General features: G+C 39.0%; 4 protein-coding genes across 6 annotated transcripts; 2 read left to right on the top strand and 2 right to left on the bottom strand.

Moving 5' to 3' along the window:
- Positions 1 to 13,707: 13,707 nt before the first annotated feature.
- Positions 13,708 to 32,763, top strand: LOC148693066 (protein CHROMATIN REMODELING 5-like). The gene is given in 31 exon segments (XM_088679311.1): positions 13,708 to 13,743; positions 13,745 to 14,462; positions 14,615 to 14,682; positions 15,143 to 15,556; positions 17,373 to 17,597; positions 17,761 to 17,844; positions 19,096 to 19,155; positions 19,246 to 19,349; positions 19,601 to 19,652; positions 20,916 to 20,979; positions 22,276 to 22,369; positions 22,475 to 22,562; positions 22,704 to 22,838; positions 22,918 to 23,109; positions 23,193 to 23,260; positions 24,405 to 24,498; positions 24,621 to 24,745; positions 24,839 to 24,902; positions 25,806 to 26,018; positions 26,637 to 26,879; positions 27,004 to 27,114; positions 27,326 to 27,412; positions 27,678 to 27,857; positions 28,147 to 28,227; positions 28,314 to 28,550; positions 29,985 to 30,140; positions 30,279 to 30,456; positions 30,554 to 30,735; positions 31,104 to 31,454; positions 31,547 to 31,640; positions 31,873 to 32,763. Coding segments are annotated over 31 exon segments (5,226 nt in total). The 5' UTR covers positions 13,708 to 13,722; the 3' UTR covers positions 32,316 to 32,763.
- Positions 32,764 to 34,838: 2,075 nt separating this feature from the next.
- On the top strand, positions 34,839 to 38,930 carry LOC148693065 (serine--glyoxylate aminotransferase-like). 3 transcript variants are annotated; one of them, XM_088679368.1, is made up of 6 exons: positions 34,839 to 35,664; positions 36,650 to 36,864; positions 37,123 to 37,407; positions 37,727 to 38,093; positions 38,186 to 38,396; positions 38,664 to 38,930. In XM_088679368.1, exons 2-6 carry the CDS (start codon positions 36,660 to 36,662, stop codon positions 38,799 to 38,801), a joined length of 1,206 nt encoding a protein of 401 aa, XP_088535494.1. In that variant the 5' UTR covers positions 34,839 to 35,664; positions 36,650 to 36,659; the 3' UTR covers positions 38,802 to 38,930. The 3 variants fall into 3 exon arrangements, with proteins under 3 accessions (XP_088535494.1, XP_088535492.1, XP_088535493.1); XM_088679366.1 differs by having other exon boundaries at positions 36,619 to 36,864; XM_088679367.1 differs by having other exon boundaries at positions 35,525 to 35,664; positions 36,619 to 36,868; positions 37,127 to 37,407.
- A 697-nt stretch (positions 38,931 to 39,627) lies between these two features.
- LOC148693064 (mitochondrial fission 1 protein A-like) lies at positions 39,628 to 41,547 on the bottom strand. Its single transcript, XM_088679369.1, has 5 exons — positions 41,371 to 41,547; positions 40,749 to 40,887; positions 40,392 to 40,516; positions 39,966 to 40,029; positions 39,628 to 39,888 (listed from the first exon to the last, which is right to left on the bottom strand). Exons 1-5 carry the CDS (start codon positions 41,461 to 41,463, stop codon positions 39,803 to 39,805), a joined length of 507 nt encoding a protein of 168 aa, XP_088535495.1. The 5' UTR covers positions 41,464 to 41,547; the 3' UTR covers positions 39,628 to 39,802.
- An 8,338-nt stretch (positions 41,548 to 49,885) lies between these two features.
- Positions 49,886 to 51,774, bottom strand: LOC148693063 (palmitoyl-monogalactosyldiacylglycerol delta-7 desaturase, chloroplastic-like). The gene is made up of 5 exons (XM_088680559.1): positions 51,233 to 51,774; positions 50,934 to 51,074; positions 50,676 to 50,816; positions 50,457 to 50,563; positions 49,886 to 50,349 (listed from the first exon to the last, which is right to left on the bottom strand). Exons 1-5 carry the CDS (start codon positions 51,527 to 51,529, stop codon positions 50,136 to 50,138), a joined length of 900 nt encoding a protein of 299 aa, XP_088536685.1. The 5' UTR covers positions 51,530 to 51,774; the 3' UTR covers positions 49,886 to 50,135.
- Positions 51,775 to 71,468: the final 19,694 nt, after the last annotated feature.

The following is a 71,468-nucleotide window of genomic DNA, read 5'->3' as shown; positions in this document are numbered from 1 at the left end:
GTATATGCTCAAGAGTAGGGATGACTAAAATATGTGGGAATGATGATCTTTGGCATGTTATGTATCGTTGGAAATCCCTGAAGCAAATGTTGGAAGGTTAGGTTATGTTTTGTTTGTTTTGTTTTGCTCGAGGACTAGCAAAAGCTAAGTGTAGGGGAAATTGATAGGAGCATATTTATACGACTTAGTTAGCTTGTTTTCTTGCATTTAATTAGCTAAACTATGTTAATTATAGTGTTTAAAGTTATTTTTGTGCAATTTCAGGTTTTAGTGTCAAAGTACGCAAAAAGAAGCAATTTGGAGCATTCTAGAGCATTTTTGGGCCAAGATTGGATAGTGCAAGCATGGAGGCATGAGGATGAACGAATTTGAAAGGCTTGAATTCAGTTAGGGAGTTGCAATGGGGCCTAAAAACCTGATTTCTAGAAGGTTACATTAGTGCCACATGTTTTTAGACCTTGTTCTTCTAGAAATCAGCCATATAAGCATTCCTTCTAGAATGCCTTATCTATTCACACATGGTGCCTAATTTCTGCCTAATTTCTGGTACAAAACCTTATTTCTAGAAGGCCTTATCTATTCACACATGGTGCTTAATTTCTGCCTAATTTCTGGTACAAAACCTTTTGGTTTCAACTAAGTTCTAAACCTTTCCTAGCCCTATAAATAAGGTTTTGCAGCAAGGCACTTGGGGGGATCACTCATTCACCCAATTTTCGTCCATTCATCCAGCCACACCATTCTACACATCCTAAAATCCCAGAAACACAATTCCAGCCACTTTTACCACCTTTGCCGCAACTTTCCATCCAAGCAACCATTCATCCACCATAGCCGCACCTTCCCACCACCATAACCACCTTGTGCCGTCACCATTGAAGGAGAGGAGTAGTGTCGTGCAGTCCAAAGGAAGGAAGAAACCTTGCACATGCAATCTGCAACTATTGGAGTGTTTGGAGTTCTTTCTTCTCTCGTTTCTGTTTTCATGTTTAATTTAACTTGTTGTTCAATTATGTTAAACATGTGGAACTAATTTCTTTTTAGTTAGAGGCGAATTTGAAGCCATGGACATATGTTGGTTATGATTTGATTTACTCCAGTTATGAATTCATGAACTTTAGATGTGGTTTACTTTTCTGTTTTGATTAAGAACTTGTTTATGTATGTGGGTTGAGGGTCGACACTTAATTTGCATGCCTAAACTTGATGCTAGGATATAAGGGAATTTCACCTAATCGTTATGAACTTATATTCATGAGTAGTAAAAATCGCTAGTCACGATTGTGTTTAGTAAACCCTAGGCTAGATTAACATGCGTATTCCATAGTTATGAATGCCTAGTCGATGTTTATGATTTCCGTTGAACTTAATGATCTTTGTTGAATGTCTCTATCATGCGTATTCCATAGTTAGGGACTTTGATTAGGAATAATTTGATTGTAATGCGTATCCCATTCAATCCAATGAATCTAGGGAAATCTGAAAGTTAATTTAAGAGGACCTAATTAACTTGGAGCATTGTCATTCATCGTTTGTTGAAGTCATAACTGGGAATCAAATTATATGCATATGTTCATGTGTGGATAAGGAACCCTCTAACTAGTTTCTCATCATTCTATTTCATCAAAATCGGTTTTAGAATCTGTTTTGTTTCCAAGTTTCTGTTTTAATTTTAAATTCGTCAAAACCAATCCCCCATTTATTTTAAAGTGTTAGATTAGTTAGAAATACATTTAGTTTGTGTTTTTAAGAGTCTTGAGCCAAGTTACAACTTAATTTCGTCCAAATTTGTGTTTGTGCTCAAAACTACCCAGAAAGTGGTTTTTAGGCATATTTGAGTGTGTTTATGCTGTTTTGAGTCTTTGAGTTTGTTTGAGTGTTTTAAATTTTAGGTTTGCATTCATTAAGTCTAGTTTAGTGTTCTAAATATTGTTTTTACGTTTTTGAGTCAATTTCACATTGATTAGCATCCCTAGTTAATCCCCGGTCTAGAGCGATCCCTATTTGCTCATATACTACAATTGTCATCCATAGGGTTTAATTTGTGTGTCAAGTTAATTTTCACATCAATTTCTATAACTAAGATGTGGCTCACACTCTAGCTTGTGAATAGTCCTTATTCTTTGGTCGAGGCATGACAAATTGTCTACAAGATTAGAACAATAATTAAAGTTTTCAATCTTGATGAGATTAATCAATTAGTTGGAGACCCAAAGGAAACATTGTTTCAAATTTCAGTACGAGACCCAAGCAAACTTTGTTTACGTGTTTTTAATCAAAGAAGATGATTATGTTTTTAATCAAGCGCGTTGACAATAAGTCAAGAGGGTTACCAAGAACTCAAGGTATAAAATTTATTGAATTAAGAACTAAATTATTTGTGGTTTTCTATAGTAGTGCATTTTTGCAAGAAATTTTGATTAAAAACATAATGCTCACTTCTTGATTAATTAAGAAACAAAGTTGTGCTATAATATGGGCCGGTAAGTACTGTATTATAAGCCAAATGTTATTGATATATATCAATTGTATTCATAGGAATTATGTCAATGTGTTTTATGATAATAAGTCCACCATCTTTTAGCAATTTTTTGTTTCTATAGAGAACACATTGATGTAAAGTATCACGGTATGAAATTATAGTGGAAAGGGATAAAGTGAGAGTCGACCACACACCCTCGATTAAGATGGTGGCCGATCCTATGACCAAAGGATTGCTCTGAAAGGTAATTCAGAAGAGTATATGACTAAAAGTTAGAATCATCTAGATGTTGTAATCGACACATTCGGTATGGCACCATTGGAGGGATTTCGAGTATGCCTGAAATGAACAATTTGATGTGACTCTATCTGATTGATTGGTCGGATAAATGATAAAGGGGCACTAGATGGTAACGGAGTTATAATAGATCATGTATGTAAAATCCTTTTATAGGCATTAAGTTTGAATTTGTATAACATCTTGGTGCATAGTGTGTAAAGTTGTTGATAAGGTGTATCGAGGAAAGCCTCTGGATTGGCTTAGGAGTAAGTACTTGATCGAAATTTCAATGTAGGTCAAGTTGGACTTGGTTGAAGTCGCCATTAATATTAGGTACATATAATATTTTCTTACTAAAGAGTAATGGTACCATTCTAATTGAAAGATCTTAAAATAGAGTTGCTAGTACAAGTGTGATCAGTAATAGTAGTCAAAGCGTGCGCATGTATAAGGTGAACCACAGATTGACGTTAGTTTACAAATGTTTGTAAACTATAGTTTAGAAGTTAAGAGTAATTAGGATTTGATACTCGGTAATGATATATCCAATTTGTGTAGCCAACGGGATCTTACATCATTAAGATTAAGTGGGAGATGTTGGAAAATGATCATGATGATCATGGCTTCATTATGTGTGTATTTGATATGTAAAGGTGCATCATAAGATTGGTGTATTGATAGACATTGGACCAAAGAGTGAGATAAAAGGTATGACTTATCATAAGGGTTATACTCTTTTATAAGTGATGTGTCTTATCATGAAAAGATAAGACCATTCAGAGAAGTCTCACAATTATCTTAAAAGGGTACGATAAAGTCTATAAAAGGAGGATTCATTCCTCCGGACAAATCAATCCAATGTGAAATACATTTTCTCTTCATCCCTTTGGTGTGCTATTTCACCCTTAACACTACCGCCTAGTAATAAATAGTCCAACGACATTAGAGATTGATCCTGTAATCCATCAACAAAGAGACATTTGTAGGTGAATTAAAAACAAGAGTAAAGATTCAGTGTTATTCTTTTCAGGTTTGCTTCTTCATTTTTCCTACTCTATGTTTCTAGAAGTATAGACACTTAGGAAGAAAGAAAAAGTCTTACAAAAAGAACCTTTATAACATTTTTTTATAAACAGATAAAATGGGAAAAAGTCTTACACATCTCTCATACTTTGCATCTTTTATAATCTATTTACATTGTTCACGTAGAAAAATAAAAACAACATATTTTTTATTAAAAATAATTTTATTCAATTACCAATTATTCTTTTCATTCATGTCAATTTGGTTTCTTTAACAGATACTACTTTATATTGCTGAGAGTAAAAAAAATTTTGGACTCTTCATAGCATCATTTTCGGCATTCAGAAGTTGATTTGTTGATTTCTTTCCATCACTTTTTGTCATATATTTTCTGAGGCTAACTTCGTTATTGATGTTTTTGCTTCTATTGGTCAAGTATCTGATGATGGTCTGCTTTGGGTGCAATCTTAGGAAGCTCATGCTACTTAGGTGCGAGCTTTGATCTTTTTTTTTTTTTTTTTCTGGGGTCCTATCACGATATTGTTACTGCTATCATCTGGGCCCATTGCACATGTATTGCTTATCGGGCCCACCACAACTCTTAGAGCAACTCTCGCATTGCAAAGTCCTCTTAAGGCAACTTACTATTGAATCATTCTAGTGAACAGTAACTGCCTTTTGTATCTTCACCCCTAAACTGAATAGCCATGACAATAGGCAATAAAATAATACAAAATAATTTTATTTGTAATTTCGTATAAGATTTTTAATCTTTCTCGTTGCACCACGTGTCATTATCCGAAAAGACAATTTTTTGTGATAGATTTCCGATAAGATTTTTAACCAATCATTAGTCATTTTGTTGGAAACCAATTGGTTGAAACTTTTAGAGAAAGATTGGAATGTGGTTGAAAGTATTTGAGAAAATATGAAATTGTGGTGTAAGGTAGAAGATAATGAGAAGGTATTTATAAAAAAGTAAAATCATTTTTTTTTTAATTTTTTAATTAATTTTTAACATTTTTTATTAATATTTTATTAACTTAATTATTTATGCCGATGGATTAAAAAACAATTTGAAATCCAACCCTCCAGATTGTGCCATGTGGCACAACGGTAACATTTCAGAATTTTTTAATGTGAATACTTTTTTTTTTTTTTAAATTTATATAGGCAAATAACGCCGTTGATCTCAAATCCAACGATTGATATTGCGGAAGATTTGAATTTTTTTTTTCCATTGGAAATCCAATGGTCCAGAAAAATTAACTGTTGAAATCTAATGGACGACGGCGCGCCACGTGGCCCACTAACGGTAACATTTCAGCCGTTTGCATGTGAGCCCCACTGATTGAAAAGCTATAGGTGACGAGCCCCCACGCACACGGGAACAAGCGCCAAATGCGAAACTTTTTAAAATATGGCTGATGTCACGCTAACGTCAACCATGCATCACACAGGCCTTAGGCTTTCAGGCTATCGATTTGAGCCGGGCCTCTCACTCGGGCTCTCCCTATCCAATCGCCCGCATGGGCTGGAGCAAAGAGCTAGGGCTATTGGGTCAATTTTCTTGCCGGTCCATCGGGCTATTGGTCCCGATGGAGTTACTCTTACTAGTGCAACGAAGAAACTGACTACCCTTCTTGTGTTATAAGAATATCCACAAACGAAATAGTAACACTTGCTAACGACTTTTGACTACATTAGTCAGAATATGTTTGAGATGTTCGATAATCCATTCAATCATCCTAGCCAATATGGCTAGAAACATAATTTAGGACTTAAGATCTGTAAGGAATGTATTTCAAGATTGGAACTTTCTTTACAATATCATCTCTACAACTTAAGGTATTCCTCTTACTCATCCTAATCAATAACGAACCTTCCTAATCCACTATTAGGTCATGTGCTCGATTGACAGATGTTCTCATTTGCCCTTGTCATCGATGACTCGACATTGGGTTACCACGAATAACTAATTACGTGTTGCCACATCAATTGCTTTTCAGGCATACTCCAACAATAAGTTGGAGTCAAGTTTATTTAGGCACACTAGTTCTTGATTATAATTTTCACTTATGTGTCGGCATTTCGTGTTTGTGAACTTATGCTTAAGTACTTGTGAAAATATTAACAAAATTGCTTTCGTCCCAGGCAAAATCGTAACTCACAACTTTTAGAAAAACATCCAAATTGATTTGGAATAGGATGAGGTACCAAAACTGTTAATGAGGGCATGTGCGTGGCTATAAGAGTTGCATTTAAAACTTGCTATAAAGGCTTTCTTGCACCTCCATCACTCCCTAAAGCATTTACAACATGCAATAACTCTTAAAGCTTATAGCTTTAAGGCTAATTTACAACATGCAACAACTCTCAGTAGAAATAAAGATGAAAAGATAAAGAGAAGTTACCACAAATAGTCCGTCAATTTCTTATCTCTGCAACTACTTTCAAGCTCCAACTTCCTAACTCAGTACTCATTTTTCATCAAAATTAAGTGCAATAAAACTTCCGTATACTTCCTTGACTTAAAGTTTGAATCTCTTGATAAAACTAATTCTGCAATATTGAAAATCATTATTTCTTCGTTCTTGTAAAAACGTGCTTATACAATGGTTTTCAACTAAAATTGATTATAAAATTTTAATCGACACAAAAAATACTTCAAGTAGACTTTTGAATCAATTAAAATGGTTAAGAAATAAGGAAGTTATCGCCTAAATGATTTTATCCCAACTTTTTGTAAAATATCTTCACCCCATCTTATTCTACATAAAAATTTCTTTAGTTTTGTGACTTTTGAATCATCAAAAAAAGGTTATGAAACAAAAAAATTATTATTAAACTGGAATCACTTACTCTTGAAAAATTCCAACAAGTTATTCAGTTTTGAAGAGTTCAATCACTAGGTTATTTTACCATTAAATATTGTGTAGATTTTTTTTCTTCCTCTTATAAACTAATTTTATATGTCCCTCACCTTAATTGTGTCTAAAAACAATAACCTTCTTAAATGCGTTGTTGAATCTGTAGCTTAATTGGTGAATCACTCAAGTCCTTGTGTCTACGATGATGATTGCCATCATGTAGGGTTAATAGGTCAATATAATTTCATCCGATCTAATTTCTTAAATTATTTATTTATTTATTTATTTTAAAATAATTATGATTAATGAGAGTGGGGAAGAGTTCAAAACTATTATAATAATTTAAAGAGGGAATAGATTCAACTCGAGACGCATGAAAATGAACCTAATACCTTATCTACTAGGATATTGGAGCACATGCTCATCTGAATAAATTTGATTTCAGAAATGAATATTAATATTATTGTTATTTTTAATACAATTAAAAAATAAAATATTTTTATTGGAGTAATATTTTTCTTCTTGTAAAGAGAGATTAGACTGTAATTTGATATAACTGTAACAAAAATTTTACTTTTTGATTGTATTGTTATTAGAGCAATAAATAAAAAGATTGTTAACTCGTGAATAAGGGGAAAGAAAAGAAAGCGAATAAATTCTCTTCATGATTTCCTCGTGTTTACTTGCATGTAATCGGTTATGGGATTGCCTAAAATCCATAATTCACTTACCTTACCTTTTCCCATTTCGAAGTTATATAATTTCTTATTTTCCACTATTGATAAGGTTAAAACTAGTTTAGAGACGAGGAATAGTTGGGAACCACCGTAAACTCAATGACCCACGCCGTCCAATTTAGGGTGGGTATGTAGAACCGAAAATCGAAAAATGAAACATGGACCAAACTAAAATGCATCAAACAGTTCATTTTTTTGCAATTTTGAAACGATTTTGATTTGAAACAGACCGACAAGCTAAAAAAAACGTTTGGTTTCGGTTTTTAATATCTGGAATTGAAAATAAACCAAACTGCCTTGCATAATATAAAATAAGTTAAATTACATAAAGTCACCTCAACTATAGATCGTACCGCAATCTCATACCTTATCTTTTGAACATTACAATGTCATGCCTCAATTTATGAATTTGTCAATTTATCTATTAACTGCTCGCGTGACATATCATCAAATTTGTGCCATGTGGCAAAAAAATAATTTAACAATGCCAAAAAGAAATCTATTAAAAATATAATTACATTAGTTAATTAAAAAAATTTGCGACAACGAAAAGGATTAAACAGCCATCTTCATCTTCCCCCTCCAATCCCCCAACGTCATCACCACTTCCTCTCCCACCTAGATGCAATCTCAAAGCCAAAAATAACCCATCGTTGCACCAACCTACCACCTGCAAGTCGATCTGAATAAATATCGCACTCTGCCATAACAATCAAGGTTAAGTGTGAGATTAGATCAAACATGCCCTCCTCTTTCGGACTTGTCCACTCCTTCATCCCATTTCCTCATTTCTCATTCGCTTCCCCTCTCTTTTGATATATAAACACCTATCACCAAATCGTTCCCAAAGAGAACACCAAGCTTTTAGTTTCTCCAAATAAAATAAAATGCTCTTCTCCCACTCTTAGGCCATCTCCAACCAAAGGTTGGCCAGAGTGTTGGAAATGTGCACAAAAGCCAATCATATGATGATACTTTACGGATATTTCACATGTTAAACTAATCTAGTTTAATATAAAGGGCTAAGATTATTTGTTTAAGGTCATCTCATATAAATGTTATATGCTTAAACGATTAAGTCCAAAGAATATGTAATTGGGAGAATGTGATCTAAAGAAGTTAGATTCATGAGACCATTATCTTTCGTATACATATCCTAAACGTTCCTGATCATAGGATTGCCAATTGGGCATTGACAGTACATTAAGATCAGTACGTGTTATGTCTTCTCTTAGGGAGAGTGACTGGTCTCGAGTCATTGGTGTGATTGACATCAAGACAAGCAGGTAGGTGCTCAATGGAGAATGAGTCAACTGAACATGATCAACAAGGAGTTCTCATACTCATGTCACATGAGAACTCATGGTTGAGATAATGCAAAGCTGTCATTTAATGTGAGGCATCATAGTTGTCTTATGGTTAGGTCATTGATCTTTGACTCTATCAAAGTCACTCAGTCAGATGGTGTCCATGGCATAGTTGGGGTTAAGCCACTTAACCATGGAGGCAAGTGAATGCACAACAAGGGATCTTTAACCTTCAAACTGTTTGAGGGATAATACTCTATGATATGATTAAAAATCTTTGGCCAGAGTATGAATGAGATTTAGGAAGTTGTTCCAAATCACATTCAAGGTAATCATATAATTAAGTAGTTTAATTATTTAGGGCAATGATTAATTAATATGATGAACGAATAAGTTTGTTTTAGACCTCGGGTTAGTTTTGGGCCGCAAGGCCCAATGAGACTTGAATGTCAAGTCCAATAACTCAAGTTGTATGACAACTTGAAAACACAAATGGCTTAAAAGCCCAATAAACCCTTAAGGCCGGCCATATAGAAAAGGGTAGTGAACTTGCCTTAATTGCAAGTCTGCCACTCCATTGTGAGGTGATATAAAGACAACTTTATAGCCATTTCATCCTTAGGGTTTTCTTTGGAGAAAAGATGAGAACAAAAGCTCTCTTGACTCTCTAAGAGGCCGGCCACCCTAGAGAAACTTAGCTAGCAATCTTCATTCCTTTAGGTCACTCATCTCTTCATCAATGTTCTCCTCGGTGTGGAGACTTAGAGGTTCTCATTTTGGGAACTTGGAGAATCCATTCATCCATCATCCTCAAAGAAATCCGTGGAGCTAAAAAGTAAGGAATGAATGCCCTCTCTCTTGGGTGATTAGCCTTCACTTATGCAAAGAGGAATCAACAAAGGTATAAGATTTCTCAACTCACTTTGTTTTGAGTTGACTCTTGGTTCACCATAACTACTAGGCTTTGAATTTCATGGATAAAGTTTTGTTTTTGAGTGCATACAAGCATGATTCTGTCTTTTAATTGTTAATAGCATGCATAGATGTTGCTCAAATGAACTAGTTTTAACAAATATATCCTTCACATACGGCTCGTTTTAACCTTCTGACCCTCCAAGATATTAATATTTTAGTGAACAGTACATGGCCATATTTGCCTCCATCTCCAACCAAAGGCTAAAGGGTTCGTTTTAGCCCTGTCACAAAAAACCGTCTCCAACCGAGGGCCAAACAAAATTTATTATTTAAAAACTACAACTTAAGTTCAAATCCAACGTCTAAGTGACGTCAACATGGAAAAAAATAGAATTTAAAAAAAATATGAAACAAATTTTGTAAAATAGAAGTTATAGGAAGTTATAGAAAAAAATAGAAGTTATAGGAAAAAAAATTGTGTAAAAAATAAATAAAAAAAATAAAACTATTAAAAAAAATTCAAAAATAATGGCTAGCTGACGTCAGCTAGCCGTTGCATTTGAAATTTAGCCTAAAATTCCTGTTGGATATAACCAACAGGAATATATTTATACTAAATATAATATTCTTGTTGGTTATATCCGACATGAATGCTAGAATTTCAGGCCCAGCCCGGGGCTAGCTAGGATTGGGCCAGCCGGTTGGCCCTTTGGCTATTTCAGATTTCGTGAGGTCCACTAGCCTTCTGACCTAGCCCTCGGTTGGAGACAATTTTTGGGCTATTTTCGGCCCTCTGACCATTCGGTTGGAGATGGCTTTACCTAACCGTCTCAAAAACCCTGCGTTCCATCCACTTTGCCAACCACACCCCGTTGTCACCCAACAACCTCACCCCCTTGATTGGCACAACTCCTGCGCCATTCTCGACATCATTGTCGTCTCTTAGCAACCTCACTATCTTTGACAAACGGGGGAGGCGGGTCTAGCACCAGGTGAAAGAACCTGTCTTTGTCGCAAACCCAATTCAATTTAGAGAGTTCTAGGTCGCCGATCGATTTTGCATAACCTGTCTCAACCAATTAGAATTTTAGCGATTCAAGTACTTGATTCAAACCGAGTGCAAGAACTTGTTAGGATCGACTGCAATTCAGTTGTGTGAGGAGTTGCCGCTCTTGTTGGAGTTCGAGTTGGTGGAGTTAGAATGGTGGATTAGGTACCCTGTGACTATGATGTGAATTGGAAAATCAGGGGGTGGTGGGTCGCAATTTGGAGCCACATAGTGGCGTGGGGAAATTAGGGCTTATATAGTTTTCATTATTTTTAATTTTGTTAATTTATTTTAAACTTATTAACATTTAATTAATTTTTCACTTGTTTGATGAGGAAGTGGGTCCCGAGCTTGCCACTTCATCATTTAACAGTAAATTGACAATATATTAACTGAGGTCTGACATTGCAACTAATTTGTAAGATGACATATGACATTGCAAAACATAAGGTATGAGATTGTAGTGCGACCCATAGTTGAGGTGGTTTTCTATTACCCTATAAAATATTATATAATTTAATACCTAATTAGGCATTGGAGTGTAATTAGTTATTCGGTTTTACTGTCACAATGTCCAAAGTCTTCTCAAGCATCGCATTCTCAAGGTCAAAGGCCTTCTAAACCTTCAAAGAGTAAGTGCTTAAAAGAAAGGAACTGAGAAAGAGTTGAACAATTCAAAGTAGCGACTTGAAACACCAAAACTTTTTTGTTAAATTGCATGAACAATTTCATTTTTTTGGGGTTGTACTAATGCCATAAGGCATTTTGACGTTAAACTTTATTTGAACTTTATTTTTATAGTATGATAAACTTAACTTTTTCAAGTGGGTTGTACGCTAATACTAAAGTAATGTTACAAGGCCTTTTTTTTTTTTTTTTTTTTTTTTTTTTTTTTTTTTTTTTTGAATCTAGTGTCCTTGGATCTTTGACCCGACTAATCACTAGGCTCCTCGCCTAACCCCACAACATTTGGGAAGCAAGAAACTCTAGCAATTGCTAGGTGGGTAACTTGGGAGGTGTCGAACCCAGACCTCTTGGTAAAAAACCAAGGCCCTGACCATTAGACTAAACACTCCTAGGTAATGTTATAAGGTATTTGATGTTGAACTTTGTTGTAAGTTGAATTTTAGTACGGTGATCATCATAAAATTGTTTTCAATTGGGTTGTATTAGTGCCATAAAACATTAGTTTACAAATGATTAGATTTTGAACTTTATTTTTGAACATATGATATTATCTATACTAAGGAAAAGGGTGGGCTAAGCTTCACAATGAGCTAGCAAATGGTTCAAATTCGTCTTTTTCAAGAATCGAACCTAATACCTCTCACTTACAAGTGAAGAGGAATACCACTAGACTGTAATATTAAGTGGTTAGATTTTGAACTTTTGAATTTGTTTGAATGTTGAATACTTGCATTAATGCTAATTTTAAATGAGCCTGTAAGTGAGGCGCAAACCAAAACTAAAACCGTTTGAAACCTGATCGCCAAACCAAATAGTTTGATTCTATTTCGTTTTTTTATCTCAAATAACATCCAACGTAACTAAACCAAATTGTGCCAACTCTTAATCCAAATAGACGCTAACAAAAAAGAAAAGATCAAACTGCACAAAATTCGCCACATGGTTTAACACCATTGGTCCTTCACTAACATTAAACCCACAAATTGGCCATGTTAAAAATGAAAAATCACATTCTCTCTCTCTGTCTCGGTCTCCGTCTCTATAAACACGTTTCTCCAAAGAAAATCAAAATTCGCATATCCTTCTAATAATTTTTTTTTTTGTCATTTTTTACCCATTCGTTTGATAATATCCCCCTCTCTATAAACTCTCTCTGAAAAACCCACCCCCTCCGCCACCACAACCCCGTCGTCATCGTCGTCGTCGAGATAAATCCGAAACGACGCCGTCACCTAAAGTCGTAACCTAATCTCCGGCGCATCTTATCCGCCGCCGCCATCGCTGCTTCCCCACCCCAAAGCCCGACCATAACGGGGCCCGTAGAACCAAAACGAAAAAAACCAGTATCCTTTTCCCGGCGGGTCATTCGCCGGCGAGTGCACGTAGGAAAAGTGCGCACGATTGTTAACCTGCGCACACGGCAGACCTCTTTATCTGTCTCCCCGTATTGACCTTGTTTCCTGGGGGCGATCTTACAGCGTGAGTCTGGCTCTATCTGTAAGCTCTCAATCATCGGCTCCTTTGTTTGGATTTGCTCCTTTCGATGTGAATTGTTTGAAACTAGGGTTTCTAGGCACGGATTTAGGGTTGCCGTTCGTATTTAGGGTTTTCTTGTAGAAATTTGAAAGGGCTTTTGGCGGTTGATTCTGTTCCAGTCTGCGAGTTCGGTCTTTGATCTATTGCTTGCTCTTTTTGGCTTGATTACATGATTGTTCTTGTGACATTGACTAATTTTTTGTTACCGAGTTGGATTTTGCTGAATTTTTAGTCAGTTTTCGCAGGGGTTTAGGTGCTTAGTTGTGTCTACTAAATGAGTATCGGTATTGATATACTCAGTTTGTTTTTCTTCCCGTTTTCTATGTCTATGCAAATGGTCCGAAGTATCTACTGTTTCCGGTGTTTTTAAAGTCAATACTGTGTAATTAAACTGACAAACTAAGCCTGTATGCTGAGAATATGTGGGGGAAGAAAGAAAAAAGGAATTTCAAAATTTTTATACAATCATTATACTATAAATGTAATTTTACGAGGTCCATTCAAGATGTTATGTTTGTTCCTAGCCCATTAAAGTTATTCATTATCTTTTAAGTAACTGTTTGTGATGTTCGTTCTTGGGTTTTCTTTAGTTGTCTCAGGTTGATGGAGGGTTCAAATTTTTGCTTTTATTGTTATATGAATAGGTCTCCAGGTATTCAGTTTTGATGCTCAGATTCATATGTAGAATTTTAATTTATTTTGGCCTACACTTGAAGTAATTTATTTGTTGTGAATTGAGCAATGATGGAAACACCTTGTTTCCACTTTGACTAGTGTTTTTGCTATTTGCAGGTGCAGACATTGCTAATATGAATCCATATAATTTCCATGAGAACTGATGTTTTTTTTTAGGAACTATTTCTAAAGACACTGTTTCACGAAGTGTCCTCGAAGAAAAGACCCAGGGAAAAAGTGTTGAAAGAATTCACAGTTCTACAGGGAATGATGATGTGGATGTAAAATCTTGTGAAAAGGAATTTGATATCAACATGGATGTGCAGTATCAAAGTGAAGGTGAACATGACAATGCTAGTAGGTTGCACAATGAGGTAGCAGCAGATGAGGGTATGGGTACAAGAGTTTCCAATTTGCCCTCTTCTGGGAGGAGGACAACTGTGGCTGGAAAGTGGGGTTCGACCTTTTGGAAGGACTGTCAGCCTATGCACTCACAGGGTGGGTCTGATTCTGGTCAGGAAACTAAAAGTGGGTCGGACCACAGAAATGCTGTTGGATCTGAAGATAATTCTTCAGATGTTGGGGAAGATAGAATAGAGTTTGAACATGATGGCAGGCCAAAAGTAAGCAAGGGACAACAGGGCCATTCTGACATCCCTGCAGATGAAATGCTATCTGATGAATATTATGAGCAGGATGGGGAAGAACAAAGTGAATCGATGCACTATAGAGGGTTTCATCATTCCGTTGGGTCAAATTCTAGGCCACAATCAAAGCCTAATTCAGTCAGTAACCATGCACATCATAGAACTTCTAGAAATGATATTGAAGATTTTGAAGATGGTGATGATGCCAATGAAGATCTTGATGCTGCTGATGCTGATTATGAAGAAGACGAAGATGGTAATTTGCTTTGCAAATCTTTTTGTTTTATTAGAATTTGCTGCTGTTGGGCAGGAATTTGTATCCTTCATTTCTTATATACCTTTTATCATTTTAATATTTTGATGATGTACTAATTTTTTACTTCTCTTCATCATTCTCCTTCTTTGCAGAAGATGATCCTGATGATGCAGATTTTGAACCTGACTATGGTGTTGGGAGTGGTCGCACTGCACAGAAGGTGATAATCAGTTTAATTAGTAAATTTACGTTATTAGTTTACTGGCTTGAAGTTGTCAGAAGTTATTATATAAAAATTGGTTCTGACGGCTCTACGCTCTGCCAGAGCCTCACTTCTTGCAACTGCCATTTTCACTTTATTTTCCCAATTCTAACTTTGTATTTTTACTTTTGAGTGTTTAACTGATAAGGGACAGAGCTTTTCATGCACCCCTATGGTCAATTAACCTTGGAAGATTATTTGCAATTTGTAGTGCATAATTTTCAAGAGAGCAGTTTCAAAGAAAAAAAAAAAAGAGTTATATTATTTGTTGACTTACTTTGAATAGTGTTCTATTTGTTTTTTTTTTTCATGTATATTTTTCACTTTCTCCATCTCTCTGCCGTTTGCGTTGGATGATGTATTCAGTGGTTTTGTCGTTCTACTGTACACTAATGAAGTTGTTCTTTGATGACACCAGGATAAAAATTGGAATGGTGAAGATTCTGATGAAGATAATGATAGTGATGATGAGCATGATGTTTCAGATGAAGATGATTCTTATTATGGAAAGAAACCTAAGAGGAGGCATCATGGTAATGCTAAATCGACGAGGGAACGCAAATCATATCATTCATCTAGTCGCCAAAGAAGAGGGAAGTCATCATTTGATGATGATGAGTCCTCAGCGGAGGACTCTGAGAGTGATGGTGACGAGGATTTTAAAGGTATCAAAAGGAAAGGTGTACATACCCGCAAAAGTAACGGCCGAAGAAATGTTCTTGGACAAAATGGTGAGGTGCGAACTTCTACTAGGTCTGTTAGGAAGGTCTCATATGTTGAAAGTGATGGAAGCGATGAAGTGGAAGAAGGAAAGAAAAAGAAGTCCCAGAAGGTATCTGCTTACTTCTGTGATCTAACATCCATGTATTTTGGTACCATTTAATATCACATCTTTTATTTGCATGTGTGATTCTCACGTTGGAAATTATGCAACATGGGGAAAACTGAGCCTAGACATCCTTATAAGTGAAATAAGATTTGCTTTTATGTTAAGGATTTGTCATGTAATGATTTGTTTTGTTTTGCTACTTATCTACTGTCAAAAGCTATAGTTGGAAAAAGTAACGTAACAAAGAAATTAGAATGCAAATGAATTTGGAATTTCTTTTGGCAATAAGGTGGACTGCTGGTTTGATTAATTTTTCTAAAAGTGCAGTGGAGATGTAGTTTAAAACAGTTTAAACTCATAGGCTAATGTGTATAGGCAGCTTGTTTCTAGAACATTCGAAGGAACGTACTGGATGAATGTGTAATTGTGTGCATTGTAAGATAGGTTAGACAACGATTTCATTCACAAAAGAATAAAAAAGGAAAGGAAGGCAAAGAGCTCAAGGATTTCTACGATGAATCTTTATGTTCAAGTGTCTCATTACGTTAAATATTAGAATGGCTAGTCTTAGTGGAATTTGGTTCCTTAGCATGTTTTTGCTAAAGACAGCGATCCCTTTGGAACGAGTTGGAGATTGGGTGGTAATTGGTGCATCATTGAAGTTTAAGAAATTTGTTAGGCGTACAGATATTAATGTTGCATTGATGGATATCAAATCATCAATAGAAGGACAAGGTCATGTAATTGGTTCTCTCCATCTCATAAAAAATTGGGACGTATTAAAATTGTGAAGCTGGTGATATTCAGGTTAAATTCCACTAGAGCTTTTGTATTTTGGTAAAAAATTTGGACAAGTTTTGAATATGTTGCATATTAGGGTTCCATTTAGTTTTCCTCTGTTTGTAATATTCTTTTTACTCTAGATTAGAATGATTCTCTGCTAATCCAGGATAGGATGATTTGGAAGACTTTCAAAGTCCAAATTCTTGCATGTGGTGGCACATAGGAAAACTACTTGCAATGTGCAGCAAGAAAGAAGACCCTCAGTGTCTTTGTGATGTGGTATATTTGTTAAAATATGCTGGCAAGAGTGTTGGCCTTCCTCTTCCACGTTGCAAATTTGTATTTAGTGGTTCATTTGGCCATGAAATTGTGGTCTCTTTGCTGGTCAAGGATCTTTTGGGTTCTGGGGCCATGAGGAAGGGTTCACTCATTGGTGATCTCCAGGTTCAGCTTTTATGTGGACTGTTTTGAATAAATACAAGTATATTCGATAATGGGGTTGAATAGGATATTCCCTTGATTGTGAATTTATAATTCGTATTGAGCGGATAGGAGTGTTGACTTGAAGGTAATTTAATTCTTGTGATGGTATGGTAGTCTGTTATGCTGAGACGGACCTCTTGTAACTCATCTTTCTCTATTACATTATATTTTTCAGTTCATGTCAGGATAAAAAAAAGAAGCTTTTGCTGGTTTTTATTCTTTAGCTTGATCATCCCCTGTTATAATAATCCAAGATCTCCTGATCTCCATCTGATTAATGGTGCTACCTCTACTATGAATGTGTCTGAGCAGAAGTGCGTGTGAGTCCTCTATTTACATAATGGAATGCTCCAGACCATAAAGAACATGTAATTGGGCAGGGAACTTTCTTGCACTTGATGCTCTATGCCTATTGTGTATCTGTTTATTTCTGTAGTTGCTAGCATCTAACTGCTTTAGTTTGGGTTATCCCTCATTGATTGTATGTTAAAAATTTTGTTCTGTTATTTCTGATGCTTGATTTATTCATTTAATTTTGTATCTGTTCTTTTAGGAGGAGATTGAAGAAGAGGATGGTGACTATATTGAAAAGGTGCTCTGGCATCAGCCTAAAGGCATGGCTGAAGATGCTCTCAGGAACAATAGATCAACGGATCCTATCCTATTAAGTCACCTGTTTGATTCTGAGCCAGATTGGAATATTATGGAGTTCTTGATTAAATGGAAAGGGCAGTCCCATTTGCACTGTCAGTGGAAATCAATTTCCGAGCTACAAAATGTAATGCTTTATAGTATTTCTTCTTGGTTATGCACAAGCACTGGATTGAGTTAATTTATTAGATACATTATGTCAAATGTAATTGGTGTTGTAACTTTATCTTTTGGATTTTTCATACAATCTGTTGTTCAAGATGCTCTACGTTTTGGTTTTTATTTTGCAGCTTAGCGGTTTTAAGAAAGTTTTAAATTACACTAAAAAGGTGATGGAAGATGCCAGGTACCGGAACACAATATCACGTGAGGAGGTACTTGTTTTCCTTTTTCAACATGGATTTATTTTCCGAAGTACTCATATGGTGAACATGCCACTGTTTTTTTCCTTTTTCTTTCTGTTTTATTTTTTTTATATTTAAGATGGGATCAAGAAGGGCTCACTATGCGCTGTACAAATTTTTAAAATGACATATTTGTTGTAAGATACAAACTTTTTCATTGAAATGTAATACTTTAATCTGAAGTATTTTTGCTCAGTAAATGTTTGCCAACGCTTCCCTTTTTCCATAAAGTACAGGGGCATAGCTTAACATTTACTGTAAAAAAATACTTATGGGTTGTGGGAATGTAGAGGAATACATTTGAGGAAGCACAGGGTTGATGAAGTGGAGGTTTTTTGGGACCTTTGGGCTTCCCTTTGGTGTTGTATCTTCTGAGTTTAGGGATAGTTCTTTTCAGGTTTTATTTCATGATTGGACCGCTGCTTTATTTTTGTTTTCCTTGATGAAAGCATGATGTTTTCCCTATTTTTGTTTTCCTTGATGAAAAACATGATGTTTTCCCTAGTCTGACCACTGGACAACTTGACCCCTGTATTATAAATTTATTTTTATTTTTATTTCAGCTGACTCCACTTAGTGGGAAAAGTCTTTGTTGTAGTTGTTGTAATGGGGCTCTGTGATATAAAGAAAAAAGCAGTATACCTATAGTCATATTCTGCCTTAAATTTTGAAACGGGTTTGTAAGGGGCAAGTATGAGGTGTTTTCTGTAATATTATTAGAATATGGTGCTCAAAACATGAATATATGAAATGGATAAGGAGTGATGCATTAGACGTTGAATTTTGTCAATGTCCTTTTGTGTTTACTGTTTGTTTTTCTGTTGAAATTTAGTGGACCAGAAACTGTAGATTTTGTTTTAATTTTGAAAGGACTTACACTTAAACCCTGTTCCTAACTAAATATTGTGAAAGTTAGATTCTCTGTCTCTTAAGAATAGCTGTTAATTGGGTGCCACCTTGAGAATTTCTTTTGACTTTGGCATTAGTTTGTTGTCAAAGAATCCGATTTAAGTCTATTGACTTTAACTTATGCACGTTCTGTGGAAATGTTTCATTTATAAAATGCTCATGATTTTTTCCCATGCATAATTGATATTTGACTTTCCATGTAATAGATCGCATAAGATTTTATGGTTTTTGTTATTATTTATTATTTTTTATTGTCATGTGAAGTAGCTCATTTATCTTTTTTTTTTGGGGGATTATGTATATGCTTGCTAGATTGAGGTTCATGATGTGAGCAAGGAAATGGACTTAGATCTCATCAAGCAGAATAGTCAGGTTTGCTTTCCTACATTTCACAATTTTGATTTACTTTCCTGAATGTACATTTTTCTTTTTTGCTTACAATGGTTTGTTAATGATTCTCAGGTGGAGAGAATAATTGCAGACCGCATCAGGCAAGATAGCTCTGGTGATGTGGGTCAGGAATATCTAGTCAAGTGGCAAGGGTTGTCTTATGCTGAAGCAACATGGTAAGTTAAGCTTGACTTATTGAAAATCATATTCTGTCTAGTACTGCAGTTTATTTGCTTATTTTGTATCTCATGCCTATCTCTTTCGTTTATGCTTTGGGATGTTAAAATTGCACTATTCATGCTAAATTAAGTGTACAAGTTTCCAGTGCTTTATCTTAAATAGTGTTTGACTCTCTGGTGCTATGCTTTTTCTTCAGTTTTAATTGTAATAATGAATGCTTATATTTGTCAATGGTATCTGATGGTAGGGAGAAGGATGTAGATATTGGGTTTGCACAAGATGCTATCGATGAGTTCAAGGTAGTGTTCTATCTTCAATCTTCATGTTTTTAATTTTCATGCATCTGAAGGTCACCTGAACTTTGATGGTTATTTCTTGGGTAAAGTACAAAAAACTACCTTAACTATTGGTGCCACGACACTTTCATACCTTATCTTTTAAAATTGACAATGTCATACCTCATCTTTAGAATTTGGTCTAATGTTATACCTTCCGTTACTTGGCCGTTTACTTTTCAGTTAAATGCTAACGTGGCTTGATTCGGGCCCACTTTCTATTAAAAAATCATTAAAATATTATTAAAAACTAAAAAAAAATTATTTAATATTTTTTAAATATTAAAATAATAATAAAAAGTAAAAAAAAAAAAAGAAAAAGAAAATAACCCTCAGTTCGTCTCCCCCTCCCCCCTCCTCTCTCTTCTCCCCATCTTCATCTTCGTTCCCCCCCCCCCACCTGCAAACCCAAAAAAAAAAAAAAAAAAAAATTCTAATGTCTTCCCCCACACCCACCCTCAGTTTGTCTTCTCCCCTCCCCACCCCCTCTTCTTCCTCCAGCAACCCAGAAAAAAAAAAAAAAAAACCCAGATCCCGTTGGGTGGAGGATGGGGAGAATGGATGAGAGGGGTGGATTTGGGGTTGGCAGGGGGGGGTACACGAACTGGGTCGGGTTGAGTTTGTTTATTTGTTTTTTCTTATTCTTCTTCTTTCTTCTTCCTCCTCCTTCTTTTTGGGCTGCAGGGGGTGGGGGGGGGGGGAACTGGGTTGGGTTGGATTTTTTTTTTTTTTTCCTTCCTTTTCTTCTTCTTCCTCCTTCTCCTTCCTCTTCTTCCCCGGCGGGGGGGGGGGGGGGGGGTTGATGGGTTTTCAAATTTTTTTTTTTCCTTCTTCTTCCGCAGAGGTATTTTTTTTACTTTTCTTTATTATTTAAAAAAATATTAAATAATTTTTTTTTTAGTTTTTAATAATATTTTATTAATTTTTTTAATAGAAAGTGGGTTCCGAATCAGGCCACGTCAGCATTTAACTGAAAAGTAAACGGCCAAGTAACGGAAGGTATAACATTGAACCAAATTCTAAAGATGAGGTATGACATTGTCAACTTTAAAAGATGAGGTATGAAAGTGTCGTGACACCAATAGTTGAGATAGTTTTTTGTACTTTACCCTTATTTTTTTAGTACTTATCTGTGTGTGGTGAACTTTTTCATGAGTGGACACAGGTGCACATCATTAGATTTTTCTAATGCTTGTGACTTTGGTTGTGGATTGTTATTATGAGCAGGCTCGTGAAGCTGCAATGGCTGTACAAGGAAAAATGGTGGATCTCCAGCGCAAGAGGAGCAAAGGTTTGGGCTTTAGTGTTTGAACTAGCTTATCTTCTCGTTTGCATATTTTTTTCGTTTTCAATTCTCACTGCCTGGGTCATGGCATTTTCTTGTTCTTCTTTTTTGCTAGCAAGGTAGTCATTGCATTCTCTTTCTTTGATAGGAACATCAAATTTTAAGCATACAACCAGAAAGGGCTGGAAAAACATTGCAGTTAATTCATAACTTCCGTTTATTGAGTATCAATTAAATAAGGCAATGACCTTAAAATTCTTAAGGCGGTGTTTACTTTATTTTCTTGAGTCTGAGCAGTGAATGGGTCATTGATCCTAAATCTTAATTGACCTCATTACTTAAATGCTACTTTTTTGTTTTAGATTTGGTATAAGGTTTAAGTTACTTAATTTTATTTTAAAAAAACCAAAATCATCTTAAAATACGTATTTGACACATCAGTGCTCAATTCTCATTCCCCTCACCAATCATAGAAAAATGCTTGGCTTAGAAATTTTTGAGAATTTCTAGGAAGAGGGGGGAGGGGGGGGGGGGGAAGCTAGAGCTTTGTGGGGCTGTTTGGTGTTGGCAGTTTTTTGAAACATTTGGTTGGTGTGTAATTGAAGATTTTTTTTAAGATTATAAGGGAGTGGGAGTAGATGAACTATAGGGCAGAGTTAGATGCTGGCCATCATATGTCGAATGAGTTCAGGGATTATTCTCTTTCTTGTCTTAGAAATTTAATAGTTACACAGTTCATGTCTTGTTCAAAGTTATTTGTCTTTTAACTCCCACACTCTGGGTTTGATAATTGATTTTCTTCTTCCTCATCATCTTTGTTTTCTTTTTCGTCTTATTCATTTTGGTGAAATACCTTTCAATAATAACATTAAATGTCTGCATTTTCATCTGATTCTATACAGTATTTAGGATATATTGGTATGCTGACAATAATACATGAATTTCCTGGAAGGAAATACTCCCTCGCGCTATTTCATATCAGTGTCTCAAATTCTGGAAAAGTCACATACTACTTAGGACTACCAAACCAACTCCTTGGCCTTATCTGGAGGCCTGATGTTGACAGATACTGAAGACTATCTAAAGTATATTCCGAGTCACCTGACCTACCATAAGGATCCCCCTTGACCAGGCACAATACTGCAACCTATTCACTAGGCACTAACCCAATTCCTCTAGTTTTTTCTCTTTCCATTTTCATCCCTTTCATTTTCTTGCTATGTATTGATTTGTTTTGTTGCTCTTCTTGACATACTGTGATCATTTTTCTTTTATTTTTAAATTGTTGGTAATGATGTTTAGGAAGTCTACGGAAGCTCGAGGAACAGCCGGAATGGTTGAAGGGAGGAAGTCTTCGTGATTATCAGCTTGAGGGTTTGAATTTTCTTGTTAATAGGCATGGCTTGTTTATTACTTCTATCTCACATTTATCGTTGGAAAAAGGATTCCTTAATATGCCATTCTTGGAAAGTTTCTAATCAGCAGCTCTTGCATGTTGCAGTTGGAGGAATGATACCAATGTCATTTTAGCTGATGAAATGGGTCTTGGTAAAACTGTTCAATCAGTTTCAATGCTTGGTTTTTTACAGGTGAAGATGAAATCCAAACTCTTTGCTTACTAGCTTGTAATGTGTTCTATTATTTAGCATAGTTTCAGATGAACGTTAGATTGTAATTTACATGAGATTATAGCCTTTCTTTTTTTATTTTTTATTCTTGCATTCTTGCAGAATGCTCAACAGATCAACGGGCCATTTCTTGTTGTTGTACCATTATCCACTTTGTCTAACTGGGCCAAAGAATTTAGGAAGTGGCTCCCTGATATGAATATTATTGTGTATGTTGGTACTCGTGCAAGCCGAGAGGTAAGACATGCTTTCTTGTACACATGTATGAGGTTCATATATCAATTATTGATCTGTTTGTTATTTTCTTTGATTGTAGGTTTGTCAACAGTATGAATTTAATAATGATAAAATAGGAAGCCGGCCTATAAAATTCAATGCACTATTGACGACATATGAGGTGGTTTTAAAGGATAAGGCTGTTCTTTCCAAGATCAAGTGGAATTATCTAATGGTTGATGAAGCTCATAGATTAAAGAACAGTGAGGCACAGTTGTACACAACCCTCTTGGTATGCAGTCAGCCAATCATTTGTCACACCTTTATCAAGTTTAATCTCGTCTTACACTAAATGCTGCGTTCCTGGTTTGACAGGAATTTAGCACGAAGAACAAGTTGCTTATAACTGGTACTCCCTTGCAGAACAGCGTAGAGGAGTTATGGTAATTGATTTGTTTTCTTATTCTCATATTTCTGCTTGTGCATGCATTAATTCTGTTTTTTATTTTTTATTTTTTATTAAGTGCTTATGTTCAGTGTGTGTGCTTGGTTAAGCATTTGGGTCCAAAAGTGACTCTATTCTCCTATGTATACGTTAAGAGGGGTGGGGGTTTGGGCATTGCATTCATGTGTGCACAATTCATATCACATGGGATCCTTCTGAACATATTTGCGAGCGGTTTTCTCTTGGCCTGCATCACTTACCCTAACCATTACATATTATTTTCTCAGAAACTTACTCTCGTTCTCCTCTCTTTCTCCTCTCTTCGTTTTTTCTTCTCTTCCTCTCTATCATATCCAATTGGTGCCATGAGCGGCTCCGATCCGAGGTGTTCAGCCACCCCTTGGATTCAGTGTCAGAGAAAGAGGATAGAAAATGAGAAGAGAGGAGATGCTTCTTTCTAATTGTTTGGAGGTAGAGAATGAGGAGAACAACATGCTGGTGGTGTTGGGTGATGATGAAATGGAGGGGATGGGAGAAATAGAGGGATAGAGATAATTTTCTTTCTATCTGAGTAAATTTTGGATTTATTTTATCTGGGGGTCTTTAAGGATTTTGAGAGCTGGTTTTGCGGAGCTTTCGGATTGAGTTTTGTTTCTGGCTGACCTTATCTGTTTCCTTACTTCAGGGGAATCTCCCTCTCTCTCTCTCTCTCTCTCTCTCTCCCCCTCTCTGCTTAGGCAAGACTGGATAGCATTTGTTCTCTAATGGCTTCGAGTGTCTGTTTGTGCAGGGTGTTTTCTTGTTTTAGCTTTCTAAGGCGTGTTTGTTTTCTGTTTTCTGGTTTGGTCTTCTTGATCAACCTCTTTGTTGTTTCCTTTGACCTAAATACAATCGTTTCTTGAGTTGTTTTCTGGCAAGGGTAAAGTTTTTTGTTTAGTTTTACAACAAAATAAATGGTATACTGACTAATTCTTTGGTTTCAAATAGACCCTCCCATTGTTTTCATTGAGTTTTTTCTTTTTCCCATCTTCTCCTGAAAGAGTTGATTGCTAGCACCGATACCATGGGTCATGCATGAGTTTTCCAATGCCTTCCATATTTTTTTCTTTCTTCTTTTTTGGTAAATTTCAAATATTGTTCAGGGCTCTGCTTCACTTCCTCGACCCTGATAAGTTCAAGAATAAAGATGATTTTGTTCAGAATTACAAGAATCTCAGTTCATTCAATGAGATTGAGGTATTGTCCAGTGAAATTTTATTTACATTCTCTCTGCACCTGGATTTTTCATGTTCGCCTTTGTTGATAACTATTGTTATATCTATACCATGAATTAATATTTGTTTTGGGTTTATGTTTAGCTTGCTAATCTGCATATGGAATTGAGGCCTCACATTCTTCGAAGAGTTATCAAGGATGTGGAAAAGTCTTTACCTCCTAAAATTGAACGAATTCTTAGGGTTGAAATGTCTCCTCTTCAGAAACAGTACGTGATTGAACTTGTAATGAAGTGGTCTTTTATTAACTCTTTTCAGCTGATTTGACATTCTGCTCTTTGGTTCTGAATTATTTAATTTAGGTACTATAAGTGGATTTTGGAACGCAACTTTCATAACTTGAACAAAGGAGTTCGTGGGAATCAGGTTTTTTTCCCCATTCCTCTGCCATGTGTAGAATTAATTGTAACTGTAAGGTTTGCAATTAGCATATTAGTCAAAAAAAATTTGGCATTGTAACTGCAAATTTGACTCGATCTTTGATTGTGTCTGCCTTGTGTTGAATTAATTGTAACTGTATAGTTTGCAATTAGCATATCAGTCAAAATAATTTTTTGTCTTGTGTAGAATTAATTGTAACTGTAACTGTATTTGTGTTTTATCTTTCAACCTTAAATTAACTCAATCATTTGCATGAAATGAACTGTTGTGGTGAAAATTGAAGATTGTTTGTCTTGTTATGTGGGGATGATTATTTTCCAAACACCGTCGGAGTTAAAAGAGAAATTTGGAAAAGCCTGACATGCTAATAAATAGTTTGATAAAAGAAATTATCTCTGTCAAATTTTATGTACATTGATACTACCTTTTTTATGTTCACTCAGCAGTTCTTCCTCTATTCTGAAAAGAGTCAAAAAGACTGAAATGTCACAAAATACATTTGCTCTCGTCTCTTAACTCACAACATTTGAGTGCCACCCTTCACTTTTCTTATGAGGTCCGCTAATTACTGAAACCTTTTCAGTTTACTCAAGTACAGCAAGAAATCCTGCACCAAAATTGGTGTTGAAACTTTCACAACACTCTCTTCCTTTAATCCCATCTTTGAAACCTGGTAGTAAACATAATCAAAATTAATGATAATAGGAGTTAAGTTGCCAAAATATTGCCATATAAAAAGAACATGAAATTATAGGCAATATTTCTCCTGATAGAAAATGTAATCAGTTGAATAATACCCGCTTTACCCTTACTATCTCTTTCTTCTGTGTGGTGATTGTTTAAAATAATAGCGGTTTCATTCTTTTACCTTATTTTTTTCCTTTGCAGGTTTCGTTGTTGAATATTGTGGTAGAGTTGAAGAAATGTTGTAATCATCCCTTTCTGTTTGAAAGTGCTGACCATGGTTATGGTGGGGACTCAAGTAGTAAAGATGGCAGTAAATTGGAGAGGATTATTTTAAGCAGCGGAAAGTTGGTTATACTTGATAAGCTTCTTATGAAATTGCATGAAACAAAGCACCGTGTTCTCATATTTTCCCAGGTTTATTTACTATTTAGATGGATTTAATGTTTGCTCATACTTTCATCTTGTTGAGTTGTTTTTGATGCACTTTCTAATTTCACAGTTTTCTTTATTCCATCTCAATTCAGTGTTGGAATCCATATCTGTTGCTATTTGTAGGGAAATATCATTGGTTGGTTGTTTGAGGATATAACACTTCTGGCCTTCTTTCTTGCCATGCTTTTACTGTTCCTAGAATTGCCACTTATCTAATCTCTACAATTGCCATGGTTTTAGTGTCTTGATCTTTGATTTGGGAGTGACTCTGTTCGTGTGGAAACATGACTTGTGTCTGTGTCAACATATTTTGTCTATTTGTTTCTGTAGCAGTTGGCCACATGCTGGAGTATTGCATGTGTTAATAGTTAATGACTACAAAGTTACTCAGGCAGCTTAGGTACCGGGCATATTGGTCTGTTTCCCCCAGCCTGTAGTGAATCTGATGCAATATAATGCTGCATATTTTTTACTCTAGTTAGGGGACAAGATTTCCAAGATTATGCTATATTACTTTTAATTGGTTGGTACAGAGATATCATTTTAATTGGTTGATACAGAGATATTATGGCTACTAATCATTGAAATCATTTATTGCAGATGGTAAGAATGTTGGACATACTGGCGGAGTATATGTCAATTAGAGGTTTTCAATTTCAGCGGCTTGATGGGAGTACAAAGGCCGATTTACGCCACCAAGCAATGGAACATTTTAATGCGCCTGGTAGTGAAGATTTTTGCTTCCTCCTTTCAACTCGAGCAGGTGGCCTTGGTATCAACCTTGCCACAGCGGATACAGTAATAATATTCGACTCAGATTGGAATCCCCAAAATGACCTTCAGGTTTATTTAAAAGACTTTTTCTTTCTTTCTTAACCCTACCAATGGGCATACTTTTACATGCTAGTGTAACTTTCACACTGAAGACCTGAGTTTGAACCTCCCCTTCTCAATGACTATGAATCAGGCAATGAGCAGAGCGCACAGAATAGGGCAACAAGAAGTTGTTAACATCTATAGATTTGTCACAAGCAAAAGTGTCGAGGAAGATATTCTGGAGAGAGCTAAGAAAAAGATGGTACATTACATGACATTATCTTGAGATACGATATATAAATTTGAAAAGAAAAGGATGGTACATTACATGACATTATCTTGAGATATGATTTATAAATTTGAACTGTGCAGTTTGTACATATAGTATCTGCATATGCATTATGCATACAATTTTTCGCTTGAGTTCATTTATTCAATCTAATATGTTTTGTTTTTTCCAATGTGTTCCATAGGTGCTTGACCATTTGGTGATTCAAAAATTAAATGCAGAGGGTAGGTTGGAGAAGAAAGAATCTAAGAAGGGGACTTTATTTGACAAAGTAAGGACTTGAGTTAATTGTTTATCGTGCTGAATTCAGTTGGGTTATATGGGGACTTGTAAATGTGGGGAAAATGTAAGCAGAAAGATTCGAAGATTATTTGTGGTTTTCCACTTATAGATGGATCTCTTTCTACATATATTACCTTCAAGGGGAACAGTATATATATTTATATACACACACATATATAGTTTTACCGTACGCCAATTGTTCTCTTTCTATGAGCATAACTAATATATCTGATTTTTTGATTTTGTAATTGCAGAATGAGCTGTCTGCTATTCTACGATTTGGGGCTGAGGAGCTTTTCAAGGAAGACAAAAATGATGAAGAGAGCAAGAAAGGACTCTTGAGTATGGATATTGATGAGATTCTTGAAAGAGCAGAAAAGGTTGAAGAGAAGGAAACTGCAGAGGAAGGGAATGAATTGTTGAGTGCTTTTAAGGCATGTTTTTTTCATTGTGCTCTGTTCCCTTACTTTGATTGAGTTCCCTCCCACAGGAGTTTTTGCTTTTTGTTGGTTTTTTTGTTTGTTTGTTTGTTTGTTTTTTTTTTTTTTTTTTTTTTTTGTTCTGTAATACAATGTCACTGTGGCCTAAAATCAAAGGCACAGGACTTCTTGGGTTCGGGTTAATTTTGAGTAAAGATGGTGATGGAGGGATGTTGTATAGTTGCTACTACTTTCACATTAAGGCATATTCATCTTTGTTTTTTCTTGGTACATATATGTCCAGGTTGCAAATTTTGGTACTGGTGAAGATGATGGTAGTTTTTGGAGTCGTTGGATAAAGCCAGAAGCAGTATCCCAAGCCGAAGTATGAATCTCTTCTGTTATATACTGTTTTACTATAATAGTATTCTATCAGCCGGATAAAATGATGTATTTGTTACTTTCTTTTAGGAAGCACTTGCTCCTCGTGCTACAAGGAATACTAAGAGCTATGCAGAAGCCGATCAGCCTGATAGAAGTAATAAAAGAAAAAAGAAAGAATCTGAGCCTCAGGAAAGAGTCCAGAAAAGGCGAAAATCAGATTACACAGTTACCTCAGCACCAATGATTGGCGGAGCATCGGCTCAAGTTAGGAGATGGTCTTCTGGGAACTTATCAAAGAGAGATGCATTGCGATTTTCTCGTGCTGTAAGCTCCTACTTATAAGTTGTAGCTTTGTTGTGCATAGTTTTATAGTCATAACCTTGCAGTAACTTTCGAAAATCCTTCTTTCTCTCCATCCAAACCACCCATAACCACATATTTTCTTGTCTGAGAAAGCTCATAATATTTCATGTGTAGCACCCAAATATATATACAGAAAGGGTACTTACATACTCTTACCTGCTTGAAAAAAAGAAGAAAATGCACTGGGGTAGGGGGGAGCATTTCACTTTTGGATTGAAATGGCCCGTATTTTTTTACAACACTAACCCGTCCCTCTTGGATATTTGTTTTTTGTTTTTTTCTTTGTTTTTTTTTTTTTTTGTTTTTTAACTTTGTGGTTTTAATACGAAAGATCAGCATATTTTATGATTTATCAGAAGACAGTTTCTTAGACTTGATCTGATTGGACACCTTCTCACAAATGGTTCTGTTCTTTTCAGATGTTTCTTTTAGGTGCATCTCATTGCTATAATATATTTCCCTTACTTAATTATATCTATAGATTGTTCTGTTTCCTATGATACATGTATTTCAGAATCAAAGTGGCGAGAAAATGTACCGTGCTTTTATGTCGATGTATTCTTGCTGATTGTTATGATCAAAGTCCACTTTCTTTGAGAACTATTGTGTTTGGCATTTTATGTGGTTTAGCCTTTCCTTTTCGGTGGCAAATAAATAATTTGCTATTTCACTACTAAATTGTCAGGCTGGAGTAATAAATGATTAACCTAATTTTAACTGTTTTTGGAACATTTTTAGACTTAATAATAGTTGGGTTGGGCTTGTCTTTCTCTTTATAGGAAAAGAAGGAGGCAGGAGTAGTTGTGGTTCATTAATTAGGTTTTGTACAAAGAAGTATCAACTGAAATATTAAGGGTCTGGAAACTCAGAAATATCAACTGAAGTATTGATCAGTACAAGTGAAGGGGCGGACAATGGAAATTTTGGATGAAAAATGGAACTTGTGAATATATTTTGTCAGGAAAATAAGTGCAAAGTGTTGGTGCATTCCTTCTACTTTTTCTTTGTGGTTTTTGGTGGATATAGTGTCTTGTAACAGATATATTTACTCAAAAACTGTTTATGACAAGAAATTATCAAATATTTCTCAAATACTGTTTATAATGCCATCCCATGAGGCAGGTATAAATATCAAAGATACAAGCAGCACTAAGTTACCAACTAAAAAGTAGAAAAAATAACTTACAAACCAGTAACAACAAAAACCCAGAAAAAAAAAAGAAAAAGAAAAGGGCAAGGCAGCACAACTGATAAGAAAATGTTGTTGTGCAACTTTATATATATATATATATACACACACACACACACACACATATTTGGTCAAATGCCACTTCATAAATTTATGCATATTTTTATGTATAATTATCTTAACAATGCCCTTTCTTTTTGTTTTAGGTTATGAAATTTGGGAATGAGAGCCAAATTGCCTCGATAGTTGGGGAGGTTGGTGGTGCCGTTGCAGCAGCTTCAACTGAAGCGCAGGTTGAGCTTTTTAATGCATTGATTGATGGCTGCACAGAAGCAGTGGAAGTGGGGAGTCTGGACCCGAAGGTTGTTTTAGATAATGTCTATTCATATATATATATTTGTTTCGAATTTCTTGAATACCTATGTTTAATTGTTTTTTGTTTTTGTTGCGGGTGAGTACTTGCTGACTGATGTATTTTACAAATTTGTGGTACTTTTTAGGGGCCCTTGCTGGATTTTTTTGGTGTCCCTGTCAAAGCTGGTGATCTGCTCAATCGTGTTCGTGAACTTCAGTACCTGGCAAAACGCATTAGTCGATATGACGATCCCATTGCTCAGTTTCGTGTCTTGATGTACCTCAAGCCTTCAAATTGGTCGAAAGGTTGTGGTTGGAATCAAAGTATGTATTACTTATTTTCTTATAATTTAAGTTTTCCCCATCCATCTAGAAAGACAGTAGTTTGGTTACTTTTTGCTGATATTTGCCTTCTGGATAGTTGATGATGCAAGATTGCTTATTGGAATATACTACCATGGCTTTGGAAATTGGGAAAAGATACGTTTAGATGAAAGGCTTGGCCTTACAAAGAAAATTGCTCCAGTGGAACTTCAACACCATGAAACATTTTTACCCCGTGCTCCAAATTTGAGAGATCGTGCTAACGCTCTTTTGGAAATGGTATGCAATAAACTTAGAATCGTGCTTATACTTTCTGAAATAGGAAGTAGGATTGAAAAAGAAAAATGATTCTTTCTTGACCGGATTGTGTGAAATTTAGTGGAAACGTTATGAGTGTGCCGAGATGATCGTTGTTTTAAGTACTTGTGAATTTGTGTCAAACTTACTGCTGGGTCTAAGATGAATCCTCCATTGTCGAAGCCTATCCATCCTAATGCTTTTAACTCTTGTCATCTGTTTATTTGCCTGTGCTTTAGTTTGTGTGTGTTTTGGATCCATTCTGAATGTGATTGATTTTCTTGAATAGTGTGAGTAAATGATTTGGCTCCTATATCGTGTGAGTTGATGAATAAAACGACTGTAACCAGGAAATTGCAGCCCTTGGTGGAAAGAATGCAAATGCTAAAGTGGGTCGTAAGTCTTCAAGGGATAGGGAAACTACTGTCAATGTTTCTTTAGCTCACAGTGGGCTAAAGAAAGGAAAAACTGGTTCTTCTAGAGTTAATGTTCAAATGAACAAGGGTAGACCACTGAAACCCCAGAAAGTTGAACCTTTAGTGAAAGAGGAGGGTGAAATGTCGGACGATGATGAAGTGTATGAGAAGTTCAAGGAGGAGAAATGGATGGAATGGTGTGAAGAGATGATGAAGGATGAAACTAAAACCTTGAAAAGTCTTGAACGGTTGCAGACAATTAGTGCCAATCTTCCAAAGGAAAAGGTACAGCTTAGATCATAAATTTGTCTTTCTGCCATTGTTAGATCATAATTTTCATGCTGGTATTTTTTTTTTTTTTCTTTCTTTTTTTTCAGGTGCTTTCCAAGATTCGAAGTTATCTACAACTTCTTGGACGAACGATAGATCAAATTGTTTTAGAAAATGAGGAGGAACCGTATGGACAAGATAGTATGTGCTTCATCCTTGTATGCTTTATTTTTGTCATTGCTGATTGCTTCTGTTTCTGCTATTGTTAGATGTTTCAAGTTTAATTGATTAGGTTAATGTCTTACGTGAATAGTTGATCCTACATTAGACAAGCTCTTGGACTGCTTATATGACAAATTTGTTTTCCCTTTTCATGGGGTATGTTTTAAATTGGAGCCAATAGGTCATAGATTAACGAAGTGCGCATCTACAGGGATGACCATGCGCTTGTGGAAATATGTTTCTACCTTTTCAAATCTGTCCGGGGAGAGACTTCATCAAATATATTCAAAACTTAAACAGCACCAGGATGTGGAGGCTGGCCCTTCCCACATGAACGGCTCCGCTTCTGGCCCCTTCGGCAGAGACAGTGACCCTTCTCCCTTCTCCTTCCCTTCGGACAGGCAAAGAGGTCATGATACAGCCAAGTTTGAAGCATGGAAACGGAGGAGGAGAGGGGAAGCTGATAGTAATTTCCAAGTTCAGGCCCCATCTCAAAGAAATATGAATAATGGTACCCGGTTAACTGATCCAAGCTCATTAGGGATTCTTGGTGCAGGACCATCAGAAAATAAACGCACTGTGAATGAAAGGCCTTACAGGACGCGGCAGGCAGGTTTACCAACAAAACAAGGTTTTACATCACGTATTAAGTAGTTCGGCATACAAATTGGTGGGAAGAAAGCGGCTGCTTAAGATGTGAAGTCTACTGGCTCTCGCTTAGGCATTTACAACTACAGCCCATACATATATTCTCTGGATTTTTTTACGTCAACCATGGGAATAAATTTTTGGAGATCCTACTTGGGTTTCTGAGATGATCGGAACAAGTTATCCACCAAATGGGATTTGCACCGTTGTACAAGGCATGGCTGAGCCGCTGAGCTGACGACCCGAAGCATTGTCTGTCATCTGCAAGGTTGGTGGAATTTTGCAACAATTGTTATTTTCTTCTGAAGATGAGCTCGGTTGGTACTGTGTTCACGTAAATAGGGCCAGTTAGCAAAACGGTTTTCGTACTCACAGAATGTATACATACAGAAGGAGAATGTATTAACGCCTTCAGAAAGTGTACAATATCAATTTTGAAGTAGTTTTTTTGGTATTCTCCTGAGATTATTATTTTTTATATTTTTATATAGAGTTATTGGTAGGTATACTTTAGTAACTTTACAATATCTATATTTACCGTTCATTGGTTCTATAGCAAGAAAAAATGGCTGAGAAATGGCTTTAGGATATGGGAAAGTTTCTACCTCAGTCAGTCAGCCTGGTTGGTTGGTTGGTTGGTTCTGGTTTGGTCTCGCATCCGCTTCCGGGTTTCCTTTTCATTCGTCTTGGCAATTTTTGTTTCCGTTTCTTATGAACTGATTAGAGGAACCTCGTTGACGCCAGACCAACTACACTACTCAATTCTTGTGGAATGGGAAGTATGCCGGTTTTGGATTGCTGTGTTTTCGGAAAAATACTTATTCTGTTCTACTTTAAGAATAATCTCCTGTAAAATAAAGTATTTGATAAATTATATTTTTAAACGTGTGGTGAGTTTGAAAAGCAGTGTAAAAGCGTTTAGTAAACTATAATGCAAAAGTAATGTAATTGCATATAATAACAAAAATGGATATAATAAGGGGGGTGGTGATGGCTACGACAACAGTGATGGCATAGTGTTGGTGCCCCAATAACAGGGCGTGGTGGTTAGGTAGTAGAGGTAACAATTCAGTGACATATGCGGTAATTGTGGTTGTGGCAGTATATTATGGCGGAGGTGTGACAACTATTTGGTGATACTGACAGTTGTGGTTGTGTTGGTGGTGTTGCTGGTGGTGGTGGTGATGGCGTTGGTGATAATTGTGGTAGCGACAATGTTTACAACAATGGTGGTGGTAATAATGGTAGTGATGTAAGGTTAATTGATAACACACACTTGGGATATTACTAATGAATAATGACACGTGGCACTACATGAATGGTCGATAATCTTAACAAAAATCTATAACAATAATAACATGTGGAGGATAAGACAAAGAAAAAAAATATATATATATATATATATATATATATATATATTTGTGAATAGTAATCGTCCTTACCCTTGCCCTTCGTTCTTCTAAACGAGTGGACTTGTACAAAGACAATTACTGTTTAAAGTGATAATAAGGGCAATTTCCTTGCCCATATCTTCTACGAACGGATGAAGATGCTCTAATGGAGAGAATTTGTGTAGAAGGATAAATAATGTAATTTTAAAAAATGAATGGGAGTATTACAGGACTTAAAAATATTCAATAATGGCTTAACTCTTTTTATTTTTTAATTTTTAATTTTTTTTTAATTTAATAAAAGTAACTTCCAAGCTGCTTTAAAAGTTGTCTAGAGGCCAGTGCTTTTAAAATAAGTAGAACTTTTATTTTTATCAAACCGCTTTTTATTGCTTGACTGAGAAAATTAAAAGAAATTAAATAAAAGATGATAAAAAAGGGGGTGCAGCTTCAAATACTACGTATCATTCAATGTTATGGAAGCTTTAGCTGTTAAATTTGATTCTCACAACCGTTTAGATCTTTTATTTTGAAATATCAGTCATTTATTTTTTATATTATTTAATGATACATAGTACAGAAGAAAAATCTTTAAAAATAAGAATGCCCCATAAACTTATAGTTAGACAGACATGAATGCGAAACAGAACAAAACATTGGAAGAAAACAAACTTGGTAAAATACAAAGATGAAAAAGGCCTGTGTGGTGTTGCTTCCTACAAAATAGGTGTGGTGTGCAGCTTCTTTATCACTTTATCTTTCACTTTCCTTTCTCAACCGCAACCTTCATTTTATCATCCAAAAATTTAATTCTAATGAATTATTCTGTCTTTGTCATTTTGTATTACAGTTTAGTAGTGTATTCCTCTTTACTTGTAAACGAGAGATCTTAAGTTCGATTTTCATCAAATATGAATTTGAACCACATTATTATAGGTAGCCCAATGTGAGGCTTGACCCACTCCCCCACTCTCCCACTCCCTGAATGTAGATAATATCATTTTGTTCAAAAGAAAAAAAAAAAAAGAATTATTATGTGTCTAAATCCATTCCTTTATTTTCCATATTCTAGTAATTTCTTGTCCATACATTTTTCAAGTGTTTTCTTATAACTGAATTATCTACTATACATTATCCTACTTCAATCCAGCTGGTTGTTTGGCTTTACATTCTTTGGTCTTTATTTTTCTTTCTTTCTTAGTTGTGGGTCTGTTTGGTAGACTGGATAAGATTAGGTCTAAGATATAATATGGGATTGTTAGAGATATGTAAGCAAGACTTGTAATTCATGTATAAAGATAGGTTAAATATCCCACTCTATTTTGGATCTATAACCCATCATGTCTAATTCTGTCAATCTTACATTTTGATACAACAAACAATAAATTGGACTCAAATCCATTTTAATTGGCCGTAACCCACCAAACAAGGCCTAAGTTTTTTCTCCCTAGATATTGCAAGCAATTTCCCCAATTACAGTCCTTGATTTTCATTGAAGTCCTTGTTAACCTTGAGATTAAGTGCGATCAAGTTGATTAGAGTATTGTGTATCTTTATGCACCTAAATTCTATTTATAGTTTAGACTTAAATACTGCTCGAATAGACGGAACGAAATTAAAATAAGCATCTAGTTTTATACAAAATATTTGGATAGGGAATTAGATTCACCCACATAATGGTTCATCAATAGTTTGGTTTTGAATTCTTCTTTTATGGAAGAGGATGGTAATAGGAGGGAAGATAATCCGCCACTCCTCTTGTTAGTGACGCCACTGGCGTGGCTCTTTATCTTCCACGTTTGAGAAAAGTGGGTCCCCATCAACGTCCCTTGCACTTGCACCTCCCTCTACAGAAGTATAAAACAGTTTGGCATTGCTCTCTGTGTGTCCAAAGAAGAGAGCACGGGTGCCCACGGAGAAGAGAGAATTCTGCTTCTCTTCCACTTGTTGCCTTTGGGATTTGGGTATGTAAAACTCCTCTTCTTCCTCTCTTCTCTTTTCATTGATTATGTACATATACATATATATAAATATTTATATATATCGACATGTTTCTGGTGATCAGTTAGTGTTCATGTATGGATATTTTCTCTGGTCGTTTATAATTGTATCTGTTTTATGAATTTGCTGATTTCAATTTTGTTATGTGCGTGTGTGTGTTATTTGACCCGAAATTTTAATAGAGCCTTATATTAGCTTTAGTTTTGATTCAAAATATAATTACAAAATATTTCCAATTATAAACGAAAAATTGGTGTTTTGGATTGGATTGGATTGGATTGGATTGGAGTAGATAAGCCACTATGTTTAAGGGTTTGTTCAAGGAAGAAATGAAAAATTGTGTCCAACTTGGAGGTAGAAGATGGATTACGCATTAAGGATTAGAAGGGATAAGTTTCCTTCATGTCTAATCCCATCAAAATGAAAGCTCATTCATCTCAATAAAATAATATACTTGAATTTATAGAGTAACCCAGTCAATTCCAATCTCAGGCACCAAACGAGCCCTGAATGTTAGTAACTAATAATACAATGATACATGTATTATGTGTACTTATGTATAAGGTTCGGATAACACTTTAGAAACACCAGAGAAAATTAAGGATAATCAAGGCTTATATTTATTTACGTATTATGTACAGCAGCTGCATAGGTGGTGCCGGGAAGTACTGGTTGAACTTATGTGACCTTCGATTTAGAAAATTCACATGTATATGTATTCCCCTATAGAAACATGATATCGACGTGTTTGTGTTTGTGTGTGTGTGTGTGTGTGAAATCATACATTTCTCTGGTAGCCGTGGATTACTTCTTTTAATGGGTCTGAGGTTAAGTTCTAACTGGGAAGTGCAATAGATGGGGACTACCATTTTTCCTTTCTTTCGGGTGGCTGAGGTTAACTTTTAATTTGTTTGCAGCTGAGGGTCGGCTCAATTTGTGAACTTGCAGGGAGGCGAAAATGGACTACGTTAATGGACCAGGAAGGAACCATCTCTTTGTTCCAGGCCCGGTCAATATTCCGGAGGCAGTCCTTCGGTCCATGAACAGAAACAATGAGGATTACCGTTCTCCCGCTGTTCCAGCAATGACCAAAACTCTGCTCGAGGATGTGAAGAAGATTTTCAAAACTACAACTGGAACTCCATTTATGATCCCTACCACAGGTATCTCAAACCATTATGGTCTCAGTTTTTTCCTTTCATTTATATATATATTTAATAACATCTTGTGGATGGATATGCGAGTATTAAGAACACCGAGTTCCTTTACAAGATTTTGTGATCTGCTAAGAAAAAGTTGTTATTATATGGTTTGAACAACTAGAAGCGATCTTATGTTCATGATTAAGTGAATTCAGTGTGAATGACTTTTTTTTTTTTTTTTTTTTTTCACTCAATAATGTTACTTTAAATTTTATTTAGGCACTGGTGCATGGGAGAGTGCACTTACAAACACATTATCTCCTGGAGACCGGACTGTATCTTTCCTGATTGGCCAATTCAGTTTGCTGTGGATCGATCAGCAGCAGCGCCTCAAGTTCAATGTGGATGTCGTAGAAAGTGAATGGGGCCAAGGTGCCAACCTCGACATTCTAGAATCAAAAATTGCAGAAGATACCGCCCACACCATAAAGGCAATATGCATTGTTCACAATGAAACAGCCACTGGAGTCACCAACAACTTGGCTAAAGTCAGAAAAATACTTGGTAAGCTTGTCTTCTGCTGTGCCTGAATTAGCTTTCGTTTTAGTATCCGTAAATCTGCTTCTGTACATGTTTTATTATCAGTTCTAAAATGGTTGTCTATATGCATATGTATGTGGCTCTCTATTTATCTATCCGAGGCCGAACCATAGAGTACTTGAGTTTCGAATATAGCTTGTCTAGTACCTTAGTTACTAGGGTTTAGATTTGACACGCCGAAAGCAGTCTTGTCACTTTTTTTCCTTTTCATGCTGTATATTTCTCTCTTCTTTGTCAGTTACCTTTATAGAACGCGTCTCATTTTTTTTCATTGAACTCTCAGATAACTACAGGCATCCGGCTCTCTTCCTTGTCGATGGAGTATCTTCCATATGTGCTATTGATTTCCGTATGGATGAGTGGGGGGTCGATGTGGCTTTAACTGGGTCTCAGAAAGCTCTTTCCCTCCCCACTGGAATTGGGATTGTGTGTGCAAGCCCCAAAGCTCTGGAGGTATCTAAAACTGCAAAGTCCGTGAGAGTTTTCTTTGACTGGAATGATTACTTGAAGTTCTATAAGTTGGGAACATACTGGCCATACACCCCTTCCATCCAGTTGCTGTATGGGCTACGTACAGCACTCGATCTTCTTTTTGAGGAAGGACTTGACAATGTGATTGCAAGACATAGCCGTTTGGGCAAAGCAACAAGGTAGAGCTTTGTTTTACAACTATTCGTGTCCCAATTACATTTGACTGCATTTATCGGGGGATTTGAACGTTGCTTACAACTCGGAAATACAGGCTTGCTGTGGAGGCTTGGGGCTTGAAGAATTGCACCCAAAGGGAAGAATGGGTGAGTGACACAGTGACTGCTGTGCTTGTTCCTCCACACATTGACAGTACCGAAATTGTGAAACGGGCATGGAAAAGGTACAATTTGAGCTTAGGCCTTGGCCTGAACAAAGTGGCCGGCAAGGTTTTCCGTATAGGGCATCTTGGCAACCTGAACGAGGTAATGTCGATTCTTTGCATCTTACATTGTTTACATATTCCAAGCTCTTATTACAACCTGGTTGGATCTTGGAAGTGAAAAGGAAAATGGTCTCGTTTATTAGCTTAACGTGGAATAGAGTCGGTAGAAATCTAGTTTTTGAACCTCCGTCTCTCAAATACGCTAAGTATTTGAGAGATGGTGCTTGAAAATTGTTGTGTTATTAAATACATCCCTTTCATTTTTACCTTCTCACTTGGTGGTATTTGAAAATTGTTGTGTTTCCAGTTGCAACTGTTGGGTTGTCTCGCTGGTGTGGAGATGGTGCTTAGGGATGTCGGATACCCAGTGAAACTCGGAAGCGGAGTTGCAGCTGCCAGTGCATACTTGCAGAACAATACCCCTCTGATCCCTTCCCGGATCTGATTCACAGTTTATCTGTGTAATTCGTTTTCTTTCAGGATGCTCTGTAAATAATGCGTATTTCGTTCCTACTTTTGCACTCTTTTGAGGTTAACAAAATTCCCTACTTAATACATGGTATTTTGAGTACAATCCACTGTCTGTGCTTTATATTTGAATTTTTCTTGGTAGTAAACTGTGTACAATTAGGCAGCGGTACATAAAAACAAAACTGTGATGGAATCAAATTCCACACAAGCGTAGAATTACTAAAGCGGTTTTGCAACCGAGAAAGGAGCAGACATGTTAAGACCTTGTCAGACTAGTGTGGCATGAGCCAGGACCCTCCAATTTATAAGTTAGACTTAGAAGGCGAATGAGAATCCACTTGCAGGACAGAGAAGCGATTAGGACAAAGCCATAACTATCTCAGTACCCATAAATTAAAGATGAAAAGATGAAATTCCCAGGATGGCACGCCCACTTATAGTAGTCATTGGACACTATCACGTTGATGGAGGCTGAGGCTTTCCTCTTCTTGTTGGAGATCTTAGAGGTCGGTGAATAGGGAGGCGCGTGTTCGCCAACATGAAGAAGGAGGAAAGGCGAGTTTGGCTTCTTGTTTTGCGTGGAAAATAGTTTAGACAATTTAAAATTGATCCCTGGCTGTTCAAGTTTAGGGTTGAACGGCCAGGATTCATTGCTCTGGAAGAGATCCAGAGAAGGATCCAGAGAGGATCCTAGTCCAATATCTAATCCATGTCGCATATTCGTCTGTTACAAATTTTGGGCTGTTACTAACAAATGACTGAAAAAGTGAAAAAGCGAAAAAGAAAGGGCATATAGCAAGTTCATAACTCTAACATGTTATAATTCAAGTAAACTCCCTTAAAAGAGAAAAAAAGAAGATTATCCGACTCTTGGAACTTTCTTCACGATAGTTTGTTTAAGCGAACAATTGTACCAATTTTACATCTAATGTAAAATTTATATGAACAGGCAACTCACAGGTCAAGCATACCGGATCACTTCTTCCTAGCCACAGCCGCTGCAATTCCACCAGCAAGCAGTCCAACAGCAGTCGCTGCTATCCCTATGCCAATTGCACCATCTGCATTCAAACAGAGGAGGGATAGTATTGTCAGTTTCACAGAGAGAGAGAGAGAGAGAGAGATGATTGATTTCTACCTCTTTTTATCTTGGCTTCATTCATTTTCTTAAGGTTCAGTGCCTGTCTCCAATCAGGTGCAACCTACAAAAGAACCATGTCATGGTAAATCTAGTGCAGACTATACAAGCACATTCAACCATAAAGAGATAAAAGAAAAAACTAACAATTCCATAAGCATGCATATCTAATGGCGTCAACATAATTAATACAATCTGGACTACTATATAGAATGTGAAGGCACACAGGAGATAATAACCGAGTATTTTCCACCCATAGTTCCTGAGAAGCTGCTCTACGTCTCCTTTCTAAATTTCACCATTGATGCTTACAAGTTACAAAGAAAAGAGTTATCCTACACGTGCAGAGCAAGTAGTTTCAAAGTACATAGGCATGCATTAAGTTCTGATAATGTTTGCATAATCAAATCTAAACGAAGATCATACCATCAAACTCTGTTCTACAAGTTCCCTGCACCTGGTATGGTCACCACTTCTGTAATACCCAACAGCAAGAAGATATAGCGGCTCTCTCACTTCCGGAGGGGCTTTAGTAGGATCCCTCCTAACCTCTGCAACATATCAAGTCAGAGAGAAAGTACAAAAGACAGTAAATTGAACAGCACGAAGGAGGTTCAGTGTTAAGTGCTTAGGAAAAAGCATCATATGGTCAAAAGAGTTACAGCAAGCACACTGCGTTATCTAAAAAAACCTACAGAATAAAGTGTTTGTGTATGTATTGTATGTTAGTATGTTAGTGGATGTGCGGGCGTATAGGTGTGTGAGAGATAAGAGCGAGAGAACCTTCAAGCATTGCTATGCCACGTTGCACATCTTCCGGATGCCTTGAATGAACAAGAGCCCATGATAATCGCATGAGACATTCTTTGAAAACGTGATCAGGGGAACCATTCTGAGCATCAGCAACCTCTTTCTCAATACCCTGTCATAGCATGCATTCGAAAGATATAATCACACGAAAACATCTGCCAGGTGTGGCATTCAGCATGACCATCTTGCCAAACTCTCATCAACATTATAAATGAATCATTTTCCTTTGATTAAACCCCTTGATTAAATCCCTAAAAAGATGCCTTACAGGGGATTTAGTAATATTATTACTATATTTATCTGATTTAGTCTCCAATTGATTAAATCTTAATGATATATCTCTCTCCATTATTTCGTTAAATAATTCAAAGAAATACCCAAAGAATTGTATCAACAAAACTTCAAATCGAATGGTTCCCCTGATCACTGAGAGAAAACTAATGATTGAAACCCTACGCACTGAGAGAAAACTAAATAATCGAATTCTGAAACCCTAAAGGTGCAATCTCATTTCACATCACATCACATGTATACCAACAATAAATATAAACAGATAAGAACTGAATAAACAAAAAATCGCAGGGAAAGTGCTTACGGCGATGAGGTCGCGGTCACACCATGGGATCTGATCGCCGCCGGAGAAGAAATTGCCAACTGATTCGAAGAATTTCGCAACGTTATCTGCCATTCTCGTTTCGTCTGCGTTGTTGGGTTTATGATTAAGAAAAGCCGACTAAAACCCACAAAACTCTTTCACACTTGAGCTTTCCTTTTTGTCCTACTTCAAGCCTTCAAGGCTAACTTTTTTTAATTTTATTTTTCTTTCTCTCTCAAAAAAATAAAAATAAAAAAGGAACCATTTCCAACAGTGAGTTAAAAATTTAATCTAGAAAATTTAGGTTTTAATCCAAAAGCAGGTTTTCTGCTCTAACCCTTTAGGTTAAATTTTTAGTCTGAGATTATTAAAGAATGAATTTAGGTTTTTTTTTTCTTTTTTTTTTTAAAAAAATTGTAGGCTATCCCAATTTAATCTCATGAATATTTTAACCTAAAAATTTAGATTTCAATAAATATTGAAAAATTACTAAACCTACATGGAACACTGTGAAAGAATATGAACGCATGAAATATTTTTTTAAATTATTTTAGCCGTTGAGTTTAAATTTGGACCATTAGATTTGATCATATTAGATTTTAACCGTTCGATTCAATAAATTTATTAATATAAATATTTAAAATAATACACATAGATGGTAGTGTGATGACCCGTCCCGAATTATTATATATTTTTATCCCTGAGTATGTAAAGTGACAATAATGCCCTTGTGGTTTTGTGACGTGGATGTACATATGCAGTTTTAAATTATCTTCCTTGCTGACGTAATTAAATCGTACTCGACGTCACGAGCGCGTCGATGCAAGTTAGGGTCGAATTCGATTCCTAACGAAAATATTACGATAATTTAAGAGCGAGATTGGGTAAGATTTAATTTTTGGGTTGCCTATCACATATCCACCAGTTATCTTCTTTCTTACAACCTTGAGCCCAATTAGAATTTTTGGGTTTATTTTATTTCCTTTGGACCAATTAATTAGACCCTAAATCCCATAGCCCAATTAGGGCTTGTGACCCCTTTTATTTTGGCCAACTCGTGACCACACACACACACACACACACATACACATGTGCAACCCTTCACCCTCTCCCTCATCTTCTCAGAATTTCCCTCGTCCATACACCGTACGAGCATCACTCTCAAACTTACCAAAATTTCCACGGATTGACCCTATTGATACTACCATCATACTCCTCTCAAGGTTACGAGTTTATCCATACCATTAGGTCGAGAAATAGACGTCAGAAACCTGAGAACTCACGAGCTCCGACGAGGTGCTTTGTTGCTCCGTTGTCATTGTGGACATTCCACGAAGTTTTAAAGCTTAAGGAAGTTCTTAATCAACTCCATAGAGATCCCAGAGTAGTTTAGGGTGGATTTGACGTCGGGATAAGAGGATTCACGAAGTTTCAGTTTGGCCGGGGTTTTCCAAGCTTCATTCTGATCACTTTCCATCGTTTTTAGGACCTCAAATAGGTATGGTTATGTTCTATTCTTCAAGATCTTCAAATCCATATAAAATTCATGGATTTTAATTGAAAATGAAGAAGATATTGAATTTTGAAATTTTTCCAGAATCCGACGTAACAGACGACGGCCGAAGGCGGCTCTAGAGAAGCCCACCGGAGAAGGAGGAGAATATTCCGTCAACTTTGATGGAATATACTGACAGTGTCAAGTAACTCCATTAGTTTTTAAACAAAATATTCTATTATTTAACAAAATATTCCTTAATACCGTTTGGGATTCTGTTAGTGTGCCAGTCGCGTGCCTGCGCGTTGTGGACGTGTGTGACGCCCAAATTTTTTTCTAAAAATATGGGGTTGTTCGTGTTGTTGAGTGGATCATGTCGGTATATTCTAACACTCCATTTGAGCAACATATGAGGAATTAAACCTAAGTTTTGTTTATGTGCTATCGAATTAACGTTAAATTAGTTATTTCGCATATAGGTGAGACGTACCCTGAGGACAAGCGTGGTCAAGCGAGACTTGGGAGCTACGATCCTGCTACTTACCAGTGAGTGGACTTTGTTTTCTATATATGTATATATGCTTACGATTCCCAGAAATTGTTTTAAATGAACGTATGTTTTAAATGCCATGTCATGTGTGCATTACGTGTTAGTATTGCATTAGTATAGTTATGCATGGTATTGGATGAGGCTACAGAGGCCCAGGTAAGCTTCAGGTGAGTACATCATGATGGTATTAGTTATATTGTGTATGGTTATACGTTGATGCATGATGCGAGAATTCTACGCACACAAATTATACCCTCTTTTTGTCAAATTGTAGTATATGTATAAGTAGGGATCGTTCTGGACTGGGGATTAGGAGGGATTGTTAATCTCTTGGAAACTGACTTAAAAACGTAAAAACGTAAAAACAATATGAAACACTAAACTAGACTCAAAGAATGTAAAACTAAACTTTAAAACTCTAAAACAAACCAAAAACTCAAAATGCTTTAAAACATAAACTAAACAGATTCTAAGCACTAAAGAATAAGAAAGTAAAGGGGATTGAGTTTTAGACTAAATTAAACTAAATGCACAGATTGTAAATTAAAGCAGAATGTAAATATGAATGTGATGGAATTGAATGGATGAATGCTAGCTAAGGGGTTCTTCTCCACACATGTTACACTTGCATACAAGATTGATTCTCAGTTGGTCTTTCGATAAATTATGAAACTCAACACTCCGGATTAATTAGGTCCGCTTAAATTAACCGTCAAGTTTTCCTTAAGTTAATGAATTGGATGGGTTAGCGCAACGCAATTCACAACATTCTCCAAAAGTCCTTTACGTGAACAGCACAATAAAGATACAATCAAAGATCATTAAGCATTATGAAAACTATAAGTGTTGACGAGGCATTCGTTACTATGATGAGCATGAAACTCGTGCCAAGAATTCATTTAACGCGATTGTTTATAAGCAACCTCCACTACTTGTGAATATAAGTTCATAACGATTAGGTGAAACTCACTTATATTCTAGCGTCATATTCATGCATGAAAATTAAGCGCGCATTCTTAATAAACATACATAAATAAGTTATCAATCAAACGGTTAAACAAATTGAATCAACAACTTATGAAATTCCAACGAAAGTTAATCAATTCATAATGCAAACATAAACATAGTTTCGAATCACCCCCTAGCTAAAGGGGGTTTAGTTCCTCATAACTTTGAAATCAAAGAAACACCTAAACATTCCAACAACTCAAACTTGAATTGTATGAACGTTTAGGCACTCTTCTCTTCCATTCCTCATAAATACATACAAAACAAAGAGAATTGAATTTAAACTTTGAAATTAAAGAAACACCTAAACATTCCAACAACTCAAACTTGAATTGTATGAACGTTTAGGCACTCTTTTCTTCCTCGTTGTTGTAGCACAAGGTCTAAGGAGATGTTTAGGGCTTTAGGTGTATGTGGAATGGAGTGGGGAATGGTTGGATAGTGGCTGCAATGGAGTGGTAGGGGGACTCACGGTTTTGGATTCTAAGGGGAAGTGTTTGTGTTAGTTGTGGTGTGAGAAATGGAGAGATGGAATGGGGAGTGAATGAATGAATTGTATGAATGCAATGCATGGTTTTATAGGGAGAGAATGGATGGGAGAACATGTGAATGGCAGCTAGGAATGATTAAAGAATGGAATGCTAGGTTGGAAATGCATGTGAATGCAAGGAGGAAAGCTGAAAATGCAAGGGAAGCTCACGGCACAATGTTGTTTTGCTTCTTGAAATGCATGTGAATGCATGTGAGTGCAATATGAAAAGAATGACTAATTAATGTATGTAGGGTGCAGTTAGGTTGGAAAGGTGTGGATTGTGGCTGCAATTTAGGGAAAGGAAATAGGTTTAATGCATAAATAAAAGGGCAAAGTGGCTGCAATGATGAAGAAAAGCTGGAATTGGTGTGGAAGGCACGGCAAAGACTTGTTGTTTGTGTGAAGTGTGTGTGAATGCATGTGAGTGGCTGATTTGTGGTGCAATGATGAAGAGTTGCATGTGGGTTAGGTTGGAATTGCATGTGGAATGGCTGGAATGAAGGGGAAGTCACGGCATTGAAGGTGTTTTGTGCTTGAAATGCATGTGAATGCATGTGAGTGCATGTGTTGGTGTTTTTTGCATGGCTTTGATGGATTGTTTGATTGGGCTAGAGGTTTTCCATGGCTCAAAGGATTTGTTTGATTGGGCTAGGCCCTTTGTTTTATGTCCCAAAGAGCATACAAGGCTTCAATTTCGTCCATCCTCTTTGCTCCATGATTAAGCTATCCAATCCATGCCCAAAAATGCTCCAAATAGCCTCAAAATGCACTTTCTTGCTCCCTAAGCCCTTAGAACCTGAAAACACACAAAAGAAGCATAAAGGACTAAAATAACTAGAGAAACATAACGTAAATGCACGAGAACAAGCCATTTAAGTCGCATGAATATGCTCCTATCAATGCATTTTGAGCTGATTATCCTGCACCCCAGTGTTAGTGCTCCCGCCCGTGGCCAGGGCACAATCCTTCACATGATGTTCACCTTCCGCACCGCACACTCACCTTGGATCTAAGTTTGGTACACAACCCTGTCATACAGTCCACAATAGGCGGTTCAGACTCATAGGTGACCTACGATTATTCGCACAACCTTCACGTGATCGTAGCACTCAAGTGTACTTATTTACACCGAGCCCTGTTATACAGATCACCATAAGTTGTTCCAACTCGTGTGCAAGCATACCTGATGAGCTATAGATTCAGCCGTACAAGTCACATTAGGTGACTCCGACTGGCATACTATTCTACCTTGATTCGTATCACTTGACTTGCACATTTTATTGTTGAACATCTTGACATGACATACCTCTATTTTCACTGCTTCTAAGCATTTTTTTTATATACTTACGTGTTATTATATACTTGCAAGGTTTCCGGAATGGCTAGGCCTGCAGATTTAAGCCACAGCTTGGATGACTCAACGGGAATGTGAGGCTCTGCCCATTCTTGCTTCATCATCTCTCCTTCTATGCTCCTCATCCTCTTCCCTCTCATTTTTTGCCACCTGGAGATTGAACATTCCTTTTGATTGGTTAAACAATTCTTCCTCTTCCTGATCGAGTTCCCACATCATCCTTGAGGAAGAAGAAGACATTGTAAGAAAGAAGCAGAAACTATGAATAATGATAGAGATTTTTGTGAAGAAGGAAGCAGAAACTATGAATAATGATAGAGATCTTGAGAAAATTGGTGTGAGATTTGTGAGGATGGATGATGGATTATATGGAGGATTCAGAAAGGATTAGGTTGTAGATAATGCCACGTGGCATGCCGTCATTCGTTAAAAATCTGATGGAAATCTATCCTCAAAGATTGTAAACAGATTATGACAAGTGGCGTGACGTGATTGGTTAATAATCTTATCAGAAATCCATCACCAATAATTGTATTTTCGGATAATGACACATGACGCAATGAGTACGAATAAAAATCTTATCGGAAATCCATCCCCAATAATTGTCTTTTCGGATTTTATGACAAGTGGCGCAACGAAAACGATTAAAAATCTTATCCAAAATTACAAATAAAATTATTTTGTATTATTTAATAATACTTCAGATAATGACACGTGGCGAAATGAGAACGATTAAAAATCTTATCCGAAATTACAATTAAAATTATTTTGTATTATTTAATAATACTTCGGATAATGACACGTGGCGCAACGAGAACGACTAAAAATCTTATCTGAAATTACAATTAAAATTATTTTGTATTATTTTATAAATAAAAAAAATACTAATTTTATTACCTATTGCTAGGGTTATTGAAATGTAACGGTGGAGATGCAAAAGGCGATTACTGTTCATTAAGGGCAGTTACTGTTCACCAGGTGGATTGAATAGTGAATAGCCTGGGGGGAGGGCTCTCACACTGGAGTTGCTCTTAAGGAAGATGAAAAGCAAGTAAAATGTAGGTATATTTTTTCTTTTTCTTACAAATTGTATAATTAGTAAAAGATTATAAACATAATTAATGAACTTATATATATATATATGAATATATGTTTCTTACAAATTGTATAATTAATGAACTTTAAAAAAAAAAAATAATTATTATCAGTTAGAAATCAAGACAAACTTTTAATTTTTTTATATTAATGGTTTGTAGTGTTGGTTATGGGCGACAATATAGTTGTTTAATGTATTTATTAAATAGTTAAGTGGTGTCAGTTGGGGCCAACACTAATTTATTTATTAAATAGTTAATAGGTGTTGCCTGTATCTGACGTGAGTTTCAATGTCACTTTTATCCGACACTACTATCTTTTTTTTATTTTATATAGCTTTCCTTTTTCTTGGCAGCTTAAGAGGACTAACCGACATCAAAAGCCTTTTCGTGACGATAGCAATGATGTCGGTTCTTTTATCCGACATTACATGAGTTTATGTTAAAATTTTCTTAAACATCCGACATAAATGGACTTGTTCTGTCTCTTTTTTAAAATGACACTACTGAGTACTTTTGTAGTAGTGTTATACTTGACCACCGCTCAAAGAGGTGTGCAAATTTAGTTCCAACACAAACTTTGTCAACGTAACTACGACAAATGAACGTGTAGATCGACCATCTCGACCATTTCAAACTTGAACATGGCTAGTTTCAGGTCCCATTCATCCAATTTGCATGCATTCACGATAAGCTGACAAGCCTAGGCTGCATAGCATTCGTCTGTATTTAATTTTGCAATCTTTTTGACCGTAGTGAATGACTAATAGAGACATATGCATGTGTAGACCTTAGAGGCCCTGGGCAAAAATAAAAATAGGGCCCACAAACTTACCATACACACAAAAAAATTATGTCTTTCATGTGATTTTTTTTTCTTTGGTATTTGAATTTTTAATAATTTAAATAAGTATTTTTTTTTGTCGGATAATAAGTTCGACATATATAGAAAAACAAAGTTACATTGTAAAAGTGGTCATAAAAAAAAAAGATTGTCATATGGTAAAAATACTAGTCAATCGAACAATACTTAACGTCTAAAGTGTCTAAGCACGAGACTTTAACAATGCAATTTTCTAAGCAAAAGCCTTGTAGATTTGGTAGAGGTGAAAGTTTCAATTTTTGCAACTGTGTGAAAGTGATATCATTTTCTAAATAATCTATGTGCTTGCCAAATTAAATTGGTAAAGACATACATACATTATTTTGTTGAAAGTTAAATTTGAATTGGAATAGATATAAAAAATATGTGCCTCTAGTTAACCTTCTTGATGAATTAACCAAATTTTAGTAATTATAATCAAAGGTAAAAGAAATTAACATTCAAACAAAAATTAGTAAAAAATAGAAGAAAAAGGCGTAAGACAAATTCGAACCCGGGACCTCATAATTATGAGAAAACAACGGCACCAACGCCTCCTGTTAACACTCTTGTTGAAAAAACCAACTTTTCTTAAATATAAATATATAAATGAAATTAACAATCAAACAAAAATAACTAAAAAAAGAAAAAAAAGGGCACATAGAATAGTTCGAACATGGGCCCTCGTTTCGGCTTGGGTTTAGAAATGAAAAGGGCCGCACGCAGCAGCTCAGAGCAACAACATGCCTTCAAACACCTTCTATGGAGGTTCAGGGGATGAATTCCTCGCTCTTCATGTGGATTTTCAATGAGCGGAAGTGGGGCCGCACCTTCTTGAGCTAATGTGGCTTTGTCACTGTATAAGTATATTTTTTCTATAAACACAATGAACAAGATGTATAAAAACATAAAGCATCTATTCAACAAAAATATACATAAAAGTTGATTGCAAACTGCATAATTGGAGTAAATAACTATACGGGAGCATGTGGGAACTTTTTTTTGTCGGGATAAGGTCGGAACACTTTAGATAAATTCGGATTGGAAATTCTATATTATAGGAATTCTTAAATGCATTCCAATTTTTCAAAAAAAAAAAAAAAAAAAGGTTCGATTTCAGAACTTTTGGGTTCGAATTTGGAAGTTTTACTATCTCAATCAGAATTACCATTCCAACTTGGACGCTATTATTGGGATAACCCTAATGGTTTTCCTTTTCAAAATGAATTTTTTGGTTCCTATTTAACCTTAAGATATTTATTTAATATAAATAAAAAAATGCATAGTCACAATTTTATTTTGAGTAGGGTGATAGCGTTAGCGGGTTAGAAAGTTAGTTGTTAGGGGAAAGAATCGGTATAGATGAAATCCACACCAAAATGTATAAATATGATTATCTTTTGTCATTACCTTAAAACGCCATTTGCAAGTCACCATTGTTTTGTAGACTATGAACAGATTAACTCTTACATATTTAATGCTCCAACCACCATTTATACCAAAATGTTGAGTGGGATAAAGAAAGGCTGAACATTAGTTTTAAAGAAAGTGCAGGAACAAAGTTATGATAGAAAAAGACTGAAAGTTATTATGCCTGACCCCATACAACTAACATGGACATGAACTATAAATCCTCTTGTTTCGTAGTTGCTTTTAATTCAAACCAATTGATTACATATCCGAGATTCATAAAACAAGATTCATGAAAGATAAACCCTCAAATTTGTGATAAATGGCTTGGTTAAAAGAAGAGCAAACCATTTTCAACAAGAAGCTAGGTCGACACCATGACCATGCATGAACAATAATAACATCTTATTATAAATTAAAAAAGCTAATACAAGTTTAAGCTAGCCTGCAAGCAAGGTCCCTATTCTTGAGCAGCCATGGATTTAGCCTTCATACGTTGCTTATGAGCCTCGGATGGTGTTTTCACATCTGTTGCCAACCCTAGGGCCTCAAGAAATTTTATGAGGTACCAAGTCACGTCAATCTGCCACCATTCGAGGCCGTGTCGAGCTGAGTATTCAAAAGCATGGTGGTTATTGTGCCATCCTTCTCCAAGTGCAACCAACCCCAACCACCTAAAGAAGTTCAAGATTTTACATAAATAAATACTTGTACGTCTTTGTATATAATATCAAATTTTCAAAATAAATTTTTATATCTCAACCATGAATATAATATATACCAAAGGTTTTTAGAGAGATCGCCGGTGTTCCATGCCTGATATCCCCAAATGTGGCCAGCCGAATTTACAAACAAAGTGCTATGGAAAACAATCACCATCCTCACGCCCTGAAATCATAAGGAACTTATTATTCAAACTTATGAGGGCTAGCCCTGTAGCTATACACATATATGCTCAAAGATGAAAAAAGAGGGAAATTTAGAAATCTAGCTCTCTCACCATTGGCCAAACCACGAAGGGAAATCCACCGATGTAATATAGTATACATCCAAGAAGAAATGAATGTAGAAGGAAAGTGTGATGAAGAAACACATAAAATGGCTGCTTCTTCATGTCTTCAACATTCCGAAGACCTCCGTACTGAAAATTTAACAAAACAAATATTAGTAAGTATTTGTACCAAAAAAGAGAATTCAATTAAACAAAAAGTGAGGAAATTATCAGTTCAAAGTCTGAGAGAGAAAGTGTGTGGCTTACTCTTCCAAACCGAGAACGGCTGTCTAGAATCCAACCCATGTGACTATGCCAAAATCCCTTAAGTGGGCTGTGAACGTCTTTCTCTGTATCGGTAAATTGGTGATGGTACCGGTGTGTGCTCACCCACTCAATCGGGCTACCCTGCAAATGAAAACACATCAAACTCAGCTTTTTCTCATTAACCTAATGCAGATCCTGGTCAAAATAGTCCCTAAAACAAATGTGGAAAGAAGAAAGAAGAGAAAGATAACAAAGTTGAAAAATGTTGATATTGCTATGAGATGTTTTGACATACGTACCTGAACTGAGAGAACCCCACAATAGGCAAACAAGTACTCAAGCAGTTTTGGGAGCCTAAAGCTCCGATGAGCAAGGTTTCTATGGTAAGAAAGAGTGACTCCGAAACCAGTGACGTAACCCAGCACAAGCATCAACCAAAATGCTGTCCAAGTGAAGTAAAACGGTGCAAACAAACAAAGGACATGCACACTCAGAAACATACCAGCTGTGACAATGTCAAGCAGATTCCATTTCCTCCCCCAAAAATTTGCACAAGGAGTCATAAGAAGGGTGACCCAAATCTTCAAAAGACCCATGCTATGAAGGACGTTCCCCTCAGCTTCTAATTCTATGGATTTTTCTTGTAATTTTATGGATTGGCTTCTTTTTTTAAGGACGTTGTATTGCACTTGTATGGGACGAGTGATTGTGTCGGTAAGTTGGCCATAACTTGGCCACCTTACTTATGGTGAACTAAATAATTTAATACGTAGCTATCTCGCCAGGTCATGGTAGGTGATACTATTAGGGTTTACTTATTGTAAATTTCCCATAAAAAATCTCCAAGCATGTTCTTAGGGTTTTGCATTTTTGATGAAATTTCACAGTTAGAAGTTTACCTACTAATTTAAATGTCACGGTCCAAACCATACTTGCAGCTGCTAGCTATAGAGGAAATTCAATTCAAATACAAGAGGTCAGAAAAGGGAAAAATAGGACTCTATAGGCCGAACGTAATACAAACCCAGCTGAAGCTCTTATTACCAAACCAACCGCTTGGAGAAATTTTATTATATGTCAGATAGAGTAAGAGCTGGTAAATCAATAAGCTTGCTTTTGACAACCACCTAAGCTGTAACTTTAAATAATATCTGCTCGTTCTCAAGGAAAATTAATAATTCGTTTTTTTTACTGGCCATCAGATTATACGGGAGAAATCACCACCGTTCATTCATTGTCGTCCCATATCGGCCAGAGGGCCAAAGAGAAAGTAGTTTAAATAGAAATATCCCTCTCTAACTAACACCGAGATTTTTTGTGATAAAACCCCACACCTGAGGATTGTGCTGGTGGGTAAGTGGGGATAGTATCGGTGTTGTTGGAGGTGGCCCTCTGCCTGTCGACCTGAAAATTTCTACATGGTATCAGAGCTAGGAGGCGGGCCCATATTGCCATGGTATTGGATGGGTCCTCGTTTGGCCCCGCGTGATGGGTGAGTCCCGACATGGCTCTATGTAGGGCCAAAGATGCCATGTGATTGGGTGGGTCCCCGTTTGGCCCCACGTGATGGGTGAGTCTCAACATGGCTCCATGTGGTTGCCAATGTAGATCTCCACGTGTGACCCATAAAATGGGGTCTCATGTGCGAGGGAGTGTTGGAACTCATTGTTGTCCCACATTGGCCAGAGGGCCAAAGAGAAAGTAGTTTAAATAGAAATACCCCTCTCTAACTAACACTGAGGCATTTTGTGATAAAACCCCACACCTGAGGATTGTGCAGGTGGTTAAGTGGGGACAGTATCGGTGTTGTTGGAGGTGGCCCTCGGCCCGTCGACCTGAAAAGTTCTACATTAACTTTTTTTGTGTTCAAATTGTGCCACATGATCCGTTATGTCATGCATTCAAAGCATATTTAACAAAACAAAATCATCAACTAACATGACCATTACACATCACTTGTCTCACTATGTATTATTGAAATATTGTAAGAGTGTAAACAAACACAAAGATGAGAATCCAAGCGAAGGGAATTTAAGGGTCTAGATGATGTCACAAGATCCAAGGGAAGTTATAAGGTTGTTAGAATCTGTTGTTAGTTTGTTAGAATATTAGCTTATGCATTAAGCAATGTAATCATATAAATACATATAGCTAAGGTGTAAGAAAAGTAATTGACACTCAAGAAATACAAGAAAGTCTTTCTTTCTCTCTCTCTCTCTCTCTCTCTCTCTCTCTCTCTCTCTCTTCTTCTCTGTATCTACAAGTCTAATTTTCTTAATCGCCTCTATTGAAGCTACTGCTTCAATCTTTACATGGTGTCATCGCCAAGCATCGACCTGGCGCTTCCGCACATCAATCAAAGCATTTCTTTCTCTTTTTTACCCTCTAGTTTGCAATCTATTATGTGATAAACGAAAACAATTGGCTTTTTCCGATCTCCATAGAGCTTCAAGAAATTGCTCTTCTTTTCTGCATATCAACTGTTCGATAAATTTTCTCAGTGAAAGAATTCTACGCAACATCAACAATGGTTATTGCTGATCAGTTAAAGATTGTTCAATCTCCGATCATCGGTTTTATTCTTACTATTTCTACATCCGTTACAGTCAAGCTCGATGATTCTAACTACCTAACATGGAGTTTTCAGATCACACTCCTCTTCGAAAGTCATGGCATTATGGGTTTTGCGGACAGATCAAGAAAATGTCCTCCACGGTTTGATGAAGATTTTACAAGTGAAGGGATTGAAAAAGATGATATCTCATTTGGAATATGCACGATCGTGCCCTTATGCAATTAATCATTGCAACCCTGTCTACAATAACAATGTCCTCCATCATTGGAAGTCGAAGTTCTCATGAAATATCAGTTAATCTTGCTGAAAGATTTTCAAGGTTACAAAAGTTACAATCTTTCAGATGAAAATTGAACTCCAAAACATCAAGAAAGGATCTGAATCTGTTTCTGTATATCTGCAAAAGATCAAAGATGCCAAGGATCATCTTGCAACTGCCGGTGTTGATTTTGATGATGATGATATAATCATTCTTGCCCTGAAAGGTCTTCCTGCAGAATTCAATACCTTTAGATGTGTCATACGAGGAAGAGAGAACAATATTTTACTAAAGGATTTCAGGTCTCAATTGTTGGCAGAAGAAACTACAATTGGTCAATATTTTGAGTCTTTAACATCTTTTGGTTCTGTAGTGGTGGCTGGTACTGCAATCAACAAAGGAAAAGCTTTAGTTCTTGATCAAGATTCCTCGCATTCTATTGAATTTAGTTCAAGCTCTGGAACAAATGACCAAAACTATAAGAGTAATGGTAGTGGGTTACCTTCTTCTGGTCAAAATTTTGGGGGTCATTACAATAATAATGGCAATCAATTTCATAACAATGGTGGTTATTATCAAGGCTCCTTAAGTTCTGGAGGTTACAAAGGCAAAAACTTCAGAGGTAAAGGAAGAGGTAGATCATATTACTCTGGACCAAGGCCTTATAATCCTCCACCAAATACAAGTCCTGGAATTCTTGGTGCTCCAAGACCATTTTAAGCTTATTGTCCAGATCATCCTTCTGAGGTTCCCACATGCCAAATTTGTTACAAAAGATGGCATGTTGCAGCTGATTGTTTCTAGAGACACAGTACACCAGTCACAGGTTCTCATTTTTCGATTCAATGCCAAATTTGCTGGAAATTTAGTCATTTAGCTATTCAATGCTATCATAGAGGCAATTTTGCCTATCACGACAAGTCACCACCCTCGAATCTTTCAACCATGCATGTCAATCATCAACCATCTACACCTATGGAACAGTTCTAGGTTACAGATAATGGTGCAACCTCACATACGACTTTTGAGCTAGCCAACTTGGAACTGGCGAATCCATATCAAGGCAGTGACACAATAACCATAGCAAGTGGTGAAGGTTTGCAAATTTCTCACATTGGAACTTCAAAATTACACACTTCTACTCATAGTCTTGCATTGAAGAATGTATTACATGTTCCAAAAATATCTTAGCATCTATTATCATTTTATCAGCTATGTAAGGATAATAGATGTAGGTTCATATGTGATGATGTTTCTTTTTGGGTTCAGGACAAGTTCACAGGGACAATCCTTCTCAAGGGGTTGTGTAGGGTTGGCTATTACCCTATACCTTTCCATATTAATCAGAAGCCACCATCTGCATCATCTCGATCATAAAAATGCTTTCTTGCACAACCTGTTAGCATAAGTTTATGGCATCAAAGCCTAGGACACCCATATAATGCAATCACCTCTGCAATGCTTCATCAAAATAAAGTCTCTGCATCTTTTGACACATGTAAATCAGTTTGTACATCATATCTAGAAGGAAAAATCACCAAGTTACCTTTTTTTTTTTTTTTCCTACAACAAGTCTGTAAATCCATTAGAAGTCATACATAGTGATGTATGGGGATTTGCCCCTCTATTGTCATATGAAGGATTTTGATACTATGTAACCTTCATGGATGAATGTACAAGATTTACATGGATTTTCCCATTGAATAATAAATCATAAGTGTTTGCTCTATTTGCCAAATTTCATGCCCTTCTGTGTACTCAGTTTTCTGCCAAAGTAAAAGTTCTATAAAGTGATGGAGGTGGAGAGTATACTAGTTCTCAATTTCAACTTTTTCTAGCCAAAAATGGTATTATCCATCACAATCTTGTCCATACACTCCTGAAAAAAATGGTTTAGTTGAGAGAAAGCATAGACACATTGTAGAGACTGCAATTACCCTACTTCAAACTGCAAAATTACCTAATCTTTTATGGTTTCATGCTTGTGCTACTGCAACATATCTAATAAATAGAACGCCTTGTGTCACCTTAAAAATGCATTCTCCTTATCAACTGTTATATGGTCAAATTCCCAGTATTAATCATCTCAAAATTTTTGGTTGTGCCTATATTCCTCTCTTAAAACCATATAACACTAGTAAGTTACAACCAAAAACAACATGTGTCTTTCTGGGTTATGCAGGAAATTACAAAGTCTTCATATGTTTAGATATTGCTCAAAATAAACTATACATATCTAGACATGTCTTATTTGATGAATCGATTTTTCCATACAAACAGGTTTCAAGGTCTGCCAAACCTTCCTAATCTACAGTCACACCTCTTTCACTGCACTCTTGTCCATCTCTGCCATGCATTACATTAACAAATCAACTTACATCACCACTTCATTCTCATGCATCTCCATCAAATATCACAGATTCAATAACTACAAATGCATCTAGTGCCCCATATTCATTGGCAGCATCTAGTGACTCATATTCTTTGCCTGCATCTAGAGTTTTAGATTCCTTGGAAACACATGCATCTGCTAACCCACCTTTCAATCATTCATCACCAAGTCCTAGTTCCAATCACTTATTTCTTCCTAAAATACCAGAAAACACACCTACACAGCATTCAGTCCTTGTGGATCCTGATTTCCAACATAAACAACTTCATGTGGTTCTTCCAATACCAATGAATGTGCATCCTATGGTAACAAGATCCAAGAATGGTATTATCAAAAGGAGAGCTTTATTTGCTAGTGTTAGTTCTCAGTCAATTATCTCAGAGCCTAAATCATTCAAAGTTGCTTCTAAAGTACCAAAATGGCAAAATGCAATGCAGGAAGAGATAGATGCACTGCATTCTCAAAATACATGGTCTCTTGTTCCACTTCCAAGTGGTAAAAACCCGGTTGGGTGTAAATGGGTGTACAAAATTAAAAAGAATGCAAATGGTACTGTGGCAAGGTATAAGGCAAGGCTTGTAGCAAATGGCTATAGTTAGGAGGAAGGTGTAGACTATGGAGAAACATTTAGTCATGTAGTTGTGTTGACCCTAAAAATTACAAAACCTACGTGGCGCGCAGGCCGAGTAACTAATAAGCTAACTACGTCCTTCGGTCGAATGCGGGGCGTGCCAACTCGTCGGCCGAGCCTGGCCGAGGAGTAAAATTTGTTGATGTAGCTTTGAGCGCGTTGCTGACTTCTTTAATTTGCGATTGCGACCGAGGAAGGAACACTCTCGGTCTCTGGGTTCTACAGCCTGAAGACAAGGCTGCTAATTCTGCGGAGTTCACAAATCGTCCGAGCCCGATTCGGTCACTGTGATTATATTCGTGAGAGTATAAGCACGTCGAATCGAGACCAAGGTGTATGGGCACAGGTACTCGAACGTGATATATGTCTTGATGGTAAACGTAGTTCGGCCGTCGGAATGCCGAACCCTGAAACTCACTTGTGAGTATCCAATCATAAAACCACTCGGCGACCAGTACGCCGAGCAATGTAATTCGTAACACCTAACTATGCCGAGAAGGCTAGCAAGGTGACCTCTGCCAACAAAGGTTTGAAAACCTTTCTCGACCGAGACTTGGATAGATAATCGGTCGACCTCGACGCAGTGCTGTTTATCCAAATTGAAGATGCTTCTTGGGCGGCTGATTCTGCGGCAGCAGTGCTGTTTATCCAAACTGAAGGTGCTCGCCGGTTGCTTCCACAGTGCTGTTTATCCAAACTGAAGGTGTGTCGGCAGGAAAAGGAAAAGGAAAAAATCTCAAGGTGATTGAGAGGTTTTGCGCAGGGCAATTGTATGCTGAGTTGAAGGTCCTTTTCTGTTGCATGATTTCTTGTATTTATAGTGCCCCATTCCCTGAAACCGACTCCGATTTGGATTGGGAGTCCTTGTCCCAATTCGCCTCTTCCTCGAACAAACCTACTCCTACTGGGATTCTGAATTTTCCTTTTTTCGGGACTTTATTCCTTGCTGGTCGAGAATCCTAGTTGCACCAGGACTTCATCGACCTTTCTATTTATCTGGACTACTTCTGATAGGATTTGGCCGACCCTGCCAGCTGGCCCGGGCCTTATTATTCGGCCCATATTACTTGTCATCACCTTGGGCCGAACGCATCCTGCTACTCGGCCCAGCAATAATAATTTGGGTCCAAACATTGCCCCCTCGCTTCTGAGGTCGCCGACCGTTAATTCTTGGTCGGGCCTCGACCTTGAAGAAGCGAAAACGTTTTTTTCTCTTTTGGACTCTACTTCCTTAATGACCGTTATTCCTGCGCATTTATTAGACATGATTGCACTTTCCTCGTTGCCCCCAACGCGTGGCCACGTGTCGATTCTCCGCCGTTCTTAAAACTTTCAATCGTGGGCTTCGAGATCGTGTAATAACTGGAACATCTCATCCTCATTAATGCCTTAAAACTGGCGTCGCACGCAATCGTGCGTCCTGGATTTTCGACTCCTCGATCCCCTCTTCGCAGGTTCCCAACATATCCGAAATGATTGAACCCTTCCCGGTTAAATTTCCCCCCAATTTGAACCAGTGCTTTTTGAATCCCAGACGTTTGATATTCATCCTGAAAAGCCTATAAATACCCATATTTCTGCCATTCGCCTTTTACGCTTTCAGAAATCCTAAAATTTCAATTTCCTCATTCTTGTTCGTCCCAATCAAACTTCCCAGTTCTTCCTTCTGCGATTTCTTCCCAGTTTTCCTTTCTGCAATTTCTTCTTCTTCCAATGGCCTCCTTTATCTCAAAACTTTCCGACGAAATCAACAAGTGCAAAGACTTCATCGATCGGAGCGCAATCAAAACCCTACGCTTCAAAAATGACATGGCCACGACTCATCAGATTCTGGGCCCCCTTTTCAGAGATGCCGTGCCAATGTCCATCACCACCCTTCTCAAGGAGCAGTGCCTAGCACCCCTGCTTCAAGGGGTCGACTGGTCCAAATGGTGCTTGGCTCGGCCTCAAGGAGCTTGGCCCTCGACCACCACAGCCTGGGCCGCCTGGGTGGATCGAATGAGATCATTCTTCGGCGAGGAGTGGAAAGCCCTTGGCATCTATGATGCCATCCTGCTCTCGACCATGGAGATTGCCATGGACAAAGAGCTGCTTATGGCGGCCTTGACCCTATGGTGTTCGGCCACCAACACCATGGTCATTCCATTTGGACCCATCGGCCCTACGATCCTTGACATCTCGGCCATTCTTGGGACTCCACCATCCGGCCTCCCAATCGATGCCGCTCTTTCTGGAAGCCCCTCCCTCCTCGACCTGAAGGCGCTTTTCGACGAGCGGGCTGTCGAAACGCTCAGCCGAGGCGGTCGGGAGCCTTCAAGAGAAGAAGTTCAGAAGCTTCACAAGAACTTCTTCAACTACAATACTCTGATTCTCCATTTCGCCGGCCGAGGCGAGGAGAGTCTCAGGAAGGGAGAACATGAAGCCTTCCTCTTCTATTGGTACAACAAATTTATTTGTTGTACCAGGTCGAACAAGTGTTTGGTCGAGAACATGCCAGTGGCCCAGGCCCTGGCTAGTGGTCACTTTCTGGCGCTTAGCCCAGCTATTCTCGCCAACCTTTTTCGTTGCTTGGCCGAGACGACCGTCAACAAGATTGACCCGCACCAGAATGGGCCCCTCTGGGTTTTCCAACTCTGGCTGCAGGTCTATTTTTCCACTCTTCGGCCTGAGGTCCCCGCCTTCCAGCGCTCGGCCGCCCTCGGCCCCCAACTTGCCTCTCGACCGGCTCCTCCTCACCGGGCTGACGAGGTCCTCAAGCACTTTTTCAGTCTCGAAGTTCTTTCGGACGACGAGTTTTTGGTGTGCCGGCGCCAGGAGTACCCTGCGTCAATCGGGCTTCCGATGGCAACTTGGGCCTTGGCCGAGGACGCGGGCCTTCGTCAGTCTTGGGGGTCAATCGTACTGGCTCGCGACCTTCCCCTTGGTTGCGACGCTCGCCGAGCCGGTTGGGAGGTCTACCAGCCCCACTTTGTCGCCCGACAGCTCGGCTACCTCCAAGGTTGCCCTGTGCCCCTGATCGTCTCTCGTTCCCTCCTGAGCCGGGGACGTCTTTCTGGTTCTTCCGAGAGGGAGTGCCGGACGATGGAGCAGGAGTTTCAGGAGCGGTGCAAGAAGTTCCGTCTTCGGCCAACCGTTCCGGAATCCTTGGGCACCGATACGTTTGGGGACTGGTGGGACGAGTACGCTGGCGACTTCTTCGGTGCCTCGGCCGAAGACGTGGTAAGCAAAGCGTTTGGTGACCGGCCCAGATCAGTGCCCTCGACTCAACCTAAGGAGTCGGTCCAAGGTATATTGTTGACTAATTGCTTTGCCAGTTCAGAAAAACTCACTTGTCTTTGTTTACTAATTGCTTTGCTATTTCAGGGGGTCGCGGGTCGAAAACTGTCGAGGTGGTCACCGCGGTGGCAAGGACGAAGAAGCTGGTGCCCAAGAAGGGGACCCTTGTCACCAAACGGTCGGTCCCTGACAAACGCCCCCACCAAGAGACTGAGCCGGCAGAAAAGACTCCTCGCCCTTCTAAACGCGTCAAGAAGTTGGCGAAGAAGGGCGACCGGGAAATTCATGTCGTCCCCAGTGACACTACTGGGACGCCTGCTCCTGCCGGCTCTCCAACTGTGCCGGCTACCCCGGCATCTCCAACCCCGAATCCTACAGCCGTCTCCCCGGCCGATCCAATCGTCGCACCTACTCTAGCTTCGGAGCCGGTCGTGGTACCTGAGGTGGGGAAGTCGACTGCGCCTGTCGAAGCACCCTTGTCTCCAACGGTCGTTTTGGAGGTATAATTCTGCTTCCACTTGCTTCTTTAGGTTTCTAGTCGTAACGTTAAATATTCTCTTTTTGTTCAGGATGTCGAGAGTGAGAGCGACGAGGTCCCGCTGTAGCGCCGTCGTCGACCAGTTAGCTCTCCTCCCGTCCATCCTCCTCCGGTTGTCGAGGTGACTGTTCGACCGCGTTCTCCTGCGGCGGATCGTGGCAAGAGACCGATGGCCGATCCTGAGGCTACGGCCGAATCGCCGATCCATCCGCAGGATGAAGATCCCCCCATTCCTCCACAGGAAGTCTCTTCGGCCTTCGTGAGTCTCGCTTTTTATTGTGCTGATTTTTTTTTTGTGTGGCACATGTTTTTAAAAGATTATTAAATGTCAGGTGCCCGAACATTCGTATCACCGGCAATTTTATGCGCCGAGGGGCGTTATCTATATTTCATGGCCGCCATCGTGGCCATCTAATGTAGATGACCTCCATCGGCCGCGTGAATTGCGTAGCGGTCTAAGGCACTGGGCTCGGCCATTAAGTTCCCTGGGTTCGAGCAATGACCCAGAGGGCATGGCCGAAGTCTCCTATCGGCAGGTCTAAAACACTTTCCCTTTTTTTATGCATTATGTCACGACGTCTTCTTTCTTTCTCAAAGTTTTCTTTTACGTGCAGCCGTCGTGGGAAGTGGAGCTTGACGCTCTACTCCAGAGCACGACCGGTGAGGCCGGCTCCTCTGCTGCTCCGGCCGAATCGGTGGGAGCCACGCCCGCCGAAGTCTTCGTGAAGCTGCACGAAGTCTTGTCTCTGACTGCTTCTCAAGCTCTCCGGTGCAAGGGGCTTGACTCTGTTGGAGAATGTCTTAATGACCTCGCCAGCGGTGGTCACCTGAGCCCGGAGGGCATCTCTTTCCTAACCGACCTCCTGGAGCGGACTCGGCAACACTTTCTTATCTTCGAGCGTGCCCTACAGGCCGAGGACGATTTGAAGGTGGCCAAGGTCGCGCATGAGGCTGGCCAAGTAGAGATGGAGGCTTTCAAGGCAAAGAAAGCAAAGCTGACCGAGTTTGATCGCCAGATCTCTGACCTCCAGCGTCAGATTTCTGACCTTCGACGCCAAAGGTCGGCTGCTGCTTCCGAGCTTGAGAAGGATTTTGAGGCTAACAAGGCTCGGCTGACGGCCTTCGCTGCCGGCGCACGGCGTATCCAGCAACTGCAGTGCAACAAGAAGACGCGGCAGGCTGAGATAATTTTGAGCGAGGCGAAGTGGCTGGAGCTGAAAGCTGCCCTTGAGACTTTCCTCCCCTCGACCCCCTAGGAGTTTAAATCATTGTATTTGTTCTCTTGTAATGATTCTTTTTGTTATCAATACAATGGTTATTTTGCCATCAATACAATGGTCGTTTTGCTGTCAGTATAATGGTCTTACTCTTGCATTTCCCATGTAATTGGGTAGTACTTCTTTAAAAACTTTCCATTAATCGGCAATTTGTGAACTGAACCCGTCCGATCTCGTAAATGATATGCCCCCTTGCCGAGGACTTTGTGAACGATGAATGACCCTTCCCAATTTGGCGACCACTTACCAAACCTGGGGTCTTTGATTCCAACAGGCAACACAGTTTGCCAAACCAATTCTCCTTCGCCGAACGTTTTTTGTCTTACATGCTGGTTATATGCTCGTTCGGCAATTTTCTTTTGCGCAATCAGCAAGTTACCTGCGTCGATTCGACTTTCTTCTAAGTCTTCCAACTCTTGTCGCATCGCTTGACTGTATTCAATACTGCACAAATCATTCTGCTCGATTACTCGCAACGAGCTTATACTCAACTCGACCGGTAACATAGCATCGTGTCCATAAGTTAACGCATAAGGAGTGGTTCCAGTGGCCGTCCGGGGTGAAGTTCGGTATGCCCATAATGCTTCATATAACTTTAAATGCCACAAACCAGGTTTCTCTTTTACCATTTTTTCAAGGATGCCGATCAACACTTTGTTGCTTGCCTCGGCCTGTCCGTTTGCCTGTGGGTAGTACGGCGTAGATTGCTCGAGTCGGATATTCAAACTTGCCGCGTATTCCCTAAACCTATCGGCCGTGAATATAGTGCCATTATCAGTTATGATTGTTTCTGGCACGCCGAATCTGGTCACAATATTCTCCTCTACGAAGTTGCATACCTCTTTAGCAGTTAATTCGGCGTATGACCTTGCCTCGACCCACTTAGTGAAATAGTCGGTTGCTACAATTATCCATGCGTGCTTCGCTGCCCCTGATGACGGCGTGATTTTGCCAATTACATCCATTGCCCAACCCCTGAACGGCCATGGTTTAGTAACCGAGTGTAGCAATACGGCCGGGGCTCTTTGCACGGGTCCATGAATTTGGCATGATACGCATCTCCGTGCATATTCGATGCAATCCTTTAATATATTGGGCCAAAAATAACCGTGTCGTCGGAGCAACCAGCGCATCTTTCGTCCAGATTGGTGTGCTCCGCAAATTCCTTCATGTACCTCGGCCATTACTTGGGCAGCCTCGTGTGGGCCGAGGCACAATAGTAGTAAACCATCCTCGCCCTTGCGATATAATTCATTTTGATACGACACATAATTCGTGGCGAGCACCTTCGTTCTTCGGTCGTGTTTCCCATTGGGGTTATCGAGGTACCGTAACATCGTCTTTCTCCAATCATCTGGTTTTACTTCGACGGCACATACTTCTATGGGATCTCCTCGTTCTAGTAGGGATGGGAGCGACATTACCCTTGTACGTATTACGTGTGCGCGTTGGAGAGTTTGCTGATTGATCAAGGCGGGGTACGATCGTTGACCCGTGGTCGCAATTCCCACAATTCGACCTAGTTTGCCCCCCATGAGTTGTGCTCTGGAGGCGATCTGGGCGAGTTCGTCGGCGTCAGTATTGTGAATACGTGAAATGTGTTCAAATGTGATTCGTTCGAATGACTCCGCCAGGTAGGTGGCGACCATGTGATAGGGAGCTAAAGTACAACTCATGCAGCGAAACACGCCGTTCAGCTGGTTAATCACAAGTTCAGAATCACCAAGGACGAGAATGCGGGGGGCCCGCAGATCGTGTAAAACATGGAGGCCGATAATGAGGGCTTCATACTCGGCCTGATTATTGGTGCAGCTGAAATCTAACTTGAGAGAAAAATACCATCGGCAGTGGTCCGGCGACTGAATTGCGATACCGACCCCGGCCGAGGTCGAAGTACTGGAACCATCAAAATGCATAGTCCAATGGTTATCGTGTGTGGTGACGAAACCGATGTCGACGTCGCCCCCCTCAAAACCATAAGGGGATGGGTGTTGTGCCAGGAAGTCGGCGAGGGCTTGTCCCTTGACGGCCTTTTGTGGTACATACTGAAGGCTGAACTCGGATAAGGCGAGTGTCCATTTCCCGATTCGGCCTTTGACCATAGGCCGAGTCAGCATGTAACGAATTACATCGGTTTGGGCGATGACCTGCGTAACTGTGGGGAGCATGTAATGCCGAAGTTTGGATGCGGCAAAAAACAGCGCTAAGCAAAGTTTTTCGACAGGTGCATAATTAATCTCTGGGGAATTCAGGTTTCGGCTAAGGTAAAAGATAGCTTGTTCACGCCCGACATTATTATCTTGCGCGAGGAGGCAACCAATGGATTCATCGGTTGCCGAAATGTATAACTTAAGAGGTTTGTTGCGACAAGGTGGAACGAGCACTGGTGGAGTGGAAAGGGCCACCTTGATCTGCGTAAACGCAGTTTGATGCTCTTCGCGCCATTCAAATCGGTCGGTCTCCTTCAGTTTAAGGAGCGTAGAGAATGCCTTCATTTTACCGGCCGAATTGGCTATGAAACGCCGGAGGAAATTTATCTGCCCGAGTAACGACTGGAGCTGTTTCTTTGTCGTCGGAGGTGGGGCGCTGATGATGGCGCGGGCTTTATTTTCATCGACCTCGATGCCACGATGGTGTACCAAAAATCCTAGGAAATTACCGGCCGAAACACCGAAAGCACACTTGGCCGGGTTCATCTTGAGGTTGTTTTTGCGCATGCGATAGAACGCTTGCCTTAGGTCGTCCAGGTGTGTTTGACGGCGTTTGGATTTTACGACCACATCATCGATATAAACTTCGACGATTGTACCGATTAAGTCGTGGAAGATCATATTCATGGCTCGTTGGTATGTGGCGCCGGCATTCTTGAGGCCGAAAGGCATGACTACCCATTCGTAAGTACCAAGTGCCCCCGGGCAACGGAAAGCCGTCTTGTGGACGTCAGCTTCGGCGATGAAAATCTGGTTGTAACCCGCATGACCGTCCATAAAAGATAGCAGTTCATGATTAGCTGCGGCATCAATTAATAAATCTGAAATCGGCATCGTATATTCATCCTTGGGAGTAGCCAGATTTAGATTACGGAAATCGATGCAAATGCGAAGGGCACCGTTTTTCTTTAACACGGGGACGATATTGGCCAACCATTCGACATACCGAGCGGTCCTAATAAACCCGGCCTTCAGAAGTCGAACTAATTCTTCCTTAATGCCGAGTTGTACTTCGTTTGAAAATCGGCGAGGAGGTTGTCGAAAAGGCTTACACCCCTCCTTGATGCGTAGCTCATGTTCTACAAGGTTTCGGTCGAGGCCAGGCATTTCATGATAACTCCACGCAAAGCAATCTTTAAACTCATGGAGTAGCTTACGGAGTTCGACCTTCATGGACGGTGGGAGTAACGCACTAATAAATAATGTTCGAGGATCCTCGGCCGTGCCTACGTTAACTTCCTCTAACGGGTCCTTGACTTGAGGTCGATGGTCTTCGAGTTCGGCCGGTGCAGCCTGAACTTTATCGAACGATAGAACGGGGCCGTTATCTGCTTCGGCCAGAAATTTGATCAAATTGATGCCAGAATGTGGTTGCTTGGTAATGGCGTACCAATGGGCCAGCAGACGTTCCATTGTAGATGAAACCGCGGCCTGACGCCGTTCTTTCGTGGTGTGCTCAATCATCGGCATTGATGACCAAGTTCGCCAAGCCAAGTCTCGCCGAATCCTGTTGGACAGTCTCGGCGCCGACCTCAATCACTTTTTGTACCGAAATTCTCGTCGGCCGCCCATCCTCGTTAAGGCCTTGGAGGGTGATGTAGCCGACGTGATCATCATAATAGCGAGCCTGAATCATGTTGGTTTCAAATGGTTGGTTATCGGCTGGGTGGACTACGACCGATTTGCCATCCCAAAAGATGAGGACTTGGTATAGTGAGGAAGGAATGCAACTGGTTTGGTGGATCCAGTCGCGGCCAAGTAATGCGTTATAATCGGTCTTAGAATCAATGATAAAGAATGCCGTCATGTGTTGACGGCCGGCAATGCTAACTTCCAACGGGAGCACCCCTTTGGTCTGAGATTTGTCACCAACAAAGCTGCTCATAGTGATTCCTGATGGAATGAGTTCATTATCAGAACGACGTAAGGCCTTCATGACGGATATCGGCATAATGTTGACTGTGGCTCCACAGTCGACAAACACTTTAGAAATGGGAAATCCTTCGATGTGAGCCGTGACGTACAACGGCTTCAGGTGTTGGAGATTAACCGAGGGGGAGCGGGGAAACAGCTCGGCCAAAACGGCTTTAAGGTTGTCCCCGCTCTGGTTTTCTCTATCGTCGTCGTTTGCGACGAAGTCTACTTGTGTTGCTTCCTCGGCAACTACGTCCCCGTCCAAGAAACTTGACTGGTGGGTACTCGGTTGGAATTCAGCTGGTAGGACGTGGACCATACTGATCTCCATATGTTCGAGGACCGAGGGGCCCATGGGGTCATGGTCGTCGTCTTCCGGAGAACTATCCTCTGTAGCAGTCGTCGGAAAATCCTCGATCAAACTTTTGAGTTCCTCGGTAAAAGCCGGTATCCGAGACGTGGGAACCAAATCGAGTGCGGGTGAGCCATTTCCTTCGGCGATGTGTACTGCCGAAGATTTTCGTTGGTCCTTTGTTACACGGGCTCGTTCTTCATATGCAATACGGGCGTTTCTTGTGTCTAAATAGGTATCCAATCGTGCTATCCGTTTTTCCTCGTCGGCCGTGAGGCCGAAGAGCGATACAGCCGAGAAGACTTCGAAATGATATCGTAAATGCTGAAGGTCTTCGAGCGAAAAGGGTAATTCGGCGGCGTCGATATCTGTATAAGGATCGACCTCAAAACCAAGGACCCGAGCCTCCCGGATATGTTGAAACCTAGCTTTAATGGCTGGATCAGAAGTTTTCTGGATAATTTGCTCGGCATCAGGGCAAGTTAGCGCCAAGTCGAGGGCTTCCTGACATGCCTTGGGGAGTCCGTACAAGTCATTTGCGGAGTACTTCTTATGAAATTCTCGCATGTATTCCATGGATGCACCGAGGAACGGAGGGTGTAAGTTGCGCCGTATTTTGATAAGCGGCTCGCGCGGTGGTAACGGAGAAAGTTTCCTTTCGGCCTCTTTTGTAAAGTACCCTAGACGAGCTCTCGTTTCCCCAGGCCGGAGAAGGATCTTAATACGTTTCTCAGCCTCCTCAATGGTGGTTTCGATATCAGCCTCCGCTACTTTCTTCCCTTCGGCTAACTCGGTCATGATAGTCGGGGTTGGCCGTTCGCTACTATCTTCCACGGCCTGTTTTGGTTGCCATTGATTGGCCGGGCTGGCCTGCGCTCCTCGTCGCCGAGCCATGCAATCTATCCGTTGACGACGACGTTTTTGGGATTTGGACAGTGCCGTATACAAACCAGTCGGAGAATTGTAACTGTACCAGCGTTGATCCGATGTCCTTGGTGGTTTGAAAGTTTTGCGATCGGCCGGTGAGGCCGAACTATTAGCATTGCGCGAGTAATAATCCTCATTGTAGAAAGGTGCGTCGAAATCCAGACGTCGCCTGACCGAGGTCTGGTCTTTCGGCCGTACTTGTGGGCCGAGTCGATCAAACACTTGATGTCGTGAACTTAAACCTGTCGACGATGTTGTAGGGGCCGCAGGTGGTGTTGAAGATGTCTTCCTTCCAGGCTCCACTGGTGTTTTACAATGGTCACATAACACCTTCGATCCACAAGTTCCGTCGGATTTTGACCTTGTCATCGGCTCATCGGCGGGTTGCGCCGATTGTTCCGTTGGTGGTGCATTTGAAAAGATATCAAGCTTTAGTCTTGTTTGACCATTTGGTCGACGGATATGCTGCACCGGGACATATTCGGCCTTCCCTTTGTTTTTGGGAAGGTGAGCATCCACCATACCAATCGTTGTTGAAGGGAAAGGATTAACGTCGACCGCCATCTTTTCCGGAAATTTCAACTTTCCTTTTTCAATCCAGCTTTGAATTGTGTCCCGGAACACAACACAATTATTGGTTGCATGCTTATTAGAATTATGATATTTGCAGTATATCTTTCCTTTTAATTCATCGGCCTTAGGGATAGTATGCCCCGGCCGAAGCTTGATGATTTTTGCTGCCAATAATTGATCGAAAATTGCGTCAGCTTTGGTGATATCAAAAGTGTATACTTTTGATGACTTAGCCGTTTCCTCGGCGGTCAAACGTGTTTTGGCGTCTTTGGTATTTACTTGTGCCAAAGCCTTGCAAACATAGGGCTTGTCTATTATTATCTCGGCTGCATCCACACTAGCGTACTGAGGGTCTTCATTTTCGGCCGATGCATAGCTCACCGTGGGGTTCTTATACAACGTCCCCCGGGATGGTGACTTTGATATCTTCTCTTCTCGGAGCAGATACTCATATTGTTCGACGTGTTGAGCAAGTTCGTACATATCTCGAATATTTGCCCCCAGAAACTTCTTTTTGTATTCCACGTCTAATCCGTTGAGGGCGATCCTGACGAATTCTACTTCGGGGAGTGGCACTCGGCACCAATTCCTGGCCGATTTAAACCTTGTTAGGTATTCCATTGGAGATTCATCAGATGCTTGAGCCATCCTGGCCAAGGAGGATACGGACATCCCCATCCCTGGCCGATAAAATTGTTCATGGAACTTTTCGACCAACTCTTCCCAACTCTGCACGGAGTTGGGTGGAAGATTAATGTACCAGGCGAAAGCTGAGCCTGTCAGTGAAAAGTTAAACAGTCGTAGTTTGTAAAAATCACTATTGACGTCCCCACACTGCGCTGTGAACCGAGCCACATGTTCCAGTGAGGATAATGATGATTCCCCGGCGAAGAGGCTGAAATCGGGGATCTTAAATCCTCGTGGGTATTCAAACCTTTCCACATAAGCTGGGTACGGGTGAATGAATTTTGGAAACTTCGGCCCTTTTTTTAGGGCCGAATCAATCATTCTCTGGACTTCGGTCACGTTTATGGAGGCGACTTCTTCTCCCTGGCTTGGTCCCTCGGCTCTATTCCCTGGTCCTCTTCTTTCTAAGGGGACTGATTGTGGCCGAGCGGACCCTCTCTCGGCTGGTATGGGCACATTCGTCGGAAGCTGCCGCGGTTGGCCGACCTGGCCATCTTCGAAAGCTTTACTGACTAGTAGGTCAAGCATTCTGGTCTGTGTATCGCTATTACTACGTATTGCGTCTAGCAAATCATTCATCTTCTGACCAATCGACTGCTCGACCTGACGATATTGTTCATCCAGTCGTCTTCGAAGGAATGTCCTAGTTGGTGGATCGGAACCTTCTCCACCATCGTCATCACAATCTTCTACAATCCCTTCCATGAACATTCCAGCTGTTTGATTCGGGACTGTGGGGTTGTAAGGTTGTCCGCCGAGACAGACTTCATTCTCCCGGCGTGTTATACTAGTGGCCTCGGGCGGCGCAATTATGATCGGATTTTTTGTAGAATGCAAATCCTGCCCAAGGCCTTGCACTGGCAAGTCAGTTGTTGACTTTCCCATGGTTGTTTTCTGCTTCGTAGACCGTGTCTCAATGGTCATGAACTCCGAAGGTTTAGCACAATGGTCCCACTGGGCGTGCCAAAATGTTGACCCTAAAAATTACAAAACCTACGTGGCGCGCAGGCCGAATAACTAATAAGCTAACTACGTCCTTCGGTCGAATGCGGGGCGTGCCAACTCGTCGGCCGAGCCTGGCCGAGGAGTAAAATTTGTTGATGTAGCTTTGAGCGCGTTGCTGACTTCTTTAATTTGCGATTGCGACCGAGGAAGGAACACTCTCGGTCTCTGGGTTCTACAGCCTGAAGACAAGGCTGCTAATTCTGCGGAGTTCACAAATCGTCCGAGCCCGATTCGGTCACTGTGATTATATTCGTGAGAGTATAAGCACGTCGAATCGAGACCAAGGTGTATGGGCACAGGTACTCGAACGTGATATATGTCTTGATGGTAAACGTAGTTCGGCCGTCGGAATGCCGAACCCTGAAACTCACTTGTGAGTATCCAATCATAAAACCACTCGGCGACCAGTACGCCGAGCAATGTAATTCGTAACACCTAACTATGCCGAGAAGGCTAGCAAGGTGACCTCTGCCAACAAAGGTTTGAAAACCTTTCTCGACCGAGACTTGGATAGATAATCGGTCGACCTCGACGCAGTGCTGTTTATCCAAACTGAAGATGCTTCTTGGGCGGCTGATTCTGCGGCAGCAGTGCTGTTTATCCAAACTGAAGGTGCTCGCCGGTTGCTTCCACAGTGCTGTTTATCCAAACTGAAGGTGTGTCGGCAGGAAAAGGAAAAGGAAAAGGAAAAAATCTCAAGGTGATTGAGAGGTTTTGCGCAGGGCAATTGTATGCTGAGTTGAAGGTCCTTTTCTGTTGCATGATTTCTTGTATTTATAGTGCCCCATTCCCTGAAACCGACTCCGATTTGGATTGGGAGTCCTTGTCCCAATTTGCCTCTTCCTCGAACAAACCTACTCCTACTGGGATTCTGAATTTTCCTTTTTTCGGGACTTTATTCCTTGCTGGTCGAGAATCCTAGTTGCACCAGGACTTCCTCGACCTTTCTATTTATCTGGACTACTTCTGATAGGATTTGGCCGACCCTGCCAGCTGGCCCGGGCCTTATTATTCGGCCCATATTACTTGTCATCACCTTGGGCCGAACGCATCCTGCTACTCGGCCCAGCAATAATAATTTGGGTCCAAACAAGTTGATAGGAGCATATTTATGTGACTTAGTTAGCTTGTTTTCTTGCATTTATGTTGTTAGATCCTAGTTATTTTAGTATTTTAAGCTATTTTTGTGTGTTTGTAGGTCTAAAGGGCTAAAGTTGCAAGAAAGTGCAATTTGGAGCAGTTTTGGGCTTGGAATGGATAGCACATGCTTGGAGCAAGATGGATGGACGAAATTGAAGTTCAAGAAGGGCTAGGAATGTGCTAAAGAGTTGAAGAAATTAATTCAAGACTTGGAAGACAAGGAATCAGCTACAAAAAAGGAAACATGAGTCAAACTACCTTATTTTGACGTAGTCAATTCTAATCTTTTCCTACTTATGTTCCAGCTACAAAGAGGATCCCAAATCACATTAGGACACTTAAATATATGTTCTAGAAGGCCTAATCCTACACCTAAGGGGATGCCACACCCTTTCCCTTCCTTTCCCTTCCTTGCTGCAAAAACCCTTCCCCTTTCTTTCCCTTTTCCTTGCCGTGCAAGCCTTTCCCTTTTCCCTCTTGGATTCTGATTTTAATTAGACTTTTTCCTTGAGGATTTGAAGTCCAAATCTTTCCCAAAAATTAATTAATTATTGATGTGGCTTCTTTCCTTGAATTAGAGGATTGTGCCGCAAGAATAAAGGGAGACCAACCATTCATACATTGATCTCTTCACCATTTAGCCATCATTGAATCCATCTTTCAACCCAATTCCGCATCACCCTTCCATAACACACCACAACCTAATTTCACAACCACCTTGTGCTGCAGCCTTGCAAGGAAAAAGGAGAGGAAAACCCCTTGGAGCCGTGCCTGCCATT

This window comes from Pyrus communis, chromosome 11, assembly GCF_041283825.1.
Source record: "Pyrus communis isolate YQ-2024b chromosome 11, ASM4128382v1, whole genome shotgun sequence".
Taxonomy (NCBI): Eukaryota; Viridiplantae; Streptophyta; class Magnoliopsida; order Rosales; family Rosaceae; genus Pyrus; species Pyrus communis.
The sequence above is the reverse complement of the archived record's forward strand: the minus strand, read 5'-3'. Positions and strand labels throughout refer to the sequence as shown.

Coding starts and splice junctions, on each gene's coding strand:
- LOC148693065 (XM_088679368.1), top strand. CDS start 36,660: ATGGACTACGTTAATGGACCAGGAAGGAACCATCTCTTTGTTCCAGGC. Junction 36,865..37,122: donor ATTTATGATCCCTACCACAG/GTATCTCAAACC, acceptor AATTTTATTTAG/GCACTGGTGCATGGGAGAGT. Junction 38,094..38,185: donor CGTTTGGGCAAAGCAACAAG/GTAGAGCTTTGT, acceptor TCGGAAATACAG/GCTTGCTGTGGAGGCTTGGG.
- LOC148693064 (XM_088679369.1), bottom strand. CDS start 41,463: ATGGCAGATAACGTTGCGAAATTCTTCGAATCAGTTGGCAATTTCTTC. Junction 40,888..41,370: donor GTGACCGCGACCTCATCGCC/GTAAGCACTTTC, acceptor ATGCTATGACAG/GGTATTGAGAAAGAGGTTGC. Junction 40,030..40,391: donor TTGTAGAACAGAGTTTGATG/GTATGATCTTCG, acceptor GTTCTTTTGTAG/GTTGCACCTGATTGGAGACA.
- LOC148693063 (XM_088680559.1), bottom strand. CDS start 51,529: ATGGGTCTTTTGAAGATTTGGGTCACCCTTCTTATGACTCCTTGTGCA. Junction 50,564..50,675: donor CCTTCGTGGTTTGGCCAATG/GTGAGAGAGCTA, acceptor TTATGATTTCAG/GGCGTGAGGATGGTGATTGT. Junction 50,350..50,456: donor GATCTCTCTAAAAACCTTTG/GTATATATTATA, acceptor GAACTTCTTTAG/GTGGTTGGGGTTGGTTGCAC.